The 56738-nt window shown below is 40.6% G+C and overlaps 2 protein-coding genes across 4 annotated transcripts; both read right to left on the reverse strand.

Moving 5' to 3' along the window:
- Positions 1 to 7949: 7949 nt before the first annotated feature.
- Positions 7950 to 31609, reverse strand: ampd3b (adenosine monophosphate deaminase 3b). Of its 3 annotated transcripts, none has more exons than XM_034229598.1 (17): positions 31369 to 31609; positions 27420 to 27483; positions 23558 to 23780; positions 23277 to 23436; positions 19747 to 19912; positions 16542 to 16761; positions 16182 to 16311; positions 15754 to 15948; positions 15263 to 15394; positions 13808 to 13971; positions 13547 to 13673; positions 13221 to 13384; positions 12823 to 12943; positions 11924 to 12097; positions 11547 to 11657; positions 10896 to 11078; positions 7950 to 8661 (listed from the first exon to the last, which is right to left on the reverse strand). In XM_034229598.1, exons 2-16 carry the CDS (start codon positions 27475 to 27477, stop codon positions 10902 to 10904), a joined length of 2322 nt encoding a protein of 773 aa, XP_034085489.1. In that variant the 5' UTR covers positions 27478 to 27483; positions 31369 to 31609; the 3' UTR covers positions 7950 to 8661; positions 10896 to 10901. The 3 variants fall into 3 exon arrangements, with proteins under 3 accessions (XP_034085489.1, XP_034085490.1, XP_034085492.1); XM_034229599.1 differs by having other exon boundaries at positions 31365 to 31609; XM_034229601.1 differs by lacking the exons at positions 27420 to 27483; positions 31369 to 31609 and adding an exon at positions 25488 to 25784.
- Positions 31610 to 48094: 16485 nt separating this feature from the next.
- admb (adrenomedullin b) lies at positions 48095 to 50684 on the reverse strand. Its single transcript, XM_034229589.1, has 4 exons — positions 50581 to 50684; positions 49731 to 49865; positions 48728 to 48966; positions 48095 to 48138 (listed from the first exon to the last, which is right to left on the reverse strand). The coding sequence occupies exons 1-4, from the start codon at positions 50682 to 50684 to the stop codon at positions 48095 to 48097; spliced, it is 522 nt and encodes a 173-aa protein (XP_034085480.1).
- Between the last annotated feature and the right edge of the window lie 6054 nt (positions 50685 to 56738).

Here is a 56738-nt window from a genome sequence, read left to right on the forward strand (position 1 = left end):
AATTGGGATTGTGGTGGAGATGCTGAGCAGTTATTTAATTGTTGCATGTAATTATTATTATACTGCGTGCTTCTTAGTTATTCCATCTTTTGCTGTAACATGGATCTGTATGTAACTCTATATTTACTTGTTATCTACCACACTTCCTTCTACATCATACACCATCATTATACATGATGGTGTATATAGGATATATATATTTTGTATACAATCTTGAAATTGTATAATTTTATTTAAACGTCTTTTTGATCTCTCTGTCTATAAACACAAACTGAGGAAGATTGACAATAAAGTTGACTTTGAAAAATATATATATTCTTTGTGAAAATAGTTGACTGTTGTCAAATGAATCCAAATGAAACGTTGGACTGAACTACAACTACGCCTTTAAATCTCTAACGGACTTGTTTTTTCAGTGGGATGGCAGTTCCTATCTTTAAACATTTATTAGGTTTTTTCTCAGAACAGATTTGATTTTCTGAAGTTAATTTAACTTTGCCGACCATGTAAGGTCATTATTAAAAGGTACAAATCAATTTGTTTAGGGTTGACTAAATAATGAAAAACATTCATTTGGATAATTTACTGACAGAATAAGAACTCAATGATGCTCTAATCAATCACCTGTTCCCTTTTATAAAGTGAAACAGTTGAAACGATAGATTTTAGTAAACTTAAAAACAACCTTCTCCAAAAGCTATCAAGGAATATACTGAATACTTGTTTTAGAACTTTATTACATATTTTTATATAAATAGTTTTGAATGATCCATAATTGACAGAAGCTTGTGTTTACACTGAACCTGTTACTCATATATTAATGTCTTTGTACTACTCAGTAAACCACTACCTCACTAATTTCTTTCATTCATCACGGTTCAGTAAACTAAGTGATACATGAACCAGTTTAATCATTTAATCATCAACACACTTGGAGCGTTATCGCCGGTGACATCACTTACGCTACCCAGAATGGGATTTGTAGTCGCGTATTTTTTCATAGTCTTATATTCAACAGTTTTACGACAAAATGTGACTTTTTTGACATGGAAATGGACAAACATCATATGTTAGTTCGTGGTACAATTCAAACGGGATCAAAAGATACGTTTTCTCTCTCCATTGAATTCAATGTATAATTTTTTCGCTTCCGGGGTCCCAGGGACCGGAAGTAGATGGGCGTGACTTCGCCTCTATTAAAATGAATGGATTCGTATTGTGGTTATCCTTAATAAAGAGATACTCACTTTTTGCACTGTATGACTTTGTGTTATGTTGGAGAGAATTAAGTATGCAATTTATCTGTTAAATTAACGAAAAGACTACTAGTTGCAGTTCAACAAAGTCATTACAAAACATGTAAAAAACAAGATACTAAGCAATACAAACTTCAATGCTGTAGGATGTTGTAAAAGCTATGTTTTCTATTTAATTTGTAAGTCTTCATTTTAGACACCATGTAAACCCAGTTTTGTCTAACTGCGTTTCACATTACCCCATGGAATCTATGGGTAAGTAATTACATCGACATTATTGGGGTAAAGAATCAATAAGCTGCCATAAATAATGTTTCTCTAAAATCAGAATAGGCACTATATTTTTATTATAAAAGGTGCAATAATAATATTGGTACGTAGCCTATGGGTCGTATTACAATATAGTGTAGCTATTCAAAGAAAATAACTATATATTTATGTAAAATAAACCATAACATTGGTATTTAGTCATTAATAGTTATTTGTCAACAGTCCCTAAATCAAACCCCAACGGTTAACCACGACGGTTTGGACTTTGGAGTAGAGAACCGTCTTGCTGCTGCTAAAACTGGGTGAAACAACTTTAAAACGTAACTTTACCGCCGTGTTTTTTTGAAGAATACGAACACAGTTACATATTTAAAACAGTCGACATTTAATCTCCACTTGGTTCGCTGGGGAATTAACTTTCCCTCCGGTAAATTCGTACAATTTCACTTTGAAGTGAGTAGCAAACGGTCCGGGAGCAGAGCTAAGCTAACGGAGCCTACACACGGCGGCGTGCGTTGCCGCTTCAACGCTTCTGCCCATTCACTTTGAATGGGGTGACGTCACGATTCGCCGAACTGCATTGTGGGAGCAAAGCGTAGCTTCTCTTGCGGTGCTCGCTGCAAAAGTAGAGCAATGTTCTACTTTTGCCGCCTCGACGGAGGCGTCAGCCAATCAAATCCCGCGTATGCAAATCTGAGAGCCAGGCCGCAGTTATTTCCCATATGTAAACAAATGGAGGAGAAAAAGATCGTGGCGGTACTATATGACCAGTCCCTCTTTACATACATGGATACAAACCGGAGGAGCCAGGCATGGGGGGAGGTGGCAGAGACAGTGGGTGACAGTGGTAGGTTTTCGCCTTTTTGGGGAGTTTATATCCAGTGTACTTCGTTTGAATGGACAGCTAGCAAGCATAGACAGTATATTTAGCCAGCATGGATGTAGCATGAATGCTTTGCTTTGTATGTCCGGGGCGGGACATTCATGTGATTGGTTGTTGGTCGCGTTGTTCGTAAAAAATCCCCAAGCTTCAGACACGCCCACCGCCAAGCGGTAACGCACGCCGCCGTGTGTAGGGGCCGTAACTGCTAACAGACCGTTGGCTGCCATTGATTTAGCTTCGTCCACACAGCAGCTTTAAACAAATCTTCCAACGCTTCTCTACCCATTTGAATGGGGATGACGTCACTTTGCCTCGCTTTTCACCGAACTGCATTGTGGGGGAGCGAAGCGAAGATTTCCAGGATTTTCAGGATTCAAAAGTTGAAGCTGAGCTGGAAGCGTCAGCCAATCAAATCCCGTTTATGCAAATCTGACAGTTCAAGCGCTAGCCAATCAAACAACGTGTATGCTGGGAGAGCCAGACCGCAGTTAATTTCCTCATATTCCATTCCTCCATGCCTGGTTCCTCCGGTTTGTATCCCGGTAAATAGTCTGGTCGTAAAGAACCGGTTGATTTGCTACCGTAATTTCTCGTTTGGAATATGAGGAAATGAACTGCGGTCTGGCTCTCCCAGCATACACGTGGTTTGATTGGCTAGCGCTTGTAGGCTACTGTCAGATTTGCATAAACGGGATTTGATTGGCTGACGCTTCCAGCTCAGCTTCAAAAGTTGAACATTGCTCAACTTTTGAATCCTGGAAATCCTGGAAATCTTCGCTTCGCTCCCCCACAATGCAGTTCGGCGAAAAGCGAGGCAAAGTGACGTCATCCCCATTCAAAGTCAATGGGCAGAATCGTTGGAAGCGTTGGAAGATTTGTTTTAAAGCTGCTGTGTGGACGTACCGTTGTTGAGGATTTACATTGTTATGGCGGGATTGGTGTCTTCTTTCAATTATTTTCTTGTTCTGGGGTTAACTAGCAGCCTGATTTAAAGTTAGGAATATAATTAAGAACAACGTTGCTCTAAATGTGTTTGCCCGCCGATTCTGATTTTTCCTACAAGGGATGCATTGTGCTAGCATGCTAACACTACTTAATACATAACCATGGTGATTGCATTTTTGGTAATCACCAGAGGTGAAAGAAGTACTCAGATCTTGTACTTAAGTCAAGTAGAAGTACTAGAGAGTAGGAATACGTTGTCACAAGTAAAAGTCTTGCATTCAAAATATTTAAAGTAAAAGTACAAAAAGTATAGGCATTGTCGTAGCAGCTTTCTAATCAGCTGTGGTCTAGAGAGAATAATCAGTAAGGTAACAAACGTACAGCAACACAATATTCGTATTAAAAGCAATAAGGATCTTTATACTTGCAAGTATGACGTCTCCTCCATAAGAGCACGTACCTTTCTGAGTGAAACAGTCTCTCTTTATAGGAGGACATCAAAGCAGATTTACATTACAACAACATTCTGGGAAGCCAGCTGACACCCCCTCTGACACAGTATGCAAAACCTTCACTCAATACAAGCCAATGGGATATACCCAGGGGTGCACATAACTTTTTTGCCCTGGTTCTCAAAGGAGCACCTGGAGATGTTGCTTGGTGCTCATCCTTAAAATGAAATAAACCGTAACTTTTGAGGGGGTCTTGACTTTATTTGCCAGACACACGGCACTGAACACACATGCAGAGGTGAACACAGAACACACATGCAGAGGCGAACACAAGACAACATTAGCACGACCAGTAATCCTACAAGCTGTCATCACTACCCTCTTGACTGTTCTCCTCACTGTCTTCCTCTCTGTCAGACATGGTAGCTGATGATGTAGGCCTACTTCTTCCTCTCTGGTTGAGTCTGCGATTAGCTGCTTGCATCCACAAGTCAACAGCTGGGTTTGGGTCGAAAGTCTCTGTTGTCATCTTAGACAGTGGATGTAATCAAATAAGTATGTGAACATAACCAATAACCTACCATAGCCAATAACAAATGAATGTAACTTATAATTATAAAGGAGTGCCTTGGAAATATGTGTTTACATAAATTGTGACCAAACTGTTTGAACTTAGACTAAAGTGAACTATCTAAACACTCAGAGTCCTTTACCTCACTGAGCTGTAGTTAACTTATCAGTCTCTCAGTCTGACTGGAGAGGACTCTCCCTCCACATTATTGTAGAAACATCTTCTTCTTATATCCGTTAGAGCAGCTCGCACCAGATTCTAATAACAACAGCGCCGGTACGGGCAGTGCGTCCTTCTCTCTTTCCCTCGCTCACTCGCTCACTCGCATTTTGGCTGTGAGCTGCGGGTGCCAGATAAGCCAACATCCCCCATTTTCATCACTGACAGCGCCCATCGTACAGGGCAAATGAAACGTGTAACCGAGGTGAAAAGGGTGTTACATTTACTTAATTATGAATATTGTTACATCAAGGCCGAAAATTAGGATGAGCCCCAACGTACATATACCAACCAATCAGGGGCGGATCTAGACAAATATTCATGGGTGGCAAGAGGGTGGCAGGAGATTTTGAGGGGTGGCATCCCCTGACAGAAGTATATGCTGATTTGAATCGCAATCATATCAATCAATTAGGGGTGTAACGGTACACGTACCCGTACTGAAATTATTCGGTACGGGCCCTTCGGTTCGGTACACGTGTGTACCGAACGAATATAGCGTTAAACAATTTAGAACATGAACAACTTTCTGGAAGTAATCTCAGGTATATATCATAGAGCGACCAAGTAATTTCATTGGATGAGAGGCATACTATGAGAGCTGGTCACAGGGATGCGTTCAAATGTAGTCAGTAATTTGAGGAACTGTCGAAATGGCGAACGCAGATAAAGTTGAGCTGAAAATCCTACAGCATCATTGAAGTCTCCGGTTTGGGAACATTTTGGTTTCGCAGTTACGTACAAGGATGACGGACAAAGACAGGTGGACCGAACCAAAGCTGTTTGTCGGTATTGTTCAACTAACATTGGTTACGCGGCTGGCAATACATCACACTCATTTGAAAAGGCATCACCCGAATGTGAATATCACCGGTACCAAAAGAAAAAAGACTGAAGTGCAAACCCAACTCCCACTAGCATTTAAGCCTCCACCACTCGCAGAAAGTTCAGACCGAGCTAAAGCTATTACAAACGCCAAATATCCTTATGTTGCCATGTTAGCAAAGCGCTACCCGGCTGTGCTACCTCTGTCCCTAGAGAGGGTGTTCTCCACAGCAGGAGACATTGTTAGTGCCAGCAGATCTGCCATTTCAGCAAGCAATGTGGACAAGTTAATCTGAACATGAAAACATGAAAATACAATGACAAGCAAGTCCTAATGTCAAGCTGGCTGCTTAGGTACTAGTACAGTTCAAATACAGATTATTTCAGTTCATCGAAATGCTGCACCTTAATGTTTATTTTACTATATTTTGTATTTATTTGAATACATTAGTCACAGTTTAATAATAATAAAAAAAATGTTTTTAATGTTTTGTGATAATTTTTTCTGCTGTACCGAAAACGTACCGAACCAAACCGTGACCTAAAAACGAGGTACGTACCGAACCGAAATGTTTGTGAACCGTTACACCCCTACAATCAATGTTAACTTGGAAAGCCACAATATTAATATTTTAACTCAATCACATAGGTGATATTATTGTGGCACATCAGTAAAGCCTTACATATAAATATATAAGGTGGCAGACGTAATTTAATGAATTTTAACTGAACAATAACTAAATGAGTTTGTCTCACTCTTAGACCAGCAGGGGTACCAAATCTATGCAGACTGCTGCAATAAGTACATTAATTAACTGTCTCATCGATGTTTGTCTGAATGAATATGATACTATTAACAATCATATTATTCCTATCAGCTGTATAAATAAATAATAATAATAATAGATTTAATTTGTTAGCGTTTTTATAGGTGCTCAAAGACGCTTTACAGATATAGTGAAGAACTGTTATGATTCACATATTCATTTATTATTGAATAAACTATATTTATTTTTTGGAGGAGTTAATGATGAATGTTCATCAAGATGCTTGCTCACCCTCCTTCAAATTTGAAAAACAAGTAATTATATCATTATTGATATACAGTTACAACCTTGACTTTACATCAGAAAGAACAAACATTAAAGAAGTGACTAACTGCATCAGTTAGGGTTAAAAAACGTGTATTCAGCTAAAACATCGCTGCAGTTATTATCCAGTGGAAGGTCCTTACCTACTGGCCTAGTTAAATCAAAGTGGTTACTTTCTGTTGGCTGGGCAGTGTAGTTTTACACACCGTCTTATTTTACTTTTTCAGGACTTAAAATTGAAGAAAAAAATATATACACGCATACAAGGTCATCATCTTAACAGTTTGTTATTCTCATCGAGTCATCCGTGAGCAGTGCATCAAGTTGGCATGTCTATTACAGCTGAATGCGGCGATTACTATCTTGTTCAGCAAAACGCCTCACAAATTTATTAAGATCAACAGCTGTAGTGCGTTTTGATTCAATGCTGAGTACAGCCAAACTTGACATTCTCTTCTCTGTCATTGTAGACAGCAAATACCTCATTCCTTCAGTGCTTGGGTCCGAAAGGCTTCTCGTTTTGCGCCGTCCCGTTCAAATGAATTCGCCACCAATCATATTTCCACTCTCGCGCCAGGACCGGGGGAGGGGTTACATGACGTGCATCTTGTGCTGCATTCACTTGCACTCGGACATTAGAGACTTTCTCTCATAAATGTCCGATGAGCAACAACTTTTCTTTCAAAACAAAGATGCCAACTGGGGTGGCAGCTGGGGTGGCAAGGCTATTGTTTAGGGTGGCAGTTGCCACCCCATGCCACCCCGGTAGATCCGCCCCTGCAACCAATATACAAGCTGTTAATAAACTTTTCAATCAATCAATCAAAACGGTCAAAAATGTTTTTTTCCCTCCCAGAGCTGTCAGCGCAGCGCCTCCCCAGATCTGGCGCCCTAGGCGAACATCTATAACGCCATTGCTACGGGCCGACCCTGAGTTCATATGCAACTCGCAAATATCTTTCTCTCTCTCTCCTCTCTTTTCTCTCCTCTCTTCTCCCTTCTCTCTCTCTCCCTCTCCCTCTCTCAATGTTGGTGCGTAAATGCGCCTTTTTTCAAATGACCCGGTGCTCTTTTTTTGGCGGAGGTGCGCATGCGCACCTGCGCACCAGTTATGTGCAGCCCTGGATATACAGATACCCCTCAGCCACAGTATGCAAAAACCTTACCCCCTCTGTTGACCACACATACATTTAAGAATCTCTCCCATGCTGTGACCTAATCAGAGGAACAGTTTACAGTCTGCAATGTTAATACACTTGATCACACAATTTCCATAACAGCATCAACATACTTAAAGTTCCAAAAGTAAAAGTACTCATTACGCAGATTAGCCCATTTCAGAATAATATTGCATGTCTTCATTATAGTACTGATCCCTTTGTACACAACATATACATTAATTGAGACACACAAGGAACAAAAGACCATGTAACACCATTATTGACTGTTCTCTAGCCTTTATTTACATATGAAAAATGAGAAACATAAACATAAAAAAAGAAAATAATTACAACAATCTATTTTTTTCACATTTGTGAGTAGAACCAGGGTTTGTGATTTCCCCAAAAGGCTCTCACAAAACTATGTTTAATCCTTATACAAACGTTGCATCTGTATTTTAAAGATTTACCTGACCTGGCATTCACTTCTGACAAAATCATTCACTTACGAAAAATGCAAATCTAGCAAAGTTAGTATACAATTTTCTTTTTTTTCTAAACTCAGTTGAAGGAAGGCGTTTGTAACATGTATGCAAGTGACAGATACAGTTCATTAAGCGTCGCAACTTTTTAATTCTAATTCTTTTTAAGCTCCTAATTGGATGTGTCAATTCTGAATCAGGTTCTGTGGCTAATGCTCTTTCATATAGACTAATTCACTAGTGCACTTCATTACATATCAAAGAAAAAAAACCTCGCTCTTTCCCACTAAAATGAGGCACAATGACTGGCAATACATCATTGAATGCGGTCTAGATATGACATGTATATCAAAGTACTAGGCTTATCTAAATTTCTGCACCAGGGTCCGAATAAAATAAAAACTCGGTCAGAATGTTTATTAAGAATAGTTAATAAAAAACAAAGTGCTGTCTAACCTTTGTCTCTTTATCATTAAGGACATGTTCAAGCACAGTTTGTGCTGGCGACAGGGGCGGCGCCAGGGGGGAGCTAGGGGGTGCTGAAGCACCCCCCAGGATTGCCAAAGCACCCCCAAGAAATATGTGTTTTTTTTCGAAAATTATTAATATTATTTTTATTAAATTAAATCAGAAAAATTATTGATTACATCAATGCAAATGTGAAACAAACAAATGTTTGACCAAAAACATAAAGTCAACACAGGTGATATGATTAGGCCAATGGCCAGCACCCATTAGATTTTTGACCTACCCATAGGCTAAATTACTTTGTGACACTTGAGTGACTTCCTGTTAGCTGGAGCCCCACATGATTTGCTAACAGCAAAGTGACAAATGTATCGTTTTTTAGTCCTTAAACGTTCACATGTGGACACTCAATCAAAACCAACTGAAAGCGAGAGGGATTCTGCACATAATAGGCCTCGTGAGTACAAGTAGCTTACTTCTGGGTCTGTTTCATTCAAGCTCTGCTCTGTGTGTGTGTGGCACGAGCCATTTTGTGTGCGTGCGCAAGCGAGCGAGAGCTCGCGCACCGGTGGGTATCTACCGGAGATCGTTGTGGTTAGCATCTGGTGCTCGCTAGCCAAGCTATTGGATATAAGGAGCTTTTTCAACAACAAGGTGGAGGGAGAACTCTCTCCTGTCAGACGGAGAGTCTCAGATAACCTCAGCTCAGGTGAAGTAAAGGACTCTCATGCGGCTTTCACACCAGCGCTTTTCCCTTTCTAGCTCCGAGCTAGAGCTTTTCTGGTTCAACTCCGGTTTCCCCTTTTCTGCTCCCGCTCTGTTCACACCGCCCAGAGCCGTATAATAGTGCTTCTATTATACGGCTCTGACACCGCCCAGCACCCGACTGGTGCTGCCGCTGCTGCGTCATGACGTCATCATTTACATCGCTGATTTGCTCCCCAACGGCATTACGGTGCTCACAACAACAACACCAACAACAACAACAACGGGGAACTGCGTGGCGTCGATGATCGTGTTGCTTTTAATCACACGAAGCCAGATTAAATTGAATAACGACTTCTCCAACCTTATGCTTTTCTCCAGAGTGCCGTGGTTCATTGTTTATTAATGTGTTTCTGCGGCATTTACCGACCGCTGCAGTGTTGGCTGCTCTTCCACGGGAGTTTATTGTCCTCCGTTAGCTCCCGGTTAGCTCACACTGCTGCGGCAGCTCTAAAGTATTCACTGTCCGACTCACACAAGCAGCTGATACATATCCCCAGTTCCCCTTAGCCTAAGTGAATGTGTGTCAGTCTGAATTGACGCTGTTTGGTATCACAACGCTGTTATGAAAGTTTCTCTGGTATAAAATGGGTGATGTTAGCATAGCAACCGAAGCTAAACTGACTACTTGCTATTGCTATCCTATTGTGGCATACACAGTTTTCTACAGGCACATTTTACCGGCGTATTTTTATTATGATTCTACTTGTGATAGTCGGACACGACAACCTGTGCAGCCCATGTATTGATTCCATCCGATAGCTGCTATAATACAAAACAACACGTCTGCCTCTCTCCACAATGATCAATAACAGTGAACGGATGGTCAAAGTAAGGTACACATAAACAGAATCACACGAAGCCTGGTTAGTGTTGCCTGACTTTATAAAGTGTGTTTATAAGCACTACTGCTTGTAGGCAGGCATGACAGTCGACCCATGTTCAGGGGAGGAGGGTTTAGTTTCCTGCACGCCTCGACGTAAGAGAGACGTAAGCGACGCCACCTCTTAGCTCCGAAGCTCTTGCCTCTAGACCGACAATTTTTTGGAGCTGGAAGTGAACCGGATTCCGGAGCTAAGAGCCGGCGCCGCTGCGGTGTGAACAGGAAAACCCGGCGCTTTTCAGGCTCCAGCTCCGAGCCGGAGCTGAAAAAGCGCTGGTGTGAAAGGGGCATCAGTGTTTAGATAGTTAACTTTAGTCTAGTTATCTCAGTGGGTCTGAAACGGTTTGTTTTAAAAGGGGAGTGATTTATCTATAAAGAAATAGAAAATCTGTTTACAGTTCTGTTTCATATGTATGTTGAGAGATACAGTATATCCATAGATCTCTTCATTTTGTTCTCAAAGTGCACCAGATTGATGCTTTTAACTTCAATATTTAAAAAAAAATCTTCTGTAGCGCTGGTGCATTAATGGGAAACCCTTAATGTTTGAGCACCCTCTATCAAACGTCAAGCTACCCCACAGCACCCCCTAGAGAAAATCTCTGGCGCCGCCACTGGCTGGCGAGGTACATCACTCTGGTATGGTATTGCCAACTTCTGTCTTCACTGCGTCTACTAGGAAACTGAGCTCGTTGCACAGCGTCTCGTAGCGGTAGGCCATGCGGATCTGTGCCACATTTGTCCGCCGAATGTCGTTTCCCGCCGGTCCATCCTCCAGGTAGCTGGAACCAATGAAGTGTTTCTTCTCCTGTAGGGTGAACGTGGAAAAAATTCATATTGAGCAGATTTCAGATATGAACATCACACAGCATGTGACTTCAACTGGCTGAAAGTGTAGATGAATTGTTGACAACCCGTTCTACTACTTAATGAGTTTACTACACAGTATTTACACGAGCTATCCGAGGCTGTGATTGTATTAGATAAGAAATGCCTCCCATAAAAAACAGATAAAGGAGATAAAATAATATCTTCAGTGTAAGTTTCACAGTAATCTTTGAGAGCACAACCTCTCAATTTGGATGGTGCCATTTTTGTTTATCACCGACACTAGAAGAAATTGTATTTTCAAAAACAATTGTGGCCATGTATAAACCATGTCATCAATACATAGTTTGTCCACCAGAGAGCACTGATGTGTTTATTTCTAAACTGTAAAATGTCTCTCAGCTGATGTCTCCTGATGCCAATGACTGGGATAAAAAAAGGACTTTACCTGATGAGAGAGTCCGCTCTGCAACACACTGTTTCTGGCTATCTCACACAGATCACAGGTGCTCAGCTTCCACAGCTGGGCTGCAATGGCATACTCCTCCATCAAGGCCTCCTGAAAGGGTTAAAAGCAACAATACAAAAATTATTCAATACATTTGTATGATCTCATAATGATAGTCCAAAACCCAAATTGCTAGTAAACTCAATGTCTTGGGTTGTGGACTTTTGATCAGACAACTCAAGACATTTAAAGATGGCACCTTGGTCTCTGGGATATTGTGGCTCTTTGATGTCTTCTTATATGTGCTGTCATTAGAGATATTTGATGGTGAGGGAATTTAATTGTCTTGTCATTGATTCTGTTGCAGTGGTTCTGACCTTAGTGTAGTGGAACTGCATGGGGTCGTCCGTGGACAGTGACACACGCAGGCCTTTCTGTAGGAACTCCCGCAGAGGGTTCTTGGAGTACTCCAGGAACAGGCTGTTGTTGCTCAGCGGGGACATGGCGATCGGGACCTGGGCCAGGTAGTACAGGTACTGCAACACTGGACTCTGGGGAGAAGGGGGGGTGTGGGCACCAAAGTAATGTTAGTAATGCTTAATATCTATTTGTTGAAGTTAGTGTAGGACAATTCTAAGGTTAAAGAAATATCAGATACAGATAAATAGGGTTGTAAATGCTTGGTGTCACATTTAAACAGTCAAAATCCTCCATTTCAGTTTAACCCTGAACATATTTAAGTCATCATAGATATTTAAAGCATGCCTGTTAAGGAGTTTTAAGATATGATCATGAATATAATTAATGTTCCCCTTAATGTCAATGACACGTTTACAGTGTAGAATGTCTAATTAGAAAAGGTCTTTCACAGAAACATAGATCACACTTAAGCATGTCTATAAAAAATAATTTTGCACTATTATCAAGCTCAGACTATAGTGAGCTTTGCCTTTCTCAATATTGATTCAAAGCATTTCAAGCTGAGGTATTTTGTCCTGTGGAGCAATAGGTGTTTGTATTTTTTACATCTTTCTGTTATTATTTATTGGCCAGCAAATGCAATTTTTGAGAAATACCAAATCTTGCTTCGGAGTGGGACTGTAAAATTGTAAAAAAAAAAAAAAAAAGGTGATCCTTGTGGGTTAGCACTCCACTAATTAGTATCAGTGTTGCTGGCAGTTTTGACATAGAGATGATAGTGGTCATATTAAAATCCAAAGTTATTTATCAGCATAAAAAACAATTATCCAACTCTCTAATGAATTCAGGACTTCACCTTCTTGAGGTTGAGTCCATGGGAGATGTTGTCAGCCGTCAGGAAGGCGGACACCAGGTGGGTGATGGAGCCGGCCTCGCCACAGTGGGGACGAAACTGGAAGGTGTTCAGACCTCGCTCCCTGAGGAGGCAAAAATATAATGATATCATGTCCTACCTGCAGTTAACTCATACCATTTCATGAGGTCTAACAAGTTATTTCCTCCATGTCAAAACTCATGTGCAACAATTTTTACATTTTTGGGCTCTATGGACTAAGGAGATGTTGTTATTTATTTGAAATCTATCTATACAAATATTAATGAAATATACTGAATGGAATATGTATGTGAACAAAAAGGCAATTTATGAATTTGGCCATTAAGAAAATGTGCTTGTCGGGTAAACGCAGGACTTACTTGCGCAGGTTGTTGAGCACCATGATGTTGGCGTACATGTAGAACAGGTAGTAGGTATATGGAGGGTTATCGTCTGTGGTCCACGCCTCAGGTTTTGGGCTTTTGTAAGAGAACATGTGGTCGCTGTGTTTTGATTCGTCATCCACACTGTCAAATCCTGTCACCTAAAGGATAACGAATAAAATGTCATCATTTATTTTACACAACCATTAGTTTTGTCTTTAACTGTTTGTGCAGAAGACTAACTTAACATCACTCAATAATCTTGGCAAAACCACTTAATATTTTTGTGTCACCGATTCCACCCATCATATATATGTACTTACGTATTTGAGGAATACGTGTATCTCCTTGTGCTTTTGTGGATTGACTGTAGCCTCAAACAGTGGGAGGAAAACGTTCTCCAGCATTTTTGCAAAGTTCGAAAGTATTTTCTTTGACTTGAAGATGTCACTGCAAGACAAAAGGAACCAAATACACACACATTTAAACAAAACAAACATTATAATTGATGTTATTATTCCAAAATAAATGGATTTAAACTCTAAAAGTAATGATTATATCTAAAGTTTTCTCTTTGCACTTACTAAATCCTGGGAACTTGAATCATCCATCTCATGTTGGGCGAGTGCAGCTTGTGCTGGATGAACCAAGTGGCCAGGCCCTCCCACTCGCTGGCTGAGCGCCCGTAGATGGACAGGCGGGGCTCGGCATGCTGGTACTTGCTCTCTTCCAGCTCTTTGGACACTTCCTGAAACAGTTGTTATGGGAAATTGTATCATACTAAGGGAGCATTTCAAGTTAGAACTATTTAGTGCTGTAAGGTTAATGGTCTTGTCCTTTTGTGGAGTGTAGACATGATGTTTCTCCATTTGCTAGAAGATGTGTTTGAAAGAATCCTATATATACTGTAGTATGTATCTTTTCTGTTTGTCATAGCCCCTCCCCTTCCATTCTTGATGTGAAAATGTGGGTATAAGACCCTCTGCAGACCTTCTGACTTTTGTACTTCGCTGCAAACTGCTTGACACTCTGTAACGATTTACCTTCTTGCTAGAATAAACTCCCTAAAAGACCGTCTTATTCCAAGAATCTTCATTTCAGTGAAAGGTTTCCTCACCATTTTATGTTATTTACTGGTTTGTCTCAGTAAGTTTCCACCTGAAAGTCTAGTGATGTTCCTTTATAAAGCAGAAGTAACGTTTGTCAATTGTTCACTGGACAGATAACCGATGATCCTGTCACATCTGTGCTATTTCCAAATACCAACATACTTAATGCTTTAAAGGTGGGAACACTTTTTGTTATATTCCATGGAATGCTCTTAACATCCTGATAGCAATGAATATCTTAAATGCTTTGACAATAAATACATACAAAAATATCATCTGTGGAAGCCGTGGCGCTGTAAAAAGCACGACCAATCATCTGAGCCGGCTAAAGTAACTGGATGGCCTACCTGCCTGTCAGCCTTCCATCTGTGCACAAACTTATCTCGTGCCCTCATTGGTCATGTGCGCGTTCGTGTGTGTTGGAGGAGGGGCTCTGTAAGGAAGTCTTTTTTCGGTTGTGTACTTTCAAATTCTAGCGCACTCGAGCTGATTTCTTCATTCTTACCTACCCTACCTTTAATCAAGGAACACTACAGACATGAAAGTTCATGTACTTCAGCAGTCAACCACCAGTCGGCGCAGGGCATCTACAACGTAACCCTAACCAATTATGATAGATGGTGCAGGTCTTTACAAAATATACCAAGATAAACAGTATACATAAAGATTTTTAAAGGAAAAATGTAACATGATATAAAAGAGAGAGGAGCAGGACATCTTTAAATTTGACGGGCCGAATTTTTTTGCCAATTTGATCAACAAATCCCCTAAAATTAATTTCTTCAGCATTTGACCTGTTGCTTTTTCCAATTCATTGTATTTGGTTAATGGTTGACTTCTGAAAATTCCAGTTTAGCTTCAGCCAACTTTTCGAGAACAGGTCAGATAATTATTTAGGGCCTCAAAGTGATAACAAAACTCATACTGCACCTTGATGATTCGTGCAAAGTATTCTCCTTTGATGTGGTTGTCTGATTTCAAGTAGATCTCTCGCAGTTCGCTGGCGCCCACGGGGTTGTACTTGGAGTTGAACTTGTCAAACCGATGAAATGTTTGCCTTCCCTAGGAGGGTCATTCGTGAGAGAGGGTGAATCTTTTGATAACATTTTCATTCCAACAAAATGACTGTTTATTATTTTCAGATTACGTATTAAAAAGATCGTGCATGGAACATAAAAAAGATTGCATCACACCATATGAAATGCTTGAACACGCATAATTGCATCCTTCTGTAGTCATTTTAAAACCACACATTTGTTATTGGCAGGCTCATGGAGTTATTAAGCGATACCTGCCCTATTTACCTCAAGAACGTTGTTTTTTTAGAACAATTATCTGGCAAAACCGATGTCTGACGGCATTTCAGAAATGTTACTGAACTTGTTTTTAAGAACTTTTGACAGCAACGACTTTGTTCTTACAGCGTGCACGTCCAGAGAGTCCACGGTGAGGTCGTACGGGTCCATGTTGAGTTTGTTGAAGACTTCCTTGTGTGTGATCTCCTGACCGTCCTTCTCCAGGACCACGCGATCTGTCTCTTCCTGGTATGTGGTCTTTATAAATTTCAGCAGATGCTTCTGGTTCATGCAAGCAGCCGCGTGTATGTGTGTGTCCACCTGTGTTTTGACATGAAGCAAACAGTTAGGATGTGCATGACTTTATTGGACAAGTAACAGTGGAACTTTAAATGTATGTTAATTAGATCAAGCACTAGAGATAACTTTCTCGAGTCGAAGCTCAGAGTGACTCAATGTTGACCGGACGATTTGCATTACATCATTTTGACACAGTGATTTTCGTAAGTGGCTAGTTTAATGTATAATGAACTAGATGGAAAACACCAACCAACCTTTCTGACGTTGTAGAAGTCTCTATGTGGGACACATTTCAGCTCTTTTAGCTCTGCCATTTCATTCATCATTTCATGAAGATAGAATTTAGATGCCAGGAAGTTCAACCGTCTGTGACAGTACGTTTTCCTGTGAGGGAGCAAAAGATTTCAGGTAGGAACATTTGAAATTACTCATTCAACTCATGTTAATGGTTGCAGTGAATCTACTTTCCCCCCTGCAGACTGATGCTCTTCTGCATGCACCGTTCAGGAAGGGAAAACTATTCACAGTAGTTTTTGAAATATCAGTTAAAAGCTATGTAAAATGTCCTTTTGCCCTATTGTCGTTATGTATATTTAAAACATTTGTGTACTTACGTTGGGCCGTCAGCTATCATTGCGAGGACATGGCTCAGGTCTATAGCAAAGGTCTCGAGGTCGGGGTAAGGGAGGCTGTGAGGCTGCTGTTGTTTCAGGGCCTCAGCAGTGTCGTAAACATGAACTATGCCATCCTTCATCTGCAGCTCGTAGTTCAGGTTCTCAGGAATACCCTCCATGGAGTATGGGTCCTCTCCTTCATGAGGGAACGGCCAGATTTCTAAACACAATGAAAGGAAATAAAAACGGAAAATAATGAATATGCTTTGCAGTAGGAGTTATATACCGTTAACAGTACCGACACATCTTGAAGAATATCAAGACTCAATGTATCTCATCATGATTATAGGATGTGTATCAGAACTAATATTTGACCACTGATGCAATTGTTAAAAGACAAAATAACAGTCATTATGTCTCACACACAATTAAGTGCAGCTGTTGGAAAATCTATTTTTAGATAATAGTATGTGACGCATGCTCTTCAAACAGCCAAAGTACAGATGTATAAATGCTAAAAAGAAAGTCACAGTTACTGTCATGCTTGTGATATCATAAGCTAATTTATTCTCTTAAAGCATTCTCCAAAGCTTTGTTGTTTATAAGGACCCACATTTGTGAGATATTCATTAGTTGTTTCATCACCTGCTAGTCATCTATTTAGTCCCAACATAGTACACTTTATGTGCCTCATCTTTTTACTTGTCATATGGTTAGAGCGTATAGTAAACAAATAAATGATTAGTACTGCACATTATTACATTGCATTTAGCTGACGCTTTTATCCAAAGCGACTTACAATAAGTGCGTTCGACCAACAAAATACAAACTAGAAGAAAACAGAATCATATAAGTACATCAGGTTTCATAGAGCCAAACATTTCAAGTGCTACTCAACTGGCTTTAGATAAGCCAGCCCTTTATTAGTATATAAGTGCTTTGTTAATAGTTCTATCGCTCGAAGTGGAGTCGAAAGAGATGAGTTTTCAGTCTGCGCCGGAAGGTGTGTAAGCTATCTGCTGTCCTGATGTCAATGGGGAGCTCATTCCACCATTTAGGAGCCAGGATAGCAAACCCACGTGTTTTTGCTGATGGGAACTTGGGTCCCCTTCGCAGCGAGGGTGCAGCGAGCCGTTTGGTTGATGCAGAGCGGAATGCACGCGCTGGGGTGTACGGTTTAACCATGTCCTGGATGTAGGAAGGGCCAGATCCATTCGCAGCATGGTACGCAAGTACCATTGTCTTGAAGTGGATTCTAGCAGTTACCGGAAGCCAGTGAAGGGAGCGGAGGAGCGGAGTGGTGTGGGAACATTTAGGAAGGTTGAAGACCAGACGAGCCGCTGCATTCTGGGTGAGCTGCAGAGGTCGGATGGCACATTCAGGTAGACCAGCCAGGAGGGAGTTGCAGTAGTCTAGGCGTGAGATGACGAGAGCCTGGACCAGAACCTGAGTCGCTTTCTGAGTCAGCTGGGGACGTATCTTCCTGATGTTGTAAAGCGTGTATCTGCAGCAACGGGTTGTAGCAGCGATGTTTGCAGTGAAGGACAGGTTGTTATCTAGGGTCACACCCAGATTCCTTGCAGTCCGAGTCGGGGAAACAACAGAGGTGCCAATGTTGATTGTTAGGTCAAGAGTGGGACAATCTTTTCCCGGAAGGAAAAGCAGTTCAGTCTTGTCAAGGTTGAGCTTGAGGTGATGATCAGACATCCACTGAGAGATGTCAGCTAGACAAGCAGAGATGCGTACTGCACATTTTATAGTCATGTTCCCAGTACATATAAGTCATATAAATTTATTGTCTGTGTTGGAGAAGCCTCCTGAAGCATGTCCCATATCTGTTGTCAGGAATACTTCCACTGACCTTAGCTCACACACTTCACACTTACTTAAAATAGACGTTTAGAATAGTTAGACTCATCCTTAACATGCGATAAGCAGTTAAATGTTAACAACATAGCGTTTAACCCTTGACATAAGATTCTCATAGCAGCAGTTGTTCCAACACTTTATTTCTTATTATGATATCATTAGCATTGTAATGAATCAGGTGTTATATTAGTCCCTGCTTGTTTCTGAATTGTGTTGCTAACATTGGACGTGAGAGTGCCCTTGTCTTTGTCAGCTAATTGTTGCTCACTGACAGCAAAGACAATAAGTCATCCTTTTCATCACAGTTTTTCATTATTTCAAGTATTTGCCATGTTTGTCCCTTACCAAAAATAAGAGTGTAATGTTAGACGCCCCTTAGAGTTGCAACGTTTTTCAGATTTTGTATTCCCTTTTTTTTTTTTTTTATCTTAAAGGTCACCTATCATGCTATTTTTAGGCAATAGCATAGGTCTCAGATATATACAAAAATATTAAAAAACATGTCTATGAAGTGTTTTGCTCAAAATACTAAACAGATCACCCATTCTAGCCATGCCTCATATCCCTCTATTTCACTTCCTGTTTCAAAAGTGCTGATTTTATGTATAAAGCTTTAAAAAAACAAAAATTTGATAAAAAAATTAAAAAGGAGGGGTCTGAGCTCATGCGGGACCCGGCAGCTACTGTCTAAACTAAATGCTGCCGTGATGAAACACCATATCATGGATTATCAAGGATTGTCTCTGAAACAGTTTGGAGCTCAAAGGCTTTCTCTCTTGCCGGTTATACCACAAGGTGAGTTCCTTTTTACTTCCTACTTCTTCACACACATGCTCTCCAGTACAGGTTAGCTCTGAGTGTTAGCGATGCTAATGTAAACACCGACCATATTACGTCCAAAACAGTCGGGCATTGTTTCTGATAGCAACGTTTCTGATTGGGCCGTGGGTCCACATTTCAGATATTACGTCATATCGGACGCAAATCTGGATCAGCTCCGTTGTAGCCCCGTTTTTAGAGATTTGGGTACGGAGGAAAAGAGAGAGGGTTTTATTTTCTGACGCTCTGAGTTCCCCGACATACCGGGGACACATCTTTATGTATAAAATACATTAAAAAGTGCATTTTGCATGATAGGTCCCCTTTAAAACAATATCCCAAATGTTGTTTAACATAGAAACACAGTTCTCTCTTGGGTGATGTATAGGATTATGTTATGACATCCCATTTTCATTGTTTTTGTAATAGTACAATACGAAAAATATACATTTTCAATCAAAAAGTATGATATGGAATTAGATATTTCTAAATAGGAAAAGAGTTGGGGACCCCCTACCTGGCATGACCTCATCCTCCTCTCGCCACTCTTCATTATCGGCGTTGCGGAGGAATCGTGCAGCGGTCCTGGGGAAGTGATGGTATGCCAGTCTGCAGTATTTCTCTCTGATGAACAGAGCTCCGAGGATACTTTTGGCTGCCTGCTCATAATCCTCAACTGTGATCTGGAGGGGGCAAAAGTTCATCTTTAGATTTGTTGGAAAATGTTTTTTTTTTAAAAGGATAAATGCTTAAAACATGGGTAAGAAGATGGCCTTTCCCCTGACACCCCTTAAGCCAAACCTTTTTAATATATTTATCTAGAACACTTCCTGGTGTTAAATGACCAACCTCCCTGGGTCCTTACAATAGTTACAGACTTAAATTAGTTTTTGAGTGTGTAACCGATGTATAACTTCACTTGTTTATATTTCAGTAAAATCATTGTCCATACTTTATTTGTAAAACTTGTCACTGTCACTTTATTTTTTAGATGCTTTTATTTTTGAAAAGTACGTTTTATTTTTGGTACTCTTGGCACCGGCACATTTCTGCAGACTCGCGCTGCTTTCCTCAGTTAGCTTCAGGCTAGTGATGGGAATTCCGGCTCTTCTTGGTGAGCCGGATTATTTGGCTCGGTTTACCAAGAAGAGCCGGCTCTTTCGGCTCCCAAACGGCTCTTCAGTTTATCACTTATTATACCTTTTAATTAAATCAAATGTAGCCCTGTTTTGACTAATGATTTATATGTGTACACATATATCACTTAAATTATTCAATACATCCTTTGTACTGAAGTATTCAAAAGTAAAAATTACATGTTTAATATAAATGATTTGCTGTGGCCAATTGTTTTCATTGCATTTACAGACCCGTGCAACTCTCTGATACCACCCAATGAATGCATTGACTTGCTTGTACAACCACGCTACACAAAACAGATAGCAACACCTATACAAACTATTTTTTTAAAAGGAGCTACTGTATCGACCTATATAAATATAGTTTTTTTTTCAAAATACCAAAAAGATCCTGTATTTGAGCCATGCCTCATTTCGCTCTATTTGCTCTTTCCAGCGCTGTTTTTGCAGGGGGCTGATTCTGTGAGCTGCAGCTGACCACGCCCCCCTGCAGGAGAGGGGAGCGTGCTCTGAGATCAGCTGCTGGGCTGTCAGAAGAGGGGGAGCAAAAGAGATCTCCGTCCTCCGTGTTTTATTCTTATAGAAGTAAGAAGAGAAGTAATGGGGCAGAAACCCTCCTTTTTACGCAGCGGTCCAGACATAGACATCAAACGGCGACACATATTCAGTGTGCAGTTCCTTTGGCATTAGGGCAGGGATATCTAGATACTTTCCAAGGTTTGACATAATGAATTGTGCTACTTTTAAAGCAAGCAACGATGTTTTCAAATCTGTAATCAAAAAGCTCCTCAAAAACACTATCGAAGCAGTTCCTGCCGTTGCTACGTTAGTTCAAACAGTAACAACGGACTACTTTTCTTAGCGGATGCATGTCAATTTAAATCAATACATAAAACTATTTTTTAAATCAATAAAATCATTTTCTAAATCCATAAAAGCATTTCCATTCATATTGGGAGTCATGTCGTTACTTTGTTGAGAATGTGGCCATGTAATAAGCGGGATAATGTGCACATTGCATAATGTGCCTTCATGCCGATCTAGATCCCTCCGCAAAAATGGCTCGTTCGCGGGCGAGAGCCGGCTCCCGTCGTTCACTTAAAAGAGCCGGCTCTTTGAGCTGGCTCGTTCGCGACCGACACATCACTACTTCAGGCCCCACTGAGGAGAAGTAAGTGGAACGAGTGGTGCCATAAATGTTGTATTTTATATGTTAATAGATTGTTTAATGTTACACTTCACACAAGCCAAACCTATTTGCTAGTGATGGCGAGATGAAGCCTTATGAAGCTTTCCAGCCAATTGGTTCGCAAAAGGGTTCATCTCATGAGGCTTCATCATGGGCTTCATTTGAACACAAACCCCCCTGTTGGTCAAAGTGTGTAAAACAGGCAGAGACATCTCAACAGTGTGCTCTGTCTATCTCATACCGAGTTCCATTGAGTAAAGCCTTAGAATAACTCTAAACAATGAACATAAAATCATATTTTTATGTTAACAATATTGTATGTATTCCAGTTTAATGATTGTGATTGAAAAGCCTAAGGAGGCTGGTAAACATTGCAAAGAGGGATTTGTATTCCTTAATAATATTCGTAAACTTAACCATGTTGTAGCCTGAGAAAGGCTAAACCATATCAAAGAATACATTTGTTAACTACATTATCTCATTTAGCTGTAGCTTTTATAAACAACAAAAAATATGTATTGTCCAGTCGTTGAACCAGGGACCCTGCGGTCATGAGTCAACTGCTTTCCAGCTGAGCCACAGCACACACACTAAAGCTCCCTGAAAACACTGTAACATATGTATTCCTGTATTTATTGATGTTTTTATTCCTACATTTATTTATGCTTGTATCTATTTATACTTATGACATGTTCCGACCTCTATAAGTGAGGGTCTGAGCTCTCTTGATTCCATCGTGTCACCGGGCCCGGGTACAGGAGGGGTAATATGGTTGTTATTATACATCCATGGGTATTATTAGTGTTGTGGTTCAACGGTTCAACCGATCTGAATCGCTTCGTGAAGCAGTCACGTGGTATCGACAGGCAGCGAGGCTTCGTTTGTCATCGATGACGTCACTGGCCCAAAACGATACAAGCCTCGATACATCGATACAAGCTTCACAAAAAGCTTCGGGGATTACTCGACACACGCTCCGAAGCCTCGGCGCAATACGTAACATCACTACTATTTGCAGTTAATATCTATATTTTGCCGTGTGTGACTGTAGTTTATATAATGTGCAGCGCTTCAAACAGTGTTTGGGAGTTTTCTAAAGTTTAGCTATATGCTAACCTAACATGTGGGTGTTTTCTTCCACTGAAGGTGTGAAGTTAGAAAGCTGATGAAGCCATTTCCTGCTTTAATTATTAGATTCTGTTTTGCACAGGTATGTGGGTATTATTTTTGAGTTTTGTAACTGTAAATTGTATTGTTTGTTATGTAAGTGTACATTAATGGTTATATTTGTGTATATTGGTTTACAAAGAAAAGCCGGTTTGCCACCATGGATAGATGTATATCTGTTAATTGTATTATTTAGAACTCTGTATACTTTCCTGAGTTAGCTTCAGGCCCCACTGAGGAGAAGTGTGAAGTTAGAAAACTGATGAAGCCATTTCCTGCTTTAATTATTAAATTCTGTTTTGCACAGAGAATAAATTGTGGTTGGCAAGAAAGAAGTCGTTTGCATTCACACAACACAACACAACGCAGAGATCACGTGTGGCGTCAAACCAGACCGGTTACAAGTGCCTATTTGTTTTTGCTTTCTTTGTCAGCTCTTTTGAAATGCTGTTAATCCTCTTTGAGTGCTGGAGATGTCTGAATCTACAGTTACAGGTTTGTATTATTTTTAGTCAATGTGTGTCAACATGCTGGAGTGTTAGTCCTGTTTACCCCTGCACAGTAGTCTCCACTGATGGTTACTCTCTGGAAGTCTGGAAAGTTCTCTGGAGGAAAAGGTTCAGGTGTGGTTGGGAGGACCAACGGGGAACGAGGAAAAGCCTGAACACAACCAACAGTCGACTGTGAACGCTTCAACATGAAACTCTTCATCCTAGTCACACACATGAAAGGACAAGAATAACTCGAATTAATACTGCAAAACAATAATAATTGTTTTCGATGTTAGGACGTATAGGATGTGCAGTAAGAGAGGTGTTTTCAGTCAAACCCACTTCTTAGCACACTCTTCAGAAGACTGTGCAGCCAGCTCCCTCTCCAGGGTCCTCTGCCTGTCCTCATGCAGACCGATGGGACAGTCCTCCTGCACGTTGAACAGAGACAAAGCTTCCTTGTTGTCTTCCTCCTTCAGAGCAGAAGCGTACACGTGCTCTGCTCGCAGACGTACTTTCTCATCCACCTTGCTCATCGACATTTTTTGGAAAAGCCTAGGCATATCTGAGAAAGTCAAGAAAGATTGAAGTTTTGGTCAATGTTTTTTTGTCCTAAATTAAAGGACATCTGCAAAGTTAAACACATTATTTAGTCCACATTGCAATAGAGTATATGGTGGTTTATAATTGTGAATAATAGGTCATTATTTCTCATTGCAAGGGTACTGAAAGATTTAGTATACTGTTTGATGTTTGATGTCTTGAAATGACATTCAGTTCAGATGAAGGAATATGTTTTTTTTAATCTGAGCATATTGCTAACATGTTGTATATGATATCCCAGGAGAAATAATATTATGTTAGTGGTTGCAATACATTCAAATGAGTTTGAGGTAGGGGTTGGCGGGGTTTAGGTGAGTAACTTGGCATGTTTCGCAATGCCACCTCATAACTCACGAGTAAACATGTCTTGAGTGACAACGTGTTCTGCCAACGTGTCGGGCAAGTTACAGTAAACACATCGTCACTGTCAGAGCTGTCCTAGACTGGCAGTGACCCCTCAACCCCCAGGCTCACCTATTCTGACATTACGAACGCAGCACAGCGAAAAGGACGAAACATGACCATATCATCACAGTTTTTAGTATATGACGCATACGTAGTACAACGGTTTTTAGCATTGCATTATCCTGTCGTTCAGATGCTACATAAGGTATGAATTTGTCTTTTATGTCAATTAATGACTGCTATTTTGTTAAATATGATTTTTTTAGAAGATTATTAACAGTTGAGTATCCTGATAATACAGCTTTTACTTTGAATGGAAACAAATGTTTGACCCTTTGTTAGAACAGCAATTATTTGCATACCATATTTTCAGTTCCCTTGACCTTTTGGTTTGAGCTGAGCCTCAATCATACCAATGGCAGGAACTAGGGTCCTATTTTTATCCGTGAGACCCTGTGAATTCATACTGTATTTTGATCAGCACAAGAAAGTTATTTTTTAAATAGCTTTGCCTGCTTACTTTATCCCTGCGTTGTGAGAAATATGGCTCCCATCCAACATCCCGTCAGTAGCGGAGATGTTTGTCTATACTGATCACCATTTCATCACTGTTACTAAAAGTATAAATGTCGTAGTCAGTGGGTCACTCCGCCTGTTCCAGCATCTATCCTCACTGTGAAAGTATTTAAATCAACAAGCACAATACAAGATGTGCTGTTGTATCAAAGCAAACGTCTCTTCTGCAGACTCACCATCCTGGGTGGTTTACATGCAACTATATCAGTCAACTATATTGCTCTCACATCGTCACAATTTCTCTTGCCTGTTCTTTGGTTATCCAATTTCGGAAGCCGGCATTCTTCACGTGCCTCTTAGCGTGTCAACACTCTCCATACTGGAACAGCTGAGATGCCTCTTGGATGACCTTGACTTACCCCCCCCCCCCATTATGGAAACCTGAGCCACAAAGGGCCGTCTGCGTATGTCGGCAGGGTCTTTTAGCAAACGCTATGACATTTCAATGAATATGCTGATCAGTACTTTTTTGCGTAGCTTTTAATATCACACAAATGCTTACATTAATATAATTCATCAGTTACATCCTTTGTTGACAGATGGTATACTACTTTCCCATAGAAAGTGGATTCTCCATTGAATCTCAGACCGTGAGAGTGGACCTCCTATCAACCAGTCATTGTCAACACATTTCATCTTATTGTCGCTACAAAGCTCTATAGCGTAGGAAGCTCTCTCTTTCTCTTACCTTCTGCTGTGAGTTTGGCCATGTTTGGCTCTCTCAGTCTGTGTCTGTTGAGGCAAGTATTTCAGCTTTCATGTGTTTCTTCTAGACTCCCTAGCTCTTAGTTTTGGCTCCACTGTTTATCTTTATTTGCCACTTGTGTCCCAGGGAAAACTTTAAAGTGTTGCTGGAAACCTCTTGACACTGTCCAGACTGTCCTCAGGTCTGGTATCTGTGTCTCTCTTTGTTATACGATGCTTCTCTCCTGGGTTTTCACTTCTCCTGCCTCTGTCAGGCTTTGCTCTGCTGTTTATCTGGTCCAGTGTCTGTATGTATAATGCAGCTGCTAGTTGTTGCTGTCAGGATAGTCCCTCCCTGTCTCTATTTTAGGGTTTTGAAAGCGTCATGGCAACAGGGGCAGATAATCCAAGCTGGTATGCCACACCTGGTCCTTACATGTGAGCAGAGATGGGGCATTAAAGAGGCAATACACACTTTAGCTCAGAGGGAATATTAAAGCCCTGGGAAAGTACATTTAAACATTATAATTGTTCCTAGATGACTGATTTGAATCATAGTTGTATCCACTGACCGTGCATCACAAAGGCCATTTATGAAATGTAAACAGTTTTTGTTAAAGCTGTTTATAGAAACCATTATCTACTAAAAGCAAACATCCCATCTGTTCTTCCTGGTTGAGCTAGCATATATGGGTGTAAGCTGCTGCTGTCAATGTGTTAATGGCAGAATGTAAACACATTTATTTTGACAAGAAATGTAACTCCCATCCTTTGACAAGGGATAGAAGAATTTTAAAATACACAGCCGGAAAAAATCTGCCACTTCCTTACAGAGCCCCTCCTCCAACACACACGAACGCGCACATGACCAATGAGGGCACGAGATAAGTTTGTGCACAGATGGAAGGCTGACAGGCAGGTAGGCCATCCAGTTACTTTAGCCGGCTCAGATGATTGGTCGTGCTTTTTACAGCGCCACGGCTTCAACAGGTGACGTTTTTGTATGGATTTTGTCAAAGCACTTAAGATATTCATTGCTATCAGGATGTTAAGAGCATTCAATATAACAAAAAGTGTATCTTGAGCCGGTTTCTCAAACTTACCTACCCCACCTTTAAACCTGGAACTAACAAAGCTTAAATGATTGCCTATAAAAGCAACATTAAACATTAAATAATCAGTTGCATTCATTCCTTATGGCTCTATCTGCAGCTTTTCCAGAGTCATTTCTTATGAGTACATTTCTCCACAGGCCAACAACAGCTTCAACAAAACTATTTCCCTCAAAGAACAAACCAAACATGCCCTGTTGTCCTGAGAGAGAAAGTGCAGAAGGAAACATCCATTAAACTCAGTGTGCTGCTCTGTGATGCTAGCTCAGATACTTGGCATCTCATCTTGGGGGCAAGGTCATCAATGTTTGTCATCAATGTTCTGAAGAGACCCTCAGGATTGAGTGAAGGTGTGCGTGCAATATACCGGCGGGCCAGATCTAATAATAATTAAATTAAATTCACCAAGGGCCTGATTTGGCACCCGGGCCTTGAGTTTGACACATGTGGTGTAGAAGGATAGAGGTAGACTTTGATTTACCACTGCTGTCAACAGATACATGCATTACATGTTACTTGTTAGACGCTTTTATCCAAAGCGACTTACATACTCAATACTGTGGACAATCCCCACAGGAGCAATTTGGGGTGAAATGTCTCCGGGACACAACGACATGCTGACCGCAGTGGGGTTTGAACCTGTGCTCCCCTGATCCGAACTCCAACGCACTAATCCACTGCGCCACACGCCTCCCTGCTACATGCTGTAGTGAGTGTAGTCTGTCAGATGGTGCATGTTTTAATATGTGGAAATTAGAGTTGAGTTACTTTAGTGAGCCTGCTGTTTGTTAGTTGGTTCTTCATGTGTCTGTGTATTTACTCACCTTTCCCAAAGCAGGGTGTCGACTGCTGCTTAACCAGGGGCGTGTCCCATCTGCTCATTTTGATCTGGATTAAGAAGAACAAAAGCTTTAATTAACATTAGACTAACCCACTATTCAGTGATGAATTAACTGGCTTGGGAGTGGTTTTTCATTTGAAACAGACAAAGAAATGTAATGCTCCTTAATAGTTCAGTATTTTACCTTGCATTTAAAAAAACGCGTCGTATTCAATTGATTTATCCCTGTATATTTTTTTCTCTTGTATTTGTTTTTTATGATTTTTCGAGTTTTAAGCTATAAGCCTGAACTGTTTGTCGTCGGTGGTGGAAGCAAAGTCATAGGGGACTCTACTAACCGTAAGTGGGTCAGAGGACCCATAACACTGCTGATTTAAAAACACTTTTGTTCTTATCCCAGTTGTTATTGCATCCTTTCATAGAGCAAGCTGGCTACCTGTGGTTAACCCTGCACTGCCTTCCTCTTTAAGCGTTATTACAAAAACACTGTCAACATGCTTTTGCTACCCCACCAACATCGTCGCAAATGATAAAGTGATCCCCTGTTTGGAGTCTACATGGTGACTTTATGGCCTGAAAACACATTTAAACGTAATATAACGGATTTTTAAAGTGCAATGGATCATAAAGCTGGCACTAAGCAAAGTAAGATTTGTCTTCAGATCTAAAGCAGAAGTAAGATTTCAAAATGGTGCAATATTTAAGTGCACTAGTTCAGGCAGAGTAATCGCACTTCCTTTCAGTTGGTCAAAACATTTAGTTCATAGCCTTTTTGGTATTGTTGTTTGTTTTGCAATAGAGGGGTCCTTTCAACTCTATTTCTGTAAAGCTTAAACATATTACTGGATAGTAAATTCTGAAAAAATTGAAGTCAAGACGATTTTTCTTAATTCTGTCTAATTCTTTTTGGAAGTATGCATATGGCCAAGATTGATATGAGCTGTAGTTTTTGAATGCTCATAACCTTTTGGAAGCACACAAAAAGAAGCCATCAATGAAACAAGACATATGAGGTATGAGGTCGGCTTCAAAAAAGGGTTAAATTCAGACTAAAGTTAGAAGTTCTAACTACTAACTCAAACTAAGATACCTTTGAACCTACGCAAAGTTACTGCAATTTAGTGCAACACATCCAAGTTGGTTAAGCTCTATAAGAATGGTCCACTAGTGCGACTAAACCACACTGGTGAATTTAAGTTGTCTGATCTAGAGTTCAACCTTAGAGATGACAGACACTTGCGAGAGTAAAAGAAGTAGAAGAAAAAAAGAACAAGGCTGGCAGTCGGTTGAGAAAGTTTCCAAACATATGTGGTTCTGGAATTTCCTGTTTCTTTTTTTGTTCAGTCAAAGAGCTTTCTAAGATACCTTTGAACCTACGCAAAGTTACTGCAATTTAGTGCAACACATCCAAGTTGGTTAAGCTCTATAAGAATGGTCCACTAGTGCGACTAAACCACACTGGTGAATTTAAGTTGTCTGATCTAGAGTTCAACCTTAGAGATGACAGACACTTGCGAGAGTAAAAGAAGTAGAAGAAAAAAAGAACAAGGCTGGCAGTCGGTTGAGAAAGTTTCCTATGTGGTTCTGGAATTTCCTGTTTCTTTTTTTGTTCGGTCAAAGAGCTTTTAAACACACATTACAACATTGAGCCACAACACTGAGTCACATCTTTGTATGGTTTGTTTCTATTTAGGTATTTGAATGTTCCTAGAATGTATGTTAAACCAGCTAATGTGGCAGCTGAGGTAATAGGAAGCTAATATTCCCTTATAAGGAGGTTTGAAATTCCAAGCCTTGAAATGAGTCATTTCTGACCACAGGATGATACAAAGTAAACACGAAGACACCCTTTCATTTCTTTTTAACGGCACGTTGAGGCTTGAGGCATTACTTGGGAAATACCGAGTTGTGTCATGATCTTGGAATACTTGCTGCAGTGTGGCATTTCAGTCATACACTATATATTATAAACTGGTTTGAACTGTTCAGCTTACTGCATTGCTATTATGCTGCCAGTATTGTCAAAGAGATAAGAGAGAATGCTGTTGTAGGTGCTTCCCTATTTACATTACATGTCAGTACTGTGGACAATCCCCACAGGAGCAATTTGAAGTGTCTTGCCCAGGGACACAACGACATGCTGACTGCAGTGGGATTCGAACTTGCTATCCCCTGATTTGAAGTCCATCATACTATCAACTGAGCCACAGCCTCCTACAATTTATTTAGTTGTTATTTAAATTTGGCACATTTAGGATGACTGTGCATTTTTAGAAAGTGTGGTCACCAAGATTACAGAAATTGTACTTTTGCAATATTTGTGGTCAAATATTATTGTAACATTATTACAACAAGCGTATTGTTATCTAAACTTTGCTGTTGACTGTTGCAGTTGATTTGGGATATTAAGTTACACTTTAATGAGGCTAAAATGTTGTTCAGTGCACTCTCATTTGACTGTCCTCTGATGCACAAAAAGACATTTTTAGCCATGCTACCGATGAAACAAATCTCAGGGGTTTGGTTGGTCCACCACTTTAGTCCAGACTTTATTATCTCAACAATTGGATGATTTGCCAAATAACTTGGTACTGACATTGATGGTTCTTTGAAGTCCTAATAACGTTGATGATCTTCTGACTTCTAATGCAACAATAAAGTATGCATTTTACATTTTAAGTAGTTTTCAAACTATTTTAGCACACACATTCGGTGTCTCGCTCAGGATACATTTGTTGATCTAAAAGTAAAACCCCAGTATGTGGATTTATGACTGGTTTATGACCAAACAGTTTGTCACTTTATGGCACCAATTTCCCTCATCCTTGGCTGTGTTTAGTTCTAAACATGTTAAAGTCGGTTTGAACAGACTTTGCTGCCGTGTACGTTAAATTAATATAATGTAGTATTATCTGGTTTTCCTCATATTGCTGTGTGTAAGAACAAATACAAGAGACAGTCAAGTTCAATAATGATTCATAAATAACGATCATATATTATTTAAAGGTGGGGTAGGTAAGAATGGAGAAACCGGCTCGAGTGCGCTAGAATTTGAAAATACACAACCGGAAAAAATCTGCCCCTTCCTTCAGACTTCCTCACAGAGCCCCTCCTCCAACACACACGGACGCGCACATGACCAATGAGGGCACGAGATAAGTTTGTGGACAGATGGAAGGCTGACAGGCAGGTAGGCCATCCAGTTACTTTAGCCGGGCCGGCTCAGATGATTGGTCGTGCTTTTTACAGCGCCACGGCTTCCACAGATGAAATGTGTTTATGTATTTGTTGTCAAAGCATTTCATTGCTATCGGGATGTTAAGAACATTCCATGGAATATAACAAAAAGTGTTTCTGAAGTGAATTACCTACCCTACCTTTAAGTAAAGGACTTTTTTATAGTTCTTTAAAGATACAATTATGCACCCTCTAAACAAAAATTAGACAAATATTTCAAAACAAGCAGGCATTAGTAGAACATAGTCGAAAGATGGTTAATGGACATGAATGTTAGCCCTCTAATGAGACCTGGAATCTCTGGAATGTGCAGAAACACGAGCAAAGGCCAGAATATACTGTACATACTTGCAGAGGAAGAGCTGAGGCTAAGACATGTAAACAATTGTTTTACCATTCATTACATTATAACTAAAACTCAGTTATAAAGGGAAATAACTTTAAATATTCCTATTCATCTATTCTTATGCCTCCCTAGATGCTTACTTATATGGAACAAAATGTGTAGGAGTAAAAACCATCAAACCCTAGAGTCAAGTATATATAACGGATACCACCATACACAGTTAAGCAAGGGTTAGGGAAAGAATGCCAGAGTGATTTAAATTACAAGATGTGACTGTAGATACAAGAGCAACAGAAAGAGAAATACAAAACTCAGGTGCAAAGAATAGTTGTGATGGCAGCTTACTTACTGTTTGCAGGGCTGTAAAGAACAACTCTTGTGACTGTAGAGAGCCTTTTCAGGAATCACCAGACAGAAGGCAAGTCTTTGCAATGAAGCCTCTTCTTGCCTGCAGACAGTTTCCTCTTTCACTGCTAGTCTGAACAAGTGTAACCAAGTTCCAGCGTTAGTTTCAGGAAGTGATCTGTATCTATGTTGCTCACTGTAGTAGAGGAAGTGCTGAAGGAAGCTTGTATTTGCACCAGTACTTGTGCCTCTTTTTCAAGTGCATGGAAACTATTCATAGACCACACCCATCTTTGTTTAACCAGGAAGTATCTGCAGCTCATTGTGCAGGAAAGGTCTCTGATTGCACAAAGGAATGTGCACCTGTGGCAGTCAACTGTGGGTTTTCTTCGGAAGTGTACGATGTGAGGGTCTAAGGACAGAGGGTGTCGTATTGTCATACTGATATTTTGTACAAACTGTAAAGTCCACTGAGACAAATGTAACATTTGTGATATTGGGCTATATAAATAAACATTGATTGATTGATTGATTGATTGATTGAGTCAGATAAAAGTTTGAACTAAATAGTGTGCTTTCTTTCTCAATTTAAGGCTACATTTTTTCAGAAGTTAATGTTGACATCCACAGGAAAGGAAGTCAAATGAATTCAAGTTCGCCCTGATCTGGCCTTGTGACACATGTCAGGGTCAGAGTCACCCGACTGGATCTCCTGGACAAAAGTGTTCAATGTTGAAAGACCCAAAACACTCAATAATAGTGTTAAGAAGGTAGATCTCGCCTATAATATGATGACATTTATCTTGATATTGTTCATGCCAACATCACAGAACATACTTTTCTGTTACATATTACATGTACATTAAATGTATTATATTTCCTGTCAAAACATATTTAAAGATACACCCTGAGGAACTGCAAAAGACACATTTAGAATTGTTGTCATAGACTAAATGATGAATGTAGAAAATAATTTGCAGATTATTGCTAAAAATAATGTAACTTGCAGCCTAACTAAAGCTTTACTGTTAACCGTAACACTTATCTAGAGATATGTAGTAGGGCAAATGCTTCATTTTAAAAGAGGAAAAATGGTACCTGGAATGGCTTTACTCAAATTAGTTTTTACAAAGTTACTGTCAATTTTACAAAAAGCAAATAAAAATCAGTGGTACACATTTGTCTGGTACACAAAACCTGTAGTATTCTAGTCATGGCAGAGGTGGTTACTGTGTGGTGGAGTAAAGCTTACAACACCACCTTCTGGATAGAAAATGAAAATCATCCATCAGTAAAGTCCCTCTCATGGCCTCCCTCATGGCTGGATCTAAATGTGTATGGTGTGTATTGTAGTGTAGTTGTATACTTTATTTTTATTTTTACGATATGTCTTTTTATCATTCAGCATGTGGAAACGCACCCTTAATACCTTTAGCTGAGGCAGGGTCCCAGGTAAAGCAAACCTTTAAAACCCTGGTATGTGCAGACTGGAATTGAAAGAACACTAGACAGTAACCCAAACAGTGAAAATCTAAAACTGCAGTAAGTTGGTGTAAAATGAGCCATTTAGATACATTTCGAACCGATTTCCTTTTGAATATTGGGTAACACTTTATGTTAAGGTACACAAATTAACCATCAACTAGTTGTTAATCAACATGCATATTAGCAGTATATTGGCTCTTTATTAGTCATTATAAAACACTTATTAATGCCTCTACATGACCATATTCTACAAGTAATAAGCCATTAGTTGAGAGTTTTTCCTCCATAACCCTCTAATTAGTGCTTATTTATTGCAAGTAAGGAAGTTGTTGTACATGAGTTTTGGTCTTAATATGCATAGTAGTAAGGGGGTGGCGGGGGGGGTGGCATTGGGATATATATATTTTTTAAATCCTCTGGAGCAGAGAGAGGAGCTGTGGATTATTGTTATTGATTAATGCATCAGTGTTTCTTAGGGTCAAAAACACTAAACTCACAACTTAAAATTAAAGCGTTTAGTTTATTTAATAAAAGAGCACATGTTCAATGTGAAAAGTGACAGTAGATATAGATTAGTTGCAATTTGGTGCTATATATATATATAAACAAAAAAAATTATAAAATCAAAAAAAAAAGTATTTATTTTGTAAACACCTTGAACTTCAGGGGGGCGCGGGGCTCCGTTGGCGGGGCTCCGTTGGCGGGGCTCCCGTTGGCGGGGCTCCGTTGGCGGGGCTCCGTTGGCGGGGCTCCGTTGGCGGGGCTCCGTTGGCGGGGCTCCGTTGGCGGGGCTCCGTTGGCGGGGCTCCGTTGGCGGGGCTCCGTTGGCGGGGCGCAGCGGAAACACTGGATTAGTAACATGTATTGTGTTTATGTGATGTCATTTGGAGATGTTTAAACACAATGAGAAAATACGTTTGCATTCACGGTAGCGTTTGCATACATGCTAGCGTTAGCCATACTAGCCTGTATACATGCTTATTGCACAGCTAGCATTAGCTTTATTTACCTTGTTTACACTTAGTGGTCCTATTTGTTAATCTGTGTATGTTACACTTGCATGTATGAGATCATTAAGTGCCTTGTAACTTCTTTTTTTATAGTTTCACTCCGTTTGAATGTCAGTGGACTGCAAATAAGTCAATAAAGGAGCATTTGCTCATTCCCTGGCTCTCAAAAGAGTTTGGCTGGCTGTTTAATCTATGTTCACATTGAGACAGTACAACACATAGAGATAAGTACACCTAGTGTGTAAGTACATACAAGCAGGTCACACAGTAGGATCACAAATGCATAAAATCTGTTAAAAATCTGTTTTTATTAAAAAGTACAGGTTGCATATGTGTTCTCAGCCTTCGAGAAACTTGACATGTTTTGGTATGTGTCTGAACCTCTCTTCAGTGGTTTAATAAAACAGATATTTCAACATGTGCCTACTTTGTTCATGTACTGTTGAGGTTCATTTCAGTAGTTGTGTGCTATAATGTATTAACAAATTGTGTAGAGGAGGCAACTTTAGAATAGGGAACCTGTTCAGGTCATTTAGAGTCAAACTACTAGTTTATTGGTTATGAACAAGACTTCATTTTAGAATAGGGAACATGTTCTTAGATATAAATACCTACATTTGAGTTATTTAAACACAATTAACACTTACAGTATAGCTTCATGTCTTGTTACATAAGAATAGATCATATTTGTTAAGTGTTATTATGGGAGAATTACTATTCTTGTGGTATTACTGCCTTATTAGCAGGGCTGCACATAACTGGTGCGCAGGTGCGCATGCGCACCTCGGCCAAAAAAAGAGCACCGGGTCATTTGAAAAAAGGCGCATTTGCGTACCAACATTGAGAGAGAGGGAGAGAGAAGGGAGAAGAGAAAAGAGAGAAGAGAGATAGAGAGAGAAAGATATTTGCGAGTTGCATATGAACTCAAGGCCGGCCCGTCGCACTGGCGTTGATTTTCGCCTAGGGCGCCAGATCTGTGGAGGCGCTGCGCTGGTAGTTCTGGGAGGGGAAAAAACATTTTTGACCGTTGGTGCTCATCCTAATTTTCGGCCTTGATGTAACAACATTATAATTAAGTAAATGTAACACGCTTTTCACCCCGGTTACACTTTTCATTTGTCCTGTACGATGATACGATGTAAGTGATGAAAATGGGGGATGTTGGCTTATCTGGCGCCAGCAGCTCACAGCCAAAGTGCGAGTGAGCGAGGGAGAAAGGGAGGGCGCTGTTGTTATTAGCATCTGGTGCTAGCTCCTCTAACGGAAGAAGAAGATGTTTCTACAATGATGTGGAGTGAGAGTCCTCTCCAGTCAGACTGAGAGGCTGATACTACAGCTCAGTGAGGTAAAGGACTCTTGAGTGTTTAGATAGTTCACTTTAGTCTAAGTCAGGGTTGCCAACTTTGGGTAGAGTGAGATTTTGATATCATGGGTTTAATTACATATGCGCACGAAATGACTGCTATCGTGTCAGCAGCAGGACCTTAGCATAGCCTATATATAGGATATATATACAAATACACAATATTGGACACAGACTATAAAAGGCACAAAGTTTCATTCACTAATGAAAGTCAAACACATGTTTGTTTCCACTGTTTTATTGTGTGCCTGTCGCGATAAGCAATGAATTGACGTATCGTACGATAAATAAAAATGAACTCGATACATTTCCATTTACATGAGGATGTGACTAGCAGTTTGAAAGGATGTACTTGAATTATTATTATATATTATCATTATGTCAGTGGTCTAAAATGGTCATACAACGGTGCCGACAATATTATCGTTTATCGCAATAATTTCCGGGAAAATGTATCCAACAAAATTAATTATCGTGAGAGCTATACATGAAACACACACACACAAACAAATCTACAGACTTACTCCAAACTGCCAAACATATTAATTAACACACTCTCATATACTCTTTGACTCTATTTTGGCCTAGTAGAACAATAAGCAGCAGACTTTTACTTTTTTTTATCATTTCTACTGGTTCTTAGATCTGAGCATGCGCAATACGGGTCGGCAGTTGCGAGAGAGTATTTTTGTTGGGTAATCTATGGTAGGGCTAACCCATACAGTGGTGGGGCTCATGTCAGTATTTGCAATGTAATTACATACACGCTCCCCTTGACAGTGAAACGCCACGCGTGAGGTTTAGATCATTTCCCTGTCTCAATTCAAATTGAACTGTATGAAATAAAAAGGCACATTTGTCTTGTAGTAAATAAAAAGGGCGACCTGGAGCCAATCCTGCAATTTCCCCACAGGTGAAAGAGCTGACATGCTGAAAACCCAACCCCTGCAGGGGGGTCTGGGGGGGATTCTCCCCCAGGAGATTTTTTTTGTTTTAGTTTTGAAATAGGTTACTAACATAAAATACACATTCTGGTAGCCTACTCTCTTGAGAAGAAAAATAAATAAATCTATTACTACACGACATATTTAAAAAAGTAATGCCATTTTAGTTTTTTGTTACTTTGTTCTGAAAGCTGAACCTGATGCTCCTCACAGAGAGAAGAGGGAAGAGGCTGTGAATTACTTTACATTGTGGATAAGGGTGGATAGGCCCCATTGTTCTGTGTGTCAAAATGAAAGACAGCCCACACACCTATCCAGGGACGTGCACAGACATTTGGAGGGGCTATTGCTCTAAACTTGAAAAAGGGCCTCCCCCCGAAAAAAAAAAACATAAGACCTTTTTTTAATGTAAAATAAACCAAATGATTATTACATCAACTAAATTGAACAGTAATTCACATCTCATAACAAAATAAGCTAAGGCGACTACTTGCATTCGGTGACTTAATTTAAAAAATGAAAATCAGGGACATTTTTTGTTTTGCGGTCCATATCTCATTAAAATATCTAATGTTAGTAACTATTAAAGACAAAATGGGGACAATTCTGTTCTAATGTAGTTTGACCATTGTAACTGCTGTGCAGTCCAGACATACTGATAAAATAGGGCCTCTAACCAGGGGTTAAATTGGGCCGGGGCTGTCCAGGGCTCAGCCCCGGCACATAGGACGATGCTCTGACGTCATCGCCCTCGCTCATTTGTCATTTGTTTAAGCCATAATGTCAAAACATCTCTCGTTCTTAATATAGACTTTATTTAGGGTCGATATGTGTTGACTTTAAAATTTAAAATAGCAGATCTCTGTGACAGGATATCGTTTTTCCGCTTAGTGAACGTGTGTCTCTGCTCCGATCAGGAGCTGCAGCACCGTGGCTCCTTCGTGCAGAGAGTCTGCAGCGGTGTGTGTGTGCAGAGAGTCTGCAGTGGTACCGCCAAACCCCCGACCCGTCTTGTAACACGGAGCCCGTTTCCTACACCATCAGGGCCGGTTCTAACCAATTTGTTGCCCTAGGCGAGATTTTAGCTGGCGCCCCCCCTGCCAGAAAATCGTTCAGTAGAACAAATAAAAGTATCCAAGGAATACACAATAGAATATATAAAAAATAAATGAAAAATCTCTACAAAAGACCAATGCACTACAAAAATAGAAACGTATTGACATAAGTCATATACATCAAAGGCTTCAAATGTATTCAGTATTATATGAACATGTTTTAATTGGGGTGAGGACATCACATCCTCTAGGGGGGTCCGGAGGTATGCCCCCCCGGGAAGAAATGTTTGAACATTTAAAGTAAAATTCTTCAATCTGGTGCACTTAGCGCACACATTACTAGAGACCTGATCTAGGGGGTACAACTCTAACGGCCCGTCCACACAGCGGCGTGCGTTGAAGCTTGCCGGCGGGCGTGTCTGAAACTCGACCAACAACCAATCACATGAATCTCCCGCCCCTGACACACAAGCAGCGGTTTGATTGGCTAGAGCTTGTACTGGCATATGATTCGATTGGCTGACGCTTCTGCCGTGGCTTCAAAACTTGAACATTGCTCAACTTTTGCAGCGAGCCACGCCAGCAAAGTGACGTCACCCCATTCAAAGTGAATGGTGAAGCTTTCAACGCACGCTGCTGTGTGGACGGGCCGTAAAACACCCATATGAAAAAGATTGGTTTACATTTTAATAATCAAATAAGTATGTGAACATAACCAATAACCTACCATAGCCAATAGCAAATAAATGCAACTTATTTTATTTTTATTGTTCATTCATATCTTATTTGACCTAGTTAACGTTTATTTATGCATATTTTTGTATCTCTCAAGTTTTAAACGATATTTTTGGTTTACTGTCCTATAGTATACATTGAAATGATTTCAAACCTGTTTATCCCAATAATTATAAAAGAGTGCCTTGGAAATATTTGTTTACATAAATTGCATTTATCTCTCTCGCTCGATCCCACACCCACTTTGGCTGTGAGCTGCGGACGCCTGATAAGCCAACACCCCCCACTTTCATCACTTAAAGCGTCCATCGTACAGGGCAAATGAAAAGTGTAACCGGGGTGAAAAGGGTGTTACCTTGACTTAATTATGAATGTTGTTACATTAAGGCCGAAAATTAGGATGAGCGCAAACAGTAAAAATGGGCCGGACGGCCCAGCGAGTTCAGGATGGCTTTTGTAAAAATCCTTTATCAGGTTCTGGTCCACGATGAAGCTAGACGGGATCCATTCCCGCTCTTCCGGTCCATAACCCTCCCAGTCCACTAAAAACTGCTGACCCCTTCCTCGTTTTCTGACCTTCAGCAGACGCTTGACAGTGTAGACCAGACCTCCATCAATGAGCCTGGGAGGAGGGGGGGGCTTGGAAGCGGGAACCATTTTGCTTTCCTTGACCGGCTTGAGTTTGCTTACGTGGAATGTTGGATGGACTCTGAGTGATCTAGGCAGGCGCAAACGAACAGACACAGGGTTAATACACTTTTCCACAGTGAATGGGCCTACAAATCTTGGTGCCAGCTTCCTAGAGACTACGTTCAGGGGCAAGTCTCTGGTGGATAGCCACACTTTCTGACCCGGTCTGTACACAGGTGCAGGACGGCGATGCCGATCAGCCGCTTTTTTCATGCGGGCCGAAGTCCTAAGGAGGACCCGACGTGCTGAAGCCCAAATGCCATGACAGCGCCTGACCAGTGCGTGTGCCGAGGGAACCATGACTTCTTTCTCTGTCTCTGAGAACATGGGAGGTTGGTAACCGTAGACGCACTGGAACGGGGTCAATCCGGTGGCAGAGGTAGGCAATGAGTTGTGGGCGTATTCTACCCACGTGAGGTGTTTACTCCAAGAAGCTGGGTTTTGGGACACCAGGCACCGGAGGCAGGTTTCCAGTTCTTGATTCAGTCTCTCCGTTTGTCCATTTGATTGGGGATGGTAACCGGAAGAGAGGCTGACAGAGGCCCCGATGAGGCTGCAAAACTCCCTCCAGAAACGGGAGACAAACTGAGGACCCCGGTCTGACACGATGTCCTTGGGAAAACCGTGGAGACGACAAACATGATGCAACAACACTTCAGCCGTTTCTTTGGCCGATGGCAGTTTAGGCAAAGCAATAAAATGTGTCATTTTAGAGAATCTATCCACCACCGTGAGGACGGTGGTGTTACCTTTGGATTCTGGCAGTCCGGTGACAAAATCCACTGAGATGTCGGACCAGGGCCGACTGGGGATAGGCAGCGGCCTGAGCAGACCCATCTGGGGCCTGGAAGAGGTCTTATTCCTGGCGCAGATGGTGCAGGCGGCCACATACTCCTTGACATCCTTCTCCATAGATGTCCACCAGAACCGTTGCTTGATGACGTACATGTTTTTTTTTACCCCAGGATGGCAGGTGAGCAGCGAGGTGTGAGCCCATTGAATGACCTTAGGACGCACAGTTTGAGGAACAAACAACCTATTTGGGGGGCAACCCCTAGGTGTCGGGCTCTCACCGTTAGCTCGTTTCACCTCTGTTTCTATTGGCCAAGTTACCGCTCCAACCACACAGTTTAGTGGAAGGATGAGCTTTGGTTCCTTTGCCGAGGGTTCAGGATCAAAAACACGAGAGAGTGCATCTGGCTTGACATTTTGTGAACCGGGTCTAAATGACAAGGAAAAGTTAAAACGAGTGAAGAACAAAGCCCATCTTGCCTGACGTGAGTTCAGTCTCTTAGCTTTTCGGATGTACTCAAGATTTTTATGATCCGTCCAGACTATGAATGGTTGCTCTGACCCCTCCAGAAAGTGTCCTCCATTCCTCAAGCGCTGTTTTGACTGCCAAAAGTTCTCTGTTGCCTACATCATAGTTGCGTTCAGCAGGTGTTAACTTACGTGACAGAAAAGCACATGGGTGAAGTTTGCTGTCCTTGGCTGAACGTTGTGACAACACAGCCCCAACTCCATCATTGGAAGCATCCACCTCCACCACAAACTGCCGTAGTGAATCAGGAGTGATGAGAACAGGAGCAGAGGTAAACCGTCTTTTCAATTCCTGGAAAGCTTTGTCGGCCTGTAGAGTCCACAAAAACTGAACATGGGTTGAGGTGAGTGAGTGGAGAGGTGCAGCTATGGAGCTAAAATGTCTTATGAAACGTCTGTAGAAGTTAGCAAAACCGAGAAATTGCTGTACCTTCTTCCTGTTGGTGGGTGTGGGCCAATTTGCGACAGCACTGACCTTGCTTGGATCCATCTTGACCTGGTCCGGAGCAATGATGAAGCCCAGGAATGAGACAGTGGTCTTGTGAAATTCACATTTCTCCGCCTTCACGAATAGTTGGTTTTCCAGAAGGCCTTGGAGGACCTGGCGGACATGCTGAACATGGGACTCTTCATCAGGAGAGAATATCAATATATCATCCAGGTAGACAAACACAAAATGATTCAAATATTGTCTGAGCACGTCATTCACAAGAGCCTGAAATACAGCAGGAGCATTAGTTAGCCCAAATGGCATTACTAAGTATTCATAGTGGCCACTGGGGGTATTGAATCCAGTCTTCCATTCGTCCCCCTCCCTTATCCTGACCAAGTGATAGGCATTCCTCAAGTCAAGTTTAGTGAAGATCTTAGCTCCTTTTAACAGTTCAAAAGCAGTGGAAATGAGGGGGAGAGGGTACCTGTTTTTTACCGTTATATCATTCAGGGGAGAGTAGTCTATGCAGGGTCGGAGGGATCCGTCTTTTTTACCCACGAAGAAAAATCCGGCGCCAGCAGGAGATGACGATGTACGAATGAGGCCCGCCTTCAGAGATGAGTCAATGTAATCCGTCATAGATTGTCTTTCAGGACCAGAAATTGAGTATAGACGTCCCTTGGGAATGGGGGCACCCGGTAGTAAGTCAATTGCACAGTCATAAGGTCGATGAGGAGGCAACGTAGAGGCCCGAGTCTTACTGAAAACCTCCCTCAGGTTGTGGTAACAGGAGGGAACATTGGGCAGGTCTGGTAAGTCAGAGGCATGGTCATGAGTTACTTCCTTAGTCTCCACCTCACTACCTGAAGTAACCCTTTCTACAGACAGCCCTTCAACTTCTCCTGGTGAAACCAAACATGTATGATTACATTCTCTTCCCCAACCCTTCACCCTACCAGAACGCCAGTCAATGTGAGGGTTATGTCTTTTCAACCATGGGAAGCCTAAAATCATAGGGTGTTGTGAGGAGTCGAATAAATGGAATGTCATGAATTCTGTGTGGTTGTGATTTATGATAACCTGGACGGGTTCTGTGTGGTGAGTGACTTGAAACAATAATCTTCCATCAAGGGCACTGGCATTTAAAGGTTGAGCTAAGGGCATGGTGACAATGTTCAAGCTTTTGGCAAAATTCCAGTCCATAAAACTTTCGTCTGCTCCTGAATCAATGAGAACATTCTGTGTTAAGGTTTTCTTACCTAATTTTACTTGGATAGGAGTCAGCGTACGAGGAGAGTAGTCAGAAGTTAGTCGGCTCACCAGCGCCCTCCTCTTGCCTGGGGAGCCCCGTCTTTTAGTGAGCAAGCGGCCATCAGGTGTCCACGATGCCCGCAGTAGAAACACAGGCCCTGGCGGAGGCGCCGTTCCCGTTCCTCCAGTGAAAGTCTTGCTCGGCCAAGTTGCATGGGTTCCTCTGATGTGGTGGATGGCGTTGTCAAAGGAGGCTTGATCCAGACCCCTGGAAACGAATCCTCCCTCATCCGGATGCCACGAGGAGGCCCCCTGGAGCTTGGTGAACGAACTGCAGGATGTTCTCTTTCTTTTTGTCTATCCCAGAGCCTATTATCTATTCGTATAGCCAGAGCAATCACAGAGTCTAAATCTTCTGGAAGATCTAATGGGACTAAGTGATCTTTGACAAGGCCTGAAAGTCCATTTACAAAGGCGTCCAGCAAGGCCAGATCATTCCAGCCACTGTCTGCTGCTATTGTCCTAAACTCTATGGCATAATCAGACACTCTTTGATTTCTTTGCTTGAGTTGAACTAGAGCTTTAGCCGCTTCTCTCCCTGGCGCTGTACGATCAAAAATCTTTTTAAGGGAATCAGTAAACAGTCCGAGTGATCTGCAAAGGGGAGAGTCTCTAGCCCATTCTGCTGTAGCCCACGCTGCTGCTCTACCAGTCAAGTGTGTTATCATGAAAGCTATTCTAGACTGGTCTGTTGGAAAAGCAGAAGGCTGATGTTGATAATGCAGGTCGCATTGGACTAAAAAAGGACGACAGTCACCTGAGTCACCGGAGAATTTCTCTGGAGATGCGAGACGAGAGCATGAAGAAGAAGTAGGTCCTTGGTTCACAGCCTCAGGCAGGGGTGCAGCCGCGGAAACAGTTTGAGATCCAGCTTCCAGGTGGGCAAGGACACGAACAAGCTGATCTGCCAGGTGGTTTACTTGGCTGTTCACAGATGTTTGGAAGCTTTCTTGACGACCACTCAATTCTCTCACTCCCTGGTCAATTGATTTCAGCTGATCGTCATGCTGAGACAAAAGCGTGCCTTGTGAGCGCAGAGCTGCTCTGAACCTGTCTGCGTCGGCTGGGTCCATTCTTTGGTCAGTTCGTACTGTTAAGAATGTCACGAGGCTCAGGACCCAAATGCACAACACCAGAAACAGATTAGAATTAACAAGGTCTTTTAATTAAGGTCAAATACAAAACGCTCACTTGGAGGATCAAAAACTCTAAACCAAAAAACATCTACATGACTATCAAAAATATACTTCACACGATCAAGGGATGACTGGCAGGCTTGACGAGACAAGACGAACTGACACAAGACAAAGGGAGACACAGACTATATATACACACTAGGTAAGGGGACACAGGTGGCAACAATTAAGGGAGGGGCTGACAATCACACTGGTGGGAAAAACACACCAGGGCAGGAATGCTCTGAAACGAGAGGGAAAGGTTACTACAAAATAAAACAGGAAATCACAAGACAAGGCAAAAGACAAAAGGACTGAACTAAATAAATTAACTTAACACAACTGTCTAGACACCACACTAGGCGACCGCCTATGTCGCCTATGCCAAGAAGCGGCCCTGTACACCATGCTAAATATGTCTGCATAAAGCTGAGTTATGATCGGTCATAATAACACAGAATTTGGTGATGATTAAATAGTTTACAGTGAGATTTACTCCCATACTTTTGGCCATACTCATGCAGCCCTACAAATGAATTGAGATTTCCAGACAAATGTTCTTTAGCAAGTGTACAGAGCAGTGTTGATTTAAAAAAGCAATTTGAAGGTTGGATGTTTGTAAACCTTTTTTTGTGTATATATATTCATAATTTAAGATGTAAATGAATTCCAGTTTATTTGTAGTAGGCCTACTTTCTATTTTTATTTTTGACATTTGGTGGCATCAATGTCTGCATTTGATACAGATAATGGAGCAGTTGCTTTAGGGCCACAGTGTAGGCCTATATCCCTTAAGGTCAAACAATGAGATCCTCGATCATGTTGATTCGGCCACAACAGAAAAAATAAAAATAAACTCTCGCTCTCTCCAGAGGGGCAGGTCAGCCAAAAAGGCCAAACGGGCCGTTGCCCTGGCAACATTAGCCCGTACCTGTGCACGTCCCTGCACCTATCAATCATCAAACCGTGGGGTCTTATTTCATTACGTGTTGATTTCTATCAACACGTAATGTTGTATCGATGTATATAGAGATGTACTACAGCAAAAGTATTCTCCGTCGGGACTTCCTGGAACAACACCACGCCGTTATCTTGATTCTGATTGGCCAGAAGACATTATCAAAGATGTTCTATTGAGAAGACGATCACTACCTGACAAAAGTTTTCAAAACCGTTTCTAGTCTTCGGTATTCTTGTTTTTTGGCGTGATAATAGTTTGGGCAGCGTGAGAGCGTGAGATTGAGAGTGAAAGCGTGTGTCACACGCCAGATGCGTGAGAGTTGGCAACCCTGGTCTAAGTTCAAATGGTTTGGTCACAATATATGTAAACACATATTTTCAAGGCACTCCTTTATAATTATTGGGATAAACAGGTTTGAAATCATTCCAATGTATACTATAGGACAGTAACCAAACATATCCTTTTAAAACTGGACTTTCGACCCAAACCCAGCTGTTGACTTGTGGATGCAAGCAGCTAATCGCAGACTCAACCAGAGAGAAAGTAGTAGGCCTACATCATCAGCTACCATGTCTGACAGAGAGGAAGACAGTGAGGAGAACAGTGAGGAGGGTAGTGATGACAGCTTGTAGGATTACTGGTCGTGCTAATGTTGTCTTGTGTTCGCCTCTGCATGTGTGTTCTGTGTTCACCTCTGCATGTGTGTTCTGTGTTCACCTCTGTGTGTTCTGTGCCATGTGTCTGACAAATAAAGACCGGTTTATTTATTTCATTTTAAGAATGAGCACCAAGCAACATCTTCAGGTGCTCCTTTGAGAACCAGGGCAAACAAGTTATGTGCACCCCTGCTTATTAGGCCCATATTGAGCAGAGCATATTAAGACCAAAACTCATGTACAACAACTTCCTTACTTGCAATAAATAAGCACTAATTAGAGGGTTATTACTAATGTAGTTCAGTCAGACAACTCACGTGTTCCTTTAACATGTTTATTAGAAGCAGCATATAGTTAAGTTTGGCGACTAGGCTCGGGCATCATCACTCCATAGATATACATAGCACGATGAGTGATGATCAAATAACTAACCCCCGAGCCTACAGGTGGAAGCTGGGGTGGTGGTGGGGCAGCGAGCAGCAGCGACGTAGAGGTAGCTGCAGCAATAGCAGCAGCAAGCAATGCATGGAGAGAGATCTGGCAGGTTAAATAGAGCGGCGTATTAAGGAGACTCTGTTTGGTTGGTTGTAGAGTGGCAAGCGGGCGTTATGTATGAATGCAGCATAAGTGCTCGAGTTGACTGCCTGAACTAGCTCGCAGGCTTCGCCTCATTACTTGTAGAATATGGTCATGTAGAATAAGGCATTAATAAGTGTTTAATAATGACTAATAAAGAGCCAATATACTGCTAATATGCATGTTAATTAACAACTAGTTGATGGTCAATTTGTGTACCTTTAATATAAAGTGTTACCCAATATTGCTTTAGATTTGATTTCCCCTATTATTTCGAGAAACTTTTACAATTCTCTGTATTGTGTTTCTTATTTATTCTAACAATATAATAGGATAGGATTTTTGTTGTTATCGATGAATTCAGTGTTTTCTTCTTCCTATTGTTTGGACACTATTTTATTTACTGTATCTTATAAGCCAATGGTATGTGTATATATATTTGTAAAGCTGTCTTAAAGGTCCCATGTCATGCTTTTCGGGTTATTACCCGTCCCCTTGTGTGTTATGAAGGTTTTTCTGCATATAAACGGTCTGCAGAGTCACAACCCCTCAAAGTACACCCTGTAGCGAGTACAACTCTAACACAGAAAATACCTGTCTATGCTGCCCCAGAACGCCGCGTTGGAGATTTCTCTTTTTCCATTTTTTTCTTCCTGGGTATAGTGACGTAACGATACCCAGGTCCAAATGGACCAATCCGCGGAGCTCCTCACACACACACACACTCACTCAGCCTTATCTTTTCTCAGCCGCGGCTCCGCTGATCTCCACTCACAGTTCGCCACACACAGCCAGGCTGAGTTCCGCGATGTCTCTCAGACCCCACACAGCAACCAGGAAACAACATCAGTAATACAGCTCACACTTGTAATGTTGTGACATACTCTTTGGTCCGAAGTTGTGAATACCCGGAATGTTATATGAATGACACCAGTTATGATGTAGTACAGAGCGCGAATGAAGCACAGTTAACGATACTCGCTGTCTCCTGAGTTGTCTATGACAAAGCAAGATACACATGCAAAAGGACAACACTATAACACTGTCCGCTCCTCGAGCCTCAAAGGGCGGAGCAGCGAGCCTCGCAACGTCCCGCCAACACGGCACCCAGACCCCATTTTCATCTGTTTCTCATTACTGGTGTCATTTTCTGGTTGCTAACAAACGCCATTGTAACACATAAACACACATCACCGCGCAGTGGGCTCATAGGGAGGGGGGGCAGGAGCTCCAACAAGGCGTTTAGGACAGAGAGTGAATACACATACTATACAGAGATGCTGTGAGAAACCAATGTGATTTTGGAACATTGAACAATGCAAATCTATTCTAGTAGACCTCAACAAAGGAATTATGATCAGTAGAAATGACCATGACATGGGACCTTTAAAACCCCTGAAAAAGGATTTGCGACCTCCCCTTTAAGCTTTGTTGACCCCCCGTGGTCTAGTTGACCCAAAGAGAGCTGCATTCAAGTTGCCTTTTTAAAATAAAAAGGGGAAATTATGAATGGACTTCCCAAAGAGAACAAAAGTATCAAAATTGCACTTTATTTTAAACACCCCTACCCCCTTGGTGAAATGTTGATACTCATTTGGAGATGTAAGAAACTCAGACATAAACCATTCATTTTATATAAGCTTTTCATTTAAGTAAGGGGCTTTTGAGTTTAATGAAAAGGAAAAAAAGATTAATGGTGAAATTGCTTCTAATTTTAGGACAGTGTGACCACTCTGCACACTATCAGTAAAGTTCAAATTCCATAGTGATTAATGTCTTTGTACACAACTCATTGGAGTGTTCCAGATTTGAGGAGACAACACTGTCCCTACTCCCCATCCATTACAACTTACATTCTTTGGCGAAAGATCATTAATTTTGTTGAATAGGCATGATTACACAATTCTAAGAACATGTTGAGCCAAGACAAATATATTGTCCGTACATGTGTTTCTTTGAAAGCATGCAGTTGATAAAAGGATTATTTTTAGAATGGAATGTACACTATTGTTGACTTTCTGTAACTCAGCATGTAATCACACTTAACTACACATGCTATCATTAAATGGCAAGGCTCATAAACTGCGTTGCCCCTCAGCACTATCGCTTGAAAGTACAAGCAGAATATTTGATATAAGGTCACTAAGTAACATCAACGTTGCTTTGAATTCTTTTCTGTGTTGCATTCATTTATTTCAAAAAGAAGAATGTCACAGCCAGCTGAAAACGATTACAGTTCCTGCTGCGTTTCACCATACCAAGACCATAAATCATGTTACCTAACACCATGTCAATTCATTTCAGCTGAATCATGAGTTAATTAGGATTTACTACATTCAAACAAAAAAGCAGATACATTCAAAACTAAAGCTCTAAAGATCAAACATTTAGCATAACCACATGAAGTGCTTTGTTCAAGCTGCATTTGTTACATGTATCTTTCTGTAAAGCTAGATGGCAGCACAACACTTGTATTGTCTGATCAGTACTTCTACTACTGGCTCTCCATCCCTCTACATATCATCCATAGTCCCGCCAAGAACTGCATGACTCATTTGTAGTTTTTCTTGAGTTGGTATGTAAGACTTTCATCATCCAAACAAATGACATCGCTAATATAATTAGTTTCCAATAATATAAAAACATCACAATAACATTACGATACTCAGTAATAAGATACTTAATCAACATGAAGAATACAGGACAAGATTGTTATTAACAGTTAAGATACATACTTCATTGAAGTTTAAAAGAGACATGTTTAATGTATATTTTCCCTGTATAAAAATATAGTTGTATGCTTAAATATAAGGTAGCTTTATAAATCCTTATATACAAGCAGATAAGTATATGTTTTTTTTTATATCGTAGTACATATAGTCAAAATTGCACTTCACAAGCTGTTAATCAAATCCAGGTAGTCCATGTGGCAGTTTTGGGTCCGGTAACATCAGAAAAATCCTCCCGCTCGCGGCCTCCGTTCCTCCTCAGGTCACAGTTATTTCAGAGAAGATCTTCAGGAATTGTCTTCTGTCTCAGCTGCCAAGCTCGCTTTGGAAGCTGAAGAAGAGACGGACATTCTTGTCAAGTCCCACAGGCGTGATTTGAACTCATCCATAAATTACACACTTGTTCTGACTAGGGATTTCACGAGAACCGATACTTTGGTACGAAGTCAACGCCAACATTATATAATCATTCGATTTTTTTTTTTACAGTATTACTGGTTGTAGTGCCCGGTAGTACCTTAAGGTTCTTGAGACTACATGTATTTGGGACACAGTAATTGTTCTCTTTTAGATGTTTCCCTTGGTAACGAATATGGAGAATAGTGGAGTTTCCCTGGTATCGGCGTCGACTACTAGATTTTGGGTATCCTACCATCCCTAGTTCGGACTGACTGATGCATGCAGAAATATATGATTGAAATCTCTCTTTCATCCAGAGTGAACTATGCAATTCTTTCTTTGATGGACTGTAGCAGCCCTTCTTTTTGTGCATGTAGCTGTAAATCAGTGGAATAAAACCTCTGAGGCGATTTATCTTGATCTGCTGTGAGCAAATAACCCCAACAAGGATTCTCCTTTGCCTTTCCATGCCTTTCTTTAGGACACTGTGCGTGTGCTTTTGTGTCTGTGAACTCGCTGACCAGCTTCAATGCTCCGCCTTTGTCTTCCTGTCTGGAGGAAGAGTCGAGAGACATCCAGGAGTGAGCGTCGGCGGCGTCCGTACCCTCCGGAGCCCATCTTTTTCTCAGGGGCATTGACCTCTCTCGCGGTGTTGCTCATCCGGTGCAGACTGTAGATCAGGTCGTGTAATGCACAGGTGACCAAGGCGCAGCCTGCAGCTTTGTTGGCCGTTCTTCTGCGTCTGATATGTAGACCAAAGCTGGATAAAGAAAATGTAAATGTATGCGTTTTTTTAAGAATGCCTTCCAGGGTTGTTAAGTCTGACATGGCAACACGAGTGGACAGGGTGTAAACCCAAGCCGTCGAGATGTATCTAAATTCATGTAAATGTGTCAGTTCAATGGAGGGTAGATTATCCACATTCTACAAGTTATCTTAAAAATATCATTTTCTTTTACTTTAAATGTATTGTCCCTTAGGTCAAATTTGTGTTTCAGCCCAACATAGAAGAGACAGAAACGTTCGCACACAGACTAAGATACAAAAAAAAGTAATACAATGCATGAATACATCAAGTATCAAGTACGATAATCACTTAAACCAACATAATCATCTAACCCAGTGGTTAAAAACAAAATGTATCATCAGTTTGGTCACTCTAAACATTTTACAGTTTTGTGGCCTGAGAAATGAAGGAATTATTCAGCCTGTAAGTCCTGTCTTTTAGAGGTCCAAATCTTTATCAGAAAATACGGGAGCTTAAACTCTCCATACTGTTCTTGGTAGGAATTTCATTTTTAATTCCTGTAAATCAGGAGATCATAAAGACCTTATCTTGTCTTACACATGCATCTGCGGTGCCTCTCACACTTAACAATGCAGAGCTTTGGGGTTCTCCTGGTTGCCTAATGGTTTAAAAGCCGAACATCAATTATAAATCCCTCCATGTCTACTACCTATTTCTACATTATCAACCATCAACTTTGGGCAAAATTACCCTCAAAACTTAGCTTTTCTTGTTACCTTGACGGAAGTGATGCCAGTTTTCCATTCTCGTCCTGCTGCGCTCCAACATGGATGTCAGAGTGGCTCTCAGCGGCTGTCAATAAGGTGTTACACAGATCTCTCTTCATACGGGTGTGCAGCCATACTTTGGACCTGCCACAAAGAAAAGTACACGTTCTGATAGAAGAAACTGACACTTATTCACAGAGAATAAAAGTAGAGACTTCAAATCATGATATTCAGAAACACGCAAAATAATGATTCAATTCATTGCTGGGCTCAAGACATTTCAAGAGTTTTCTCAGGATGTTAAGAAATATCATCACTTGATGGTTTCAGAAAATATAAATTGATAAGAAATTGCCCGAAATGTTTATCTGCAACGGTCACAAGTTGGCTAATCACAGACATAACGATATCTGCGAGTATTCCTATTGAGTAATAAGAAATGTAAGTACAGGAAGACATGTGGAAGTAGGGTTAGGGTTATAGGGTAAGTAGTTTAGAGGTGACTTTTTCACATAGTTTAGTCCACTGGAGAATGGTTAATTTCTTAACTGTCAAATGCCTTTCGCAACATGAATTCATCATTATTCTATAGTAACCAACTTAGGTGTCCTTATCAAACATAGTTTCTATTTGTTCTGAATCTTATGATCGGCTTCAAAAATCCACTATGTGTCGGGCTCTAGCCAAACTGAATTGAACTGACTTTACTGGATATTTTGATATCAACATTACTTGAAATACACATCTCTTGTGTTGTTAAAGGGTGAGCAAATGACTTCTATATTTATTGATAAAATGATGAGGCTTTTTTTGTAAATGAACACGATGTTCTCTCATAGCTTGTTGATCGGCTGCTCACCTTTTTTTCAGGCTGGTGTTGATCTCCCCTGTGGCACATTTCACCAGTGGCAGGACAGTGGTGAAAACACAGCAGCAGATGACCGTGTGCAGAGCTAATCTCATTTTGGCTGGAAGCTGTCAGTGGCAAAGATTAGAAGAAATTACATTTAGGAGGTTAACTTTGAACTGCAACATCTGGTGATTGATAAGACAGTACTGGAAAGGCTTTGGAACTGCAAAACAGTGTGGTTAACAATCACACTCTGTTGCATTGTCAATTATAAATCCATATTAATGGATTTGTAAGGCATATTATTGGAGAAAAAAACATCTATTAATCCTTACAGCCAAAAACACGGGAAAGAAGTAACTAATTAAACTCTTAGTACCTCAATGTCATATCCCACATTTCACAGGAAATCAATTTACATTCTTAAATACCCGAAGAGTCCTTGTGCAATCCTTTAAAGTAATCTTGAATTTAAATAAGGATTATTTGAAAAGCCACTTACCTTAAGGTTTGAGCTTGGTACTTAGTGTAGATAATTTATGATGCACATCCAAGTATGTTGTATACTGTTTAGCAGAGTAAGTAGTTATTCCCCCCCAAGGTTTTAAAGAGTTTACTATGAGTTGAAGTCTGAAGTTTACACTGCTAACATGAGAGGCTTTATAGAAGGAGGGAGGGAGCTGTACCTGAATGCCAGACCCAGTGGGAGGGACTGTGGGACAGTTCATGTCTAACCCATCCACCCCACATGTAGACAGTAAAACCAAAAACATGCAAAGATTGTAATCAAGTCAGCAATCCTTCAAATGGCGTGACTAAGGCTTGTTAGTTTGTGTGCATTTTAATTTCCCAAAAGTTTTTGAAATAATCCTCTTAGTGCATTTTAGGTTTTTGTAAATTAACACATTTGTTTTCCTCTGTCAATGGTTTATTTTTAGCTTAACAAATTGGAGTCTTATGTGCACCAAGGCCGTTTGCATATTGTTTGCCTTTTCTCTTATTATTTGTCTAAAAAAGTTGTTTTGGGAATCAGTAGGGTGTTTTTATCGGCCATGCATGCTTTCAGGCAGTTAAGTCAAGTTTAATTGTTATTAGATATGTGTTTTTGGATGATTCTTGTTCAGTGCGAGTCAACCATCTGTGATTGTTAAATGGCTACAAAAGGTTAAGTATATTTAAATGACTATGGTGTTGTTACGGCAACAACATGCACGGTGCTTTTTACTGAATTTGTGCTCTTGCAAATGACCAGTTGAATTACTCTGAGTGCTACTTACATCCACTGGTTGTTAGGTTTCTGCATGACCACCTGTGTACAAAGATTAACTTGCATTCAAGTGCACATTGTTTTCAAAATACCCACCGTACCAATTATTATTGTTTTAATCAATAGGTCAAACGTATTCAAAGTTTAATTTCAGTTGTCAAATTTGACCCTGACTCAAAACGGTTAGCCGAAGCACAGCTCTGTTACAATAGCATGTCATGTGGGAACTGTTTAATTTTTCCAGGAGGCAAATGGAGTAGAAAAACAGTTTGATATGGTTGATTGGTCAGCCATGTTTTATTTATTTTGAAAAAGCCTTATTTTACTCAGAATTAATTGCCAATGAGTTATAAATATGAATGTCAGTAACTAGTTAAATAGACATGTTGTAATCAAGATATTTACTGCTGAGAGAAGGGCTGCAAACCAAATGTCAGAAAATGATGAAAAATGATGACCATGAAATTGCAAACCAACAGCCCAGAACCCAAAGATATTCAATGTGCAATTAAGTGACAGAAATATTGCAAGCATCCTCACATTTCACAAACAAAAAACAAACAAAGTTTTGCATTTTTTAAATACATCATTTCAATTCTAATATTAAGTTAAAACATTCTTAGCAATGCATTTTCCTTTGGTCGAATAATCCACTTGAGTGAGTAAATCATATGGGGGAGGTTAGCTGTCCAAAACCACACCTAAAACCCTACAACTATGCATATGACCTCTTTATGATTATAATGATATTGTAATAACTGTTGAAATCATTTCCAATACATTACATACATGTACATGTTATACGGTTAACAGAAACTAAAGTGGTATGAACTGGCAGACATAGAAGGATCTTGAATATTGCACTTATATACTAACTAAGCACTCATATACTAACTAAGCACTCGTATACTAACTAAGCACTCGTATACTAACTAAGCACTCGTATACTAACTAAGCACTCACATACTAACTAAGCACTCACATACTAACTAAGCACTCATATACTAACTAAGCACTCGTATACTAACTAAGCACTCGTATACTAACTAAGCACTCACATACTAACTAAGCACTCATATACTAACTAAGCACTTACATACTAACTAAGCACTCATATACTAACTAAGCACTTACATACTAACTAAGCACTCATATACTAACTAAGCACTCACATACTAACTAAGCACTCATATACTAACTAAGCACTTACATACTAACTAAGCACTCATATACTAACTAAGCACTCACATACTAACTAAGCACTCATATACTAACTAAGCACTCATATACTAACTAAGCACTCACATACTAACTAAGCACTCACATACTAACTAAGCACTCATATACTAACTAAGCACTCGTATACTAACTAAGCACTCGTATACTAACTAAGCACTCACATACTAACTAAGCACTCATATACTAACTAAGCACTTACATACTAACTAAGCACTCATATACTAACTAAGCACTTACATACTAACTAAGCACTCATATACTAACTAAGCACTCATATACTAACTAAGCACTTACATACTAACAAAGGGCTGGCTTATCTAAAGCCAGTTGAGTAGCACTTGAAATGTTTTAGCTCTATGAAACCTGATGTACTTGTATGATTATGTTTTCTTCAAGTTTGTATCTTCCTGGTCGAATGCACTTATTGTAAGTCGCTTTGGATAAAAGCGTAAGCTAAATGCAATGTAATGTAATGTAATACAATACCCGCTGTAATATAGTTGTAAACCAAACCTCTTTTAACTCCTGTCTCAACCTGGTGTTCCCTATTCATGTCAAGCAGTTGACTAATACTAATAATGCCCTTCATCGCCTATTTCTTTGTGCACTTTCTATGACAACGGTTGAAAAGAATATAGACAAGAAATGCTGCAAGACCTGCAGTCAGTCACTGAAATTAGACTTGTTGGCCCTTGGTGCAGGATGCCAAACCAAAACTGTCCTAACAAAGGGTCAGTCTATATGACTTAATGAGTTAAGTGTAAAACAGGACCAGAACTAGAAGACAAACATACATCGTTTATTCACTGGTAATGGAATGGGCCCAATGAACAGCTGCAGGTCTGAAAGAGCCCTAAGAAATTGTTGAACTTTGCACAAATAATGTGCTGTACTTTGAAGTACTTGTAGTCCTACCCAGTTTTGCCTCAAACTTGTGTTGACCTGCGCTCCGCTGATGCAATCCCAGCATATATTACATCCACTACCAACCCCTGTAATCATCACCATCACCATCATCATCATCATCATCATCATGTCTGTAAGGTACATTTCTGTAATCCATAGTGCCAATGTCAGGTCTGTTTTGATTTGACTTTACAAAACACAGTAGCTTAAAAAAGTTTGAAAGTTCTCTAGAAGAACATGAGTTCAATCAGGAGAGACAGTTTTGATGTAAGAATACATATTTATTGCCAGAATACACATGAATGTAAAGGAGTTTTGGCGATTAGGCCCCGTTGTGCAGGAATATCATTCGGGAAGGGAAAACCGATCCGATGAAATCCCCCGGGGTCTAGACACTGGTGGTGGTGAATGGATAGCTGGGGTCGGTCTGAAGAGGAGTGGCTTGGCTTGACCCTGGATTCAGATGGACGGGAGGTGAAGAGGGGTGGAGGAGGGTTGCGCCGATTCACCTGGAATGAGAGCTGTCAGAGGGGAGAGCAGATTTAAAAGGTTTAGCGGAGCGCTATGATAGGCTTGTGAGAATAGAGCGAAGTGATTAGTTAAGCTGGGGAGTGACGCCCCCGATCACTTATTGAGAGGAGAGAGAGTAGTAACATGGAAATAGTGAATGAATGAGTAAAGAAGGTCTTCCTGGTTGAACTTGCGCTAAGCTTCATTCATGTATTTGGATACATTGAATAGATAAACAAAGTGCTGCCATGGCAACAACAAGGCACACTTCATGGGCAAAAAAGATGATTCAATGATCTGTGTTTTAACATGATCCTGTTCGCAAACCTAATTTAAATACTTTGTTCTGCAGAATTGTATTAATCCAAAACAGAATGTACTCATGATCAAAATATATAGCCATAGGTGGTCACTATGGCTTTTATAAATATTTTTGTATCCATATCAGTAAGCCAAGATTTTTTTCTCCCCATAAATTGTTGCTGCATAAATAGCTTTGATATTACACAATAGATTAAGACAATATGGTGTTTGGTTAGGGGACGGATGAAGCTGTGTTTGATTTCCACAGTCAGGGTCAGTAGAGAACGATGTTAGCTCAACATTGGCAGGCATCCATTATGTGATATTATTAGATATTCGGTGTCTATTTATAGATACACATTTCGTTCTGTTGTACTGAGATATAAAGGCAGGGATTATAAGGAGTTTTATTAACCCTGCCTCTTTGGTATGTAATACCATGGTGCTCTTCTTGGGCCTGAAAGTGAATACTCCCTGGAAATATACTGAGCGATAAGCACTCGACTAAATGTGACGCCCAAACATTTCTCAAACCTCATTTCCAAACAATGGAAAATCACAGTATCTGTTGTTTTGTGTGGAAAAATACGGGACCAGATATTTATCAATTACAGGTGGAAAACCAAAAGGGCCCTTGGCAACTCAAACTTCAGCCAAGGCAAAATGCCTTATCACACTGTTAATGACAATTCAAAATAAACCATTAAGTAACCACTGTGATCCCTGTCTCCATAAATGCTGTGTATCGGCCTGGTGGTTTGCTCCCACATTAAAACAGTTCTGCCCGGGCCATTGCTTAACCCGTCCAACAAGCTACATGAAAATTGTCCCAATAATTTTCCGTAACCCTTCTGACAAACAGACAACCCAAAGATGTAACCTTCTTAAGCACCCATTCACTTTGAATAGGGTGACGTCACGCTTGGCCGAACTGCATTGTGGTTCTGTCGCTTCGCTTTGCTCGCATTGCTCGCTTCAAAAGTTGAGAAAAGTTCAACTTTTCAAGCTTCAACGGAAGCGTCAGCCAATCAAATCATATGCCAGTACAAGCTCTAGCCAATCAAACCGTGTGTGTGTCCGGGGCGGGAGATTCATGTGATTGGTTGTAGGTCGAGCTTCAGACATGCCCACCGGCAAGCTTCAATGCACGCTGCCGTGTGGACGCTACGTTAATGCCTGGTAATACATACCCTCATGCATAAAGATATTTTATATATTTATTATACAATATGTATATTATATTTCTAGATAATTATTTCTTGTGACCTTTTATCTCAACCTGAAGTTTCGTAGAGATGAGTTTCTAGATTCAGAACTTACCATCGAATACGAAACAGACACTATTACTCTGTCATGTTAAATAGTTTCTGGATATTCATTTCTGATTTGTTACAGTTACACTGCCATTTGGCCTCTTATTGATAAGTATAAGCGCCCTGTGGTACCCATCTGGTGTTCTGTTGGCAGTAACATCTCACATCCTCTCATAGGTGAATTTCCACAACATGACATTTGGATGCTGCGTGTGGAGCTGACAGTGTTGAATTTTTGAACACTAAGATCATTCCAGGCTTACATGATTTTGCTAGAAACTAAATTGTTCCACGGTTTTCCATTATTTAGCAGTTGAAAATGTGAGTAGCGTGTCTGCATATCAGTGTGGGTGGAATTTTGTTCCAAAACAATCCAGAAATCTCAACATATTAAGCCACAGATGTTAGTTGATCTGATATTCTGACCATTTTGTAACAGGCTTTGACATGTCCCTCTTAAAACCATTGTCAATATTTCACGAACGAGTGGCGTGTTGCAATGGTGCAGTAACTCCTTTTGAATTAATGATACACCAGATGTTCACAAAGTAAGGGTTTTACTGTTTCTGGAGTCTCTGAGCACCATATTTGTCCCTCACAATGACAATCTTAATGACTAGCAGGTGTAA

Source organism: Gymnodraco acuticeps, unplaced genomic scaffold, assembly GCF_902827175.1.
Source record: "Gymnodraco acuticeps unplaced genomic scaffold, fGymAcu1.1, whole genome shotgun sequence".
In the NCBI taxonomy this organism is placed as follows: domain Eukaryota; kingdom Metazoa; phylum Chordata; class Actinopteri; order Perciformes; family Bathydraconidae; genus Gymnodraco; species Gymnodraco acuticeps.

Coding starts and splice junctions, on each gene's coding strand:
- ampd3b (XM_034229598.1), bottom strand. CDS start 27,477: ATGAGCAGATGGGACACGCCCCTGGTTAAGCAGCAGTCGACACCCTGC. Junction 23,437..23,557: donor TCTGAAGAGTGTGCTAAGAA/GTGGGTTTGACT, acceptor GTGTGTGACTAG/GATGAAGAGTTTCATGTTGA. Junction 11,658..11,923: donor TGCAGTTCCACTACACTAAG/GTCAGAACCACT, acceptor TAACCCTTTCAG/GAGGCCTTGATGGAGGAGTA.
- admb (XM_034229589.1), bottom strand. CDS start 50,684: ATGAGATTAGCTCTGCACACGGTCATCTGCTGCTGTGTTTTCACCACT. Junction 48,967..49,730: donor CTGGCATCACTTCCGTCAAG/GTAACAAGAAAA, acceptor TTCTTTATCCAG/CTTTGGTCTACATATCAGAC. Junction 48,139..48,727: donor AAGGCGGAGCATTGAAGCTG/GTCAGCGAGTTC, acceptor TCTCTTCTTCAG/CTTCCAAAGCGAGCTTGGCA.